Source organism: Lutjanus erythropterus, chromosome 11, assembly GCF_056507025.1.
Source record: "Lutjanus erythropterus isolate fLutEry1 chromosome 11, fLutEry1.hap2, whole genome shotgun sequence".
NCBI lineage: Eukaryota > Metazoa > Chordata > Actinopteri > Lutjaniformes > Lutjanidae > Lutjanus > Lutjanus erythropterus.
In genome coordinates, this window is record NC_139327.1 from 40,620,227 (window position 1) to 40,690,195 (window position 69,969).

General features: G+C 42.1%; 9 protein-coding genes and 1 long non-coding RNA gene across 10 annotated transcripts in view; 9 read left to right on the forward strand and 1 right to left on the reverse strand.

Moving 5' to 3' along the window:
* Positions 1 to 3,447: 3,447 nt before the first annotated feature.
* On the forward strand, positions 3,448 to 4,404 carry LOC146319594 (odorant receptor 131-2-like). Its single transcript, XM_084730162.1, has one exon. The coding sequence runs from the start codon at positions 3,448 to 3,450 to the stop codon at positions 4,402 to 4,404; it is 957 nt and encodes a 318-aa protein (XP_084586288.1).
* Positions 4,405 to 11,632: 7,228 nt separating this feature from the next.
* LOC146319595 (odorant receptor 131-2-like) lies at positions 11,633 to 12,592 on the forward strand. Its single transcript, XM_084730156.1, has one exon. It carries the CDS (start codon positions 11,633 to 11,635, stop codon positions 12,590 to 12,592), a length of 960 nt encoding a protein of 319 aa, XP_084586282.1.
* Positions 12,593 to 17,358: 4,766 nt separating this feature from the next.
* On the forward strand, positions 17,359 to 18,318 carry LOC146319596 (odorant receptor 131-2-like). Its single transcript, XM_084730160.1, has one exon. It carries the CDS (start codon positions 17,359 to 17,361, stop codon positions 18,316 to 18,318), a length of 960 nt encoding a protein of 319 aa, XP_084586286.1.
* A 2,862-nt stretch (positions 18,319 to 21,180) lies between these two features.
* LOC146319597 (odorant receptor 131-2-like) lies at positions 21,181 to 22,137 on the forward strand. The gene has a single exon (XM_084730163.1). It carries the CDS (start codon positions 21,181 to 21,183, stop codon positions 22,135 to 22,137), a length of 957 nt encoding a protein of 318 aa, XP_084586289.1.
* Positions 22,138 to 28,983: 6,846 nt separating this feature from the next.
* On the forward strand, positions 28,984 to 29,943 carry LOC146319598 (odorant receptor 131-2-like). The gene has a single exon (XM_084730158.1). The coding sequence runs from the start codon at positions 28,984 to 28,986 to the stop codon at positions 29,941 to 29,943; it is 960 nt and encodes a 319-aa protein (XP_084586284.1).
* A 4,817-nt stretch (positions 29,944 to 34,760) lies between these two features.
* On the forward strand, positions 34,761 to 35,720 carry LOC146319599 (odorant receptor 131-2-like). Its single transcript, XM_084730159.1, has one exon. It carries the CDS (start codon positions 34,761 to 34,763, stop codon positions 35,718 to 35,720), a length of 960 nt encoding a protein of 319 aa, XP_084586285.1.
* A 2,004-nt stretch (positions 35,721 to 37,724) lies between these two features.
* Positions 37,725 to 38,681, forward strand: LOC146319600 (odorant receptor 131-2-like). The gene has a single exon (XM_084730161.1). It carries the CDS (start codon positions 37,725 to 37,727, stop codon positions 38,679 to 38,681), a length of 957 nt encoding a protein of 318 aa, XP_084586287.1.
* A 2,651-nt stretch (positions 38,682 to 41,332) lies between these two features.
* Positions 41,333 to 54,860, forward strand: LOC146319601 (trafficking protein particle complex subunit 14-like). Its single transcript, XM_084730138.1, has 13 exons — positions 41,333 to 41,559; positions 42,417 to 42,757; positions 44,813 to 44,908; positions 45,607 to 45,736; positions 46,881 to 46,967; positions 47,933 to 48,053; positions 49,629 to 49,776; positions 51,030 to 51,112; positions 51,969 to 52,120; positions 52,400 to 52,536; positions 52,987 to 53,065; positions 53,434 to 53,548; positions 54,563 to 54,860. The coding sequence occupies exons 1-13, from the start codon at positions 41,367 to 41,369 to the stop codon at positions 54,717 to 54,719; spliced, it is 1,839 nt and encodes a 612-aa protein (XP_084586264.1). The 5' UTR covers positions 41,333 to 41,366; the 3' UTR covers positions 54,720 to 54,860.
* Positions 54,861 to 57,267: 2,407 nt separating this feature from the next.
* Positions 57,268 to 69,969, reverse strand: part of LOC146319602 (polyunsaturated fatty acid lipoxygenase ALOX15B) — a 13,359-nt gene continuing 657 nt past the window's right edge. The window contains exons 2-15 of the mRNA XM_084730202.1: positions 68,479 to 68,643; positions 66,437 to 66,677; positions 65,780 to 65,861; positions 64,697 to 64,786; positions 64,486 to 64,601; positions 64,064 to 64,236; positions 63,777 to 63,920; positions 63,398 to 63,601; positions 62,853 to 62,939; positions 60,684 to 60,853; positions 60,448 to 60,563; positions 60,266 to 60,366; positions 58,007 to 58,177; positions 57,268 to 57,553 (exon numbers count right to left, since the gene is read on the reverse strand). Of these exons, the coding sequence (XP_084586328.1) occupies positions 57,374 to 57,553; positions 58,007 to 58,177; positions 60,266 to 60,366; positions 60,448 to 60,563; positions 60,684 to 60,853; positions 62,853 to 62,939; positions 63,398 to 63,601; positions 63,777 to 63,920; positions 64,064 to 64,236; positions 64,486 to 64,601; positions 64,697 to 64,786; positions 65,780 to 65,861; positions 66,437 to 66,677; positions 68,479 to 68,637 (2,034 nt within the window). The 5' untranslated portion in view covers positions 68,638 to 68,643 and the 3' untranslated portion in view covers positions 57,268 to 57,373. The remainder of the gene's footprint in view (positions 57,554 to 58,006; positions 58,178 to 60,265; positions 60,367 to 60,447; positions 60,564 to 60,683; positions 60,854 to 62,852; positions 62,940 to 63,397; positions 63,602 to 63,776; positions 63,921 to 64,063; positions 64,237 to 64,485; positions 64,602 to 64,696; positions 64,787 to 65,779; positions 65,862 to 66,436; positions 66,678 to 68,478; positions 68,644 to 69,969) is intronic.
* Positions 64,137 to 66,584, forward strand: LOC146319603 (uncharacterized). Its single transcript, XR_014771557.1, has 3 exons — positions 64,137 to 64,256; positions 65,854 to 65,968; positions 66,453 to 66,584. It is a non-coding gene; the product is annotated as an uncharacterized LOC146319603 (long non-coding RNA).

Genomic DNA, 69,969 nt, shown 5'->3' on the forward strand with positions numbered 1-69,969 from the left:
ACGCGGCCATTCGGAGCTGTGGCCGTAAGGTCTCCGGTGCCTGTCGCAGTGGCAATCCCCGAACCCGGTGGTGGACACCGGAGGTAAGGGATGCCGTCAGGCTGAAGAAGGAGTCTTATCGAGCTTGGCTGGCTCGTGGGACTCCTGAGGCAGCCGACGGGTACCGGCAGGCCAAGCGCGCTGCGGCCCGGGTGGTTGTGGAAGCAAAAACTCGGACATGGGAAAAGTTCGGGGAGGCCATGGAGGAGGACTACCGGTCGGCCTTGAGGAGATGCTGGCAAACCGTCCGGCGCCTCAGGAGGGGGAAGCAGTACCCTGCCAACACTGTTTACAGTGGTAGTGGGGAGCTGTTGACTTCGACTGGGGATATTGTTGGACGGTGGAAGGAATACTTCGAGGACCTCCTCAATCCCACTGACACATCTTCCGTAGAGGAAGCAGAGGCTGGGGACCCAGAGGCTGACTCATTCATCACCCAAGCTGAAGTCACTGAGGTAGTTCGGAAGCTCCTCAGTGGCAAGGCACCGGGAGTGGATGAGATCCACCCTGAGTACCTCAAGTCTTTGGATGTTGTAGGGCTGTCTTGGTTGACACGCCTCTGCAACATCGCGTGGCAGTTGGGGACAGTGCCTCTGGACTGGCAGACCGGGGTGGTGGTCCCTCTATTTAAAAAGGGGGACTGGAGGGTGTGCTCCAACTACAGGGGGATCACACTCCTCAGCCTCCCTGGTAAAGTCTATTCCAGGGTACTGGAGAGGAGAATTCGGCCGATAGTCGAACCTCGGATCCAGGAGGAACAATGCGGTTTTCGTCCTGGTCGTGGAACACTGGACCAGCTCTATACCCTCCGCAGGGTGCTTGAGGGCTCATGGGAGTTTGCCCAACCAGTCCACATGTGTTTTGTGGACTTGGAGAAGGCATTCGACCGTGTCCGTCGTGGCATTCTGTGGGAGGTGCTTCGGGAGTATGGAGTTCGGGGCCCTCTGCTAAGGGCCGTACGGTCTCTGTATGATCGGAGCAGGAGCTTGGTTCGCATTGCCGGCAGTAAGTCAGACCTGTTTCTGGTGCATGTTGGACTCAGGCAGGGCTGCCCTTTGTCACCGGTTCTGTTCATTATTTTTATGGACAGAATTTCTAGGCGCAGCCAGGGGCCAGAGGGAGTCCGATTCGGGGACCACAGGATCTCATCTCTGCTTTTTGCAGATGATGTTGTCCTGTTGGCTCCTTCGAACCAGGACCTTCAGCTTGTACTGGGGCGGTTTGCAGCCGAGTGCGAAGCGGCTGGGATGAGAATCAGCACCTCCAAGTCTGAGGCCATGGTTCTCGACCGGAAAAAGATGGCTTGTTCCCTCCGGGTTGGAGAAGAGTCCCTGCCTCAAGTGGAGGAGTTTAAGTATCTTGGGGTCTTGTTTACGAGTGAGGGGAGGATGGAACGCAAGATCGACAGACGGATTGGTGCGGCGGCAGCAGTAATGTGGTCGTTGCGCCGGTCTGTCGTGGGGAAGAAGGAGCTGAGCCAAAACGCGAAGCTCTCGATTTTCCAGTCAATCTACGTTCCTACCCTCACCTATGGTCATGAACTCTGGGTCATGACCGAAAGAACAAGATCTCGGATACAAGCGGCTGAAATGAGTTTCCTCCGCAGGGTGGCGGGGCGCTCCCTTACAGATAGGGTGAGGAGCTCTGTCACCCGGGAGGAGCTCGGAGTAGAGCCGCTGCTCCTCCACGTCGAGAGGAGTCAGCTGAGGTGGCTTGGGCATCTATATCTGATGCCTCCTGGGCGCCTCCCTAGGGAGGTGTTCCGGGCATGCCCCACTGGGAGGAGGCCCCGGGGAAGACCCAGGACACGCTGGAGTGACTATGTCGCTCGGCTGGCCTGGGAATGCCTTGGGGTCCCTCCGGAACACCTGGAAGAAGTGTCCAGGGAGAGGGAAGTCTGGGTGTCCCTGCTCAGACTGCTGCCCCCGCGACCCGGCCCCGGATAAGTGGAAGATAATGGATGGATGGATGGATTTCCTGTTCTATTTTGAAGAAGTCTTCTCTTTTGTGTCTGTGTTGACTTTACTTCCTGTCTTTGTTGATTTTCCACCTTTTCTCTGTCACCTGTGTTTGATTACTTCATTAGTCTTTGTGGATTTAGTCTCTATGTTTTTCCTTTTTAAGTTGTTAGGTTGCCTGTTCCCCTTTTTTGTGTTTTTCCCCATCCTGCTTTGCTCCTGATTACATTCAGGAACATTATTTCTAGTTTTTTGACACTTTAGTTTGGATTTCTCATTGTTGGACTAATCTTGACTCTTGTTGTGTCTTCCAGGCACCTGTCTCCAGATTGTCTAGCAGCCGATGCCAACCTGCAGCCAAATCCTCTGGTATCAGCCTCCTTTCCTGTGCCTCGGCCTTGTTGCAGGCCTCTGCTGTGGTTGCAGCTTTGCCACCATCTGTCAGTACAGTCCCATCTTTGCTGCTGACCTCCAGAGGGATTATTGACTTTGCTACCAGCTATAGGGGGTTCCATCGTTGCCACTGACTCTCATTGGAATCTCCAAACACCAGCCTCTGGTCCTCGTTGCTGGCCTCCTGAAAGCTTCCTCCTTTGCAGTTGGCCTCTAGAGTGGTTCCATCTACTTCGCTGGTCTCCAGAACATCCCCTACTTGTTCTACTTGTTTGACCTTTCACCTGAGTCCAGGCCCTGCACCTGAGGTTTCCTGCTCAGACCCTGGGCCGCCCCACCTCACCTCTCTGCTCAGGCTCTGAGAGTCGTTCCTTGAAGGGGTCACATTTGAGGTTGGGGGTCAGGGGTTAAAGGTCCTTCATCATGTCTGTGTTGAATTAACCTCTTGTTTTTGTCTTTTTCCTGCCCTGTTACATTATTGCTTTGGTTTACTCTTTCCTGATTCTTTCCCTGTCTGTTCACTCACTGTGTTTTCCTCCATTCATTACTGATTACTCAAACCAGTCTGTGAATTGAATTTCTTTGAAATGACAGTACTTTAACTTGAGTAAAATATCCTAAATATTTCCATTCCTGTTCTTAAGTGCATTCCTCATAATTACTGTAAGTTGAGTATTTGCTGCTTCATCATGAATCAGATTATTGTAAAGGTGGTGGTGGTTCAGAGATTACATCACTCATGAATATTTTTTGATCACATGAACATGACACACAAGTGTGTGTGAGGACAGTTATTAAATGACCTGTGAGGGCAGACAAACCCTGCAGACCAGCTCTGCCTACATGGAAACAAACCAGGTCTCTACCCTGCAGACTGTCTGCACAGAGAAAATGAATGTGGGTGATTTCAGATTTTGCATTTAAACTCAACAGGAAACTAAAGATGTCATGTTTTCACTGCTGCGTGTGTGCAAACTGCATAAAAAAAATTGTGCTTTTGTGCTTCAATTACATCAACAGGTTTTTGTTTATCTTTGCTCTTAAATTCTTCTCTAATATGTTGTTTGCAAATCAGTCTCAGACTAACAATACTGATGGATTTCAGTACTGGCAGATTCTAGAAATTGTGTTGTTTTCTACTCCAAATACACTACCATGCTGTCTGTTCCTCTTCATTAATGTCACCATGTTATTCACCCTGAGGAGTAAATCTGTGTTTCGGGAGACCTCCCGTTACATTCTGCTGTTTAACCTCCTTTTTGCAGACACTCTACTGCTGGCACTCAGTCAGTTACTGTACCTACTGGCTGTGTGTAGAGTAAGACTGACGTATCCTGTGTGTGGTTTTCTCACAATGCTCACCATTCTTAACGATGTGATCTCCCCTCTCACACTGGTGGTGATGTCTGTGGAGAGATATGTAGCTGTGTGCTACCCACTGAGACACGCTGCCATCATCACCATCAGGAACACAGCAGTGGCTGTCATTGTGGTTTGGGCCTTCAGTTTACTAAATATCTTTATTCGAGTTGTTTTGTTGTTAGATTTTCCATTTGAAGACCTGGAGAGCCTGCAGATGACAGATCCTTGCTCTGACATAGCCATGTTTCTTAATCCACTGTCTGATCATTATGACAAAGCCTACACTTGTTTTGTGTTTGTATCAGCTGGTGTTGCAGTGAGTTGCTCCTATATTGGTGTGATGGTAGCAGCCAGATCAGCCTCCACAGACAAAGCTTCTGCTCATAAGGCTCGAAACACACTGCTGCTACATCTGGTGCAGCTGGGACTCACTCTCTCCTCAACTATGCACGCTTCTATTGTTTTATCACTCTCAACAATACTGCAAAGATTAGTAATTGTACGCATGAAAAGAATTTTCTATGTGTTTATTTTTATCCTCCCCAGATGTCTGAGTTCTCTCATCTATGGTCTCAGAGACCAGACCATCAGACCTGTCCTCATGTACCATCTCTGCTGTCGACTGAAACTCAGTCGTTACAACAAGGGGTGAAGTCTGATAAAATGCAGTGAATGATCCAAGCATCATTTTCAAGCATGAATATTGATTTAGAACAAAATTCAATGTGTTTATTTTAAAAAGCTTCTCACACCTGCTCCACCATTCAGTCTGCTTCCAGGTTGTAAACCAGACCAGCTCTGCCCTTCAGCCTGGCCTCCTGGTCAGACTCCAAACCAGACTCTTGACCATTTCTAACAGCTTAAAAGTGACGTGGTGTAGTTTGACTATTTATGAAGCACAGAGTATAAATTAACACCCAATTCTGTATGTTTTCAGGTTTAACTTTAGTTATTCCATTTTATTTTGAAAGGTTTTTGCTTTTGTGTATTTGTGTACTTTACTTCCTGTCTTTGTCCTTTACCTGCCGATTTTCTCCGTCATCTGTGTTTGATTTGTGTATTTAGTCTGTGTGTTTTCCCTGTTTGACTTGTCAGTTTGTCTCCCTCTGTTCACCATTGCCACGTTTTTGCCTTTACTGCTTTGGTCCCGGTGTTTTGGTCAACACTCCGGGTTGGGTTTGTCATTTTTGGACTAGCCTTGTCACCGGCCTCCTGCTCAGCCCTCCTGCCTTTTCTGCAGACCAGCCATAGGACTTCCACCGTGCTGTCCAGACGCCTGTCTCCTGGTCTTCAGACACAAGAAACCTATCAAGCAGACCACCCTGACCTGCAGCCAAACTCTTTTATTTTGTAACAGTCTGTCTATGTTTACTTTACTTCCTGTCTTTCTCTTTTTCTTTACGATACTGCTGTTTTTAACCCCTTCTGATTAGTTTCCTGTGTTTCTACTTCCTGTGTTTTCCTCCTGTCTTTGCCAGTGTTACCTTATGGTTTTGGACTTTTGGTTACTCTGGATTTCTTCATCATCTGATTGTGACCTGTGCCTGCCTCAGCCTCCATAAGCCTTTGTATTTTGACTCTGCTTTGATTAAATCTTTGAATTGTAACTATTTTGTCTGAAGTCTGCATTTCGACTCCATTCAATTGTTTTTCCTGTTTTCCCCGCTGGACGTGTGACACCAGTGCCGTGGTGCTCACAAGCACTGGATGCTGCACTTTGACCGGCTTCCAAAAAGTTGGCCACTTGGAAGACAGAGGGTTGTTTCAGACAGAAGATGAACTGAGGGGCTGCATTAAGGGACAGTGTCAAATAAATACATAGTTACAATGTAAAATGTAAATGTGTGTAAAGGTGCATGTGCCTTATCTACCATTCGGAACAGTTGTATAAAAATATGAAGCTGTGATCTGTAGAAAATATTTGATGAATAGAAATACAAGAACAGATGTAAGAATTCTTCACAAAAAATATGAATATGCTACAATCATATGTAATGGTGTAAAAAATGTTGTATGTATTGCACAGTGAGTTTTTGCACCAGTTGTTGTGAGTTCAGGTCAGTATTGCACATATGAATTATTGTATGATAGCCAGTCGTGCACAGTTTAAGTGTTGCTTAACACTCTGTCTGATACCCAGTGTTGCAGGTGCATGTACTGCAGTCTGTCAGTCAGGTAGTCCACAATCCAGGACACGAGGGGGGCGTCCACCTGCATTGCTGTCAACTTGTCACCCAGTAGAGCCAGATGGATGTTGTTGAACACACTGAAGAAGTCAAAAACACTTGACCCCGACAATACTCACCGGCTTGTCCAAGTGGGCATAGACATGGTTGAGCAGGTAGATGATGGCGTCCTCAAGTCCAAGTCAGGGCTCATAGGCAAACTGGAGGAGGTCCAAGAGTGGCTTGACCATGGGCCAGAGCTGCTCCAGGACAAGTCTCTCCAGGGTCTTCATGATGCGGGAGGTCAATGCCACATGTCTGTGGTCGACCCGCCACTGGGACGTGGCGTCTTCATCACAGGAACGAGGCAGTACTTCTTCCACAGCATGGGGACCATCTGAAGACTTAGGCTCACGATGAAGACATAATTAAGTACCCCACATAGCTGGGGAGGCACAGGCTTTGAGCATCCTGGGGTTGACACCATCAGGGCCCATAGTCTTGCTTGAGTGGAGTCTCATGAGCTCATGAGTGGTTCCACCTTTGTCGTTGACCTTCAGAGCAGCGCTGCTTATGTCACCATCGTCCACAGTGATCCCAACTACATGGCAGCCCTCCAGATCATCCTCCAGTGTGGTTCCATCTCTTGAAGAAAAAGATTCTCTGACGTCCAAAAACTCTGGCTGGTTCAAGATCAGTTTTGTTCACTACACAGTAAAGACAGCCTCACTACATGGTGGCATGATACAGCTGACTGTTTGTAGTAGGCTTGTGTGTCGTGTTTATTTACAGTTTACAGGAAATAACATAAAGACCAGATTGCTAATTTTCAGGAAGGCAGGGACAGAAGCTTCCTGAACCAAAATGCATACTGGGTGTGAACCCAGTGGGAGAGCGCCTGAGAGATACAATGTGAAAGTCTGTGGCTTTGTGATACAACTTGGGTCCTTCTTGATCAACAGAAAGTCATCACGTAATTACTAAGACTAAATGGGGAGAGTGTTTGGGGTCGGGTAAGGTATGGTTTCATGTGGGTTCATTTGCAGAGATATGTTATTTCATGTAAAAACACTGACTATCAACAGAGCCAAGCATTCAAATAAGAATATACAAAAAACATACCAAGAGAAGAATTAAGCTAGAAAAAAATAAAATACCCCTCAGACCTGCCTAGAGCTGCCTTTCCACAGCAAAAGTTGTTTCTTTGCTGTCTGGCTGGCAGTTTCCACAGTGGCAGCCCCCACATTTTGGCTCACATGCTGTGTCGATGCTGTCCCATCTCCACCACTCAAGTCCTGACTGGTAGCTGCTGTTCTTGGCTCTTGAAGTTGGATGTTGGCTTGACTGTTTTGGTGGAGGTTACACTGGGACCCAACTGAGTTCATCATATTTTACAGCAGCTGCTCTCATTGGTCATGCAAAATGTGTTTTGGACATATGGGCTGACACAGTAAGCTCCTCAAAGAGCTCAGGATGCGTTCCTCCAATTGTCTTCCCAGTGGTCCGTCTCACAGAATGAGGTCCCTGACAGCTTTGATCCTCTGAAGCATGAGCTGGCCATCTCTGTGACTTATGAGCAGGTGTATTTCTCTGGGTCTCACAAGTTCACATCTGGGAAGAATTTATGGAGCTGCTTTGGTGTCACATGCTTGTGGATGTCAGCAATGTTGTTCGATCCATAACAAACCAAATGGGGTGATTTGAAGGTGCCTTTGGGAGTCTTTACTCTGATTTTTAGGAGATATCGCCTTGTCTCCACATGGACCTTTATCCCTCCAACTCCATGGACAAGTGTGATTTCTTTACTTCTGAGGTTCAGCCTGCTTGCAGCCCTTGTGGGTTATATAATTGGTATCTGAAGCCAATTAATAGCACCCTTTTAACCACCATTACAATAAACCCCTTCCTTTCACAGACATTATTAAACTTTTAAACATTCAGTAAAGTAAAACTAGCCAAATGTTATTCAAGGGTTAACAATGGAGCCATGTGTTGCTAGGTGACCGACCCTGTGGCTAAGCTAACGATTGCAAACAATGGCACTGAGCAGCAAACAGTCTTCAAGTCCTGCCTCTCTGTTTTTGTTGTTGTCTCCAGTTGCACAGGTCCAGTGTGAGTTTGAACCAGGCCACCACCAGCCTCTCACTGTGGTGGCGTCTGCACCGGCACTGTCAGTCTTCTCTTTCACACTGAGGCTGTGCGCCACCTTTAAGGGTCCAGGCTGCACACAGGGCAAAAAGTTGACTGGATTTCACTCAAACGATGAAAGAGCTTTTCCTTTTTCTTCCATCTTTTAGCCTCCACGATTATGGGGATCATAGTTTGATTTGACACAACAAATAGCTTCTGGGTTACCTTAAGGGGTCTGAGGCTTCCTCTGCATTAACTCGTGGGTATACACTATGGTGACAAATATTTAGGGAAAAGTCCCAGGGCATGTTGGGTGGACGGGGGAAAGGGACTCAGACAGCAAAGCCTCTCTGATAATGACGGTTTTGCACCAGCGCTCATTAACATACAGACACACACTTCCGCCCTGTGATTTGCCAGTGACACCGGCATCCCAGTCGAGGCAGACAGGCTCACCAAACCTAGCAACTGACAGTTCCACATTCAAGTCTCTATCCGAAAGCCATGTTTCAATAAAGGCCAATAAGCATGCATCACTGAATTCGTGCTAAAATTGCTTCACTGCAGAAGAAAGTCTTTGCTATCCTGAATCTGTGCTGGGTGATCATGCAGGATTATTTATAGTATTTATGGTAACCCCACAAAAGATAATCCTCAAATGTGTACCATGATCCACCATCAACAAACATCTATTCTTTTACAAGTGTATGCGTGTTATATATTGTCAACCCACACTACACTTTAAGTTAATCCGTTAATATCATAGCTGTATGCATACCTTATTTCATGGCTCTGAGAAATTGTGATGAGCATTTTTTTACATTTTACAGACTAAATAATTAATGGATTGATTGCAAAAATAATCTGCAGATTAATTGATGACAAAAGTAATTGTTAGTCAGAGTCCCAGTCTGTGATAAAATTACTTTATTACTGTATACTTTTATTTATTTATTTATTTATTCATTTATTTTTTGCTCCCAAATCTTGCTTTGCATTTTTCAGTTCATTTTCTAGAGTGATTGTGATAATTGAACTTGAGGACATGGTATCTACACTCCTGTGCATAATGAATGTTTGGGAGAGGTAGCTCTGTCCCTGGCACACAAAAGCCCTGGCTAAGGATCTTAATGGACTTTCTCAGCACTCAATGCCTGAATGTCAGTCTGCCTTTCAGTCTGGTAGCCTCCTATGGGAACCTCAATCTGCTAACTTCCCACATGTTAGCCACTGGCTTGCTAGCCCCCGGTCCATTGACCAGTTGGCTAGCACAGAACCAGCAGTTACCTGTCTGATCCTGCTCTGGAGCCATTGTCTAGGAAGGCTTCCAGAAGGAAGCATGGCTTCTGTCAATGTGCTGCCCAGCTGCCCAGTGTCCCAGAGACTCAGCTGCCCTGCAACCTGGAGGTTCTGCTACCCAATACTCCAGCCCACATATCTTCAGCCCCTGGGTCAACCAACACCACATCTGTTTCTGAGTCACCCTTCATTTCTCCAGTCCAATCCAGGCCGCAGCCTTCTCTGCTTTCTTTTTTGGTCAGACCATAGCCATCTCCTGTCCAGGATGGGCCACAGCCATTTGCGGTTCCTCTTTCAGTGGCCTGTAGCCATTTTGTGTCAAGGCTGGGCCACAGCTCTGTCTCCCAGCTAGGTTGCTGCCATTTCCAGGCCTCTCGCAGCTGGTCTGCCACAACCATATCCAGCCCTGACACCGGCCTCCTGACCAGCTCTCCTGCCACCGGACTCCAGTTATGCACTCTACCTGGAGTCTCCAGTCCTGTTCTCCAGACTTCAGAAGGCTGTCCAGCAGCCCATCCCCACTTGAAGCAGAATCTGCCGATGCTAGCTTCCTTTCCTGTGCTCCAGCCACGTCACTGGCCTCCAGAGCGGTCCTGCCTTCAGGAGGGATAAAGAGCATTTCTACCGTAGTTAGCAGAGGAGTCTTGCTTTTGTTGCTGACCTTCAAAGGTGTTTCACCTTTATTACCGGTGTCCAGTGGTGTTTCCCCTTCATTTCTAACCTCCAGAAGGGTTCCACCTTTGTTGCCAGCCTCCAGAGAGGTTCCTCCTTCCCCAGGGGCCTCCAGAGGGGTGCATCTATGTCACTGGTCTCCATGTCAGTCTCCTGAGTGGCTCCAGCTGTCTGGTCATCCTTCTGCCCTCCCTCCAGACGTGCTCCAGTGTTGTCTTTATAAAAGCAAATAGAGCCTCAGCTGCCCAGCATCCCTGAGACTCAGCTATTCAGTTTCCCTGCCAATCACCTGTACATACTGAGCTGCAGCCATCTCCTCTTCCGTCTGGTCCGTAGACGTCCCTGTTTCTGGCTGTGCCACAGCTATCTGCTGGTCCTCCCTGTTCGTGAGGTGCAGTTGTCTCCTTATCATGAGAAAACATAAGCCTAACCCTAACCATAATCCCAACCCAGACAGACAAACAAGGAAAAGAACAAGCTCAGCTCAGATTCCATCCTGATCATCTCAAATTTCTCACTGCAAAAAAGAAAACTCTGCATTGTAATTCAGCTTTAGTCTAAACCATAGCCTGTAGGCCAAAACGCACTAAAAACTGCAATTCATATGTAAATTTAAGATTCTATGACACACTGATGGCTTCAGATTTAAATTGCCCTCACCAAAGAACCAACAGTATTTTAGGAAAAGGTTGCTCTTCATATGTCTCTACTTATTTCTTCACTATTATTATTAATGTTAATAGTAGTTTACTTCTATTGTCCTCTGAGGGGAAAAATCCTCACCGTTTTGCAGCTCAGACTATATAAAACGTCTAAACTGTGCACGCTATTCATGCTTTTGTATTAAAACAGCAGGATAATTTGCATCAGTTTCACTCAGTTTACATCAGTGAAGACGTTTTAGACCACAGCAGACAGCAAACTGAACACCAACACACACCGAGGAGATGCAGTAGGAGAGGACAGTTCATCAACAGGACAGCTCAAAATGGTGTGGGTGAACTGAATGTATGTATAAAGGGCCAGTATAAGATAATTAAAGAATGATGAATCATTCAAAGCTACACAAGTTGAGCTGTAGAATAAAATGTAAAGCTGCAAATAAACATGATAGGTTTCCTATAAATCGGTAAGAGTCTGCTGAAAGCCAGTATATAAATAAAATTTCCATGAAGACACAATTTTTACTTAAAAAATTACAATATTCTTTCCACCCCTGTTCAAAATTGCAATTCTTATAATTACTGTGAGTTGGGTATGTGCTGTTTGTCATGAATATGATGAAGTGGATCAGATTATTGAGGCCGTGGAGAACGAGACATTACATCAGCCATTTTTTAAAATCATATTAACATGAAACACAAGGGAGAAAGAGCTCATAAATGACATGCAAGAGCAGACAAACCCTGCAGACCAGCTCTGCCTACATGGAAACAAGCCAGGCCTCTACCCTGCAGACTGTCTGCACAGAGAAAATGAATGTGGATGATTTTGTGTTTTGCATGTGACCATAACAGGTATTTGTACTATAAAGATCTCCTCACTATTCTAGGAACGCAAACTGGGCTTCAGTGACATCAACAAGTTAATATTCATTTTTATAATTTTTCTATGATGTTGTATGCAAATCAGTCTCAGATTCTCATCATCTCTACTGAACAGCAGTATCGGGGATTTCTGGAAAGAGTGTTGTTTTCTATGCTGATTGGAATGCCATGCTGTCTGTTCCTCTTCATTAATGTCACCATGTTATTCACCCTGAGGAGTAAATCTGTGTTTCGGGAGACCTCCCGTTACATTCTGCTGTTTAACCTCCTTTTTGCAGACACTCTACTGCTGGCACTCAGTCAGTTACTGTACATAATGGCTACTTGTAGAATATTTCTGACGTATCCTGTGTGTGGTTTTCTCACAATGCTGTCCAGCCTCACAAATGACATCTCCCCTCTCACACTGGTGGTGATGTCTGTGGAGAGATATGTAGCTGTGTGCTACCCACTGAGACACGCTGCCATCATCACCATCAGGAACACAGCAGTGGCTGTCATTGTGGTTTGGGCCTTCAGTTTACTACATGTCCTCATTCGAGTTGTTTTGTTGTTAGATTTTCCATTTGAAGACCTGGAGAGCCTGCAGATGACAGATGTTTGCTCTATCGTGGCCATGATTCTTAATCCACTGTCTGATCATTATGACAAAGCCTACACTTGTTTTGTGTTTGTATCAGCTGGTGTTGCAGTGAGTTGCTCCTATATTGGTGTGATGGTAGCAGCCAGATCAGCCTCCACAGACAAAGCTTCTGCTCATAAGGCTCGAAACACACTGCTGCTACATCTGGTGCAGCTGGGACTCACTCTCTCCTCAACTATGCACACTTCTATTGTTGTATCACTCTCAACAATACTGCAAAGATTAGTAATGGTACGAATCAAGAGTATTTTCTATGTGTTTATTTATATCCTCCCCAGATGTCTGAGTTCTCTCATCTATGGTCTCAGAGACCAGACCATCAGACCTGTCCTCATGTACCATCTCTGCTGTCGACTGAAACTCAGTCATCATAATCAGGGCTGAGGTCTCACAAATTACAGTGAATCATTCAAGCATCATTTTCAGGGACAAATATTCATTTTGAAGAAGTGATTATATAAAAATGTGGAAGTCACACCATGAAAGACAATCCACAAGTGTTGTGTATTTTCAGTACTTTGGACTGATGGCTGGATAAAGGAACAAATTCAAAGATGTGTCAAGGAAATTGTGATGAGCACTTTTTTACATTCTACAGACTAAATAATATATGGATTCATTGTGAAAATGATCAATAATGAAAATAATTGTTAGTCACAGTCCTCGCCCTCCTTTTCTCTCTGTGTTAATGCACTACATGGTTATATGTACATTTTGCTGCTGCAGTGCAGAAAAGCAAATAATATAAAATACAGTTAGAAATCTAAACTAAGTTTAAAAATGTTGCAGCGGATATGTTAGGCCAAGAGAAAACTGTGTGACCTGAATAATGTGGGAAATTATACTGAGAGCACACAGTATGTAAAGTATAATCACCTGCACGTGAGTCAACTTCTTTCACATCACTAAAAGAAAAATGTATTTTTTAAATTTCTGTTATAAAATATGCGTTCATATTTCTAAAGATAATTTATTTTTCAACAGGAGTCAGTGTGACTTTATTTGACCACAGAATATGGTGAACTCAATATAAAAGATATCAAATTAAATTATGACTAATAGTTCGGCCTTCCAACTCTGACAGGATGCACTCTTTAGACTCGACAGGATGTGCTGTTCAATGTCTCGAGAAACTAAATTCTGCTGTTTTTTATTAATTGGGCCATTTCTTGGCAGTGCTTTGGTTTCGGTGGCCTCTTCAGTGATGCACCACACCAACATCATCACCATTTTAAAGAGATACTTCACCAACTTTTCAACCAGTTTTGTATCACTGTAATGTGGGTTGAACATGCAAATAAAAAAGCATAAACAAGAAAAGTTAATACACTCGCATAATTTACCATACTTCATGTACTCTAACATACCCCATAATAAAGTGAAATGAAACTTTGGACCAATTATATCCCACCTTTTTAATGTGTGGCATAAAGTCCCAAAGCTTGCAAAAATCATTAAGACATTCTTTCGTCCATCTCCAATCTTTTATAATTATTCTCTTTTGATAGATGGGAAGCCATTTTTTTTTTTCCTAAGGTGGGGTGACAAGGCTGTTCATTCTCTCCATGACATTGTAGGACAACAAAGTCTCTGTGAATTCCAAGATTTACAAAAGTCCTATAACCCCTGAGCACTTCCTTTTTTTGGTTTAAAGTTGGGTGCAGCAATGCAGGCTCACGGTGTCCCATTGGGCTTGACTTGGATACCCATCCTCTTCATCTGATACTTTATTCTAAAGGTAAAAACAATGGTATTGTCTCAAACCTTTATAAATTTCCAAGGCCTCATACAAACCTTCGCCACTAGTAGACTTTGGAAGAAAGATATTATTACTCAGTCAGATCTGGTTTGGCACATTGTATGGTCAAATGTATCCCTGTCATTGAGAAATCCAAACCATCAAATGATTCATTATAAAGTTATTCAAAGATATGATGTCACACCTCAAAGATTACAACACATGAAACTTAGAACTAATCAATATTGCGACTTTTGCACAGACTTCATTAAGTATACCTGTTCAACTAGTTGTCAGCACAAATATCTAATCAACCAATCACATGGCAGCAACTCATGCATTTAGCCATGTGGACATGATCAAGACGACCTGCTTAAGTTCAAACTGAGCATCAGAGTGGAGAAGAAAAGTGATTAAAGTGACTCTAAACATGGCATGGTTGTTGGTGTCACACAGGCTGCTCTGAATATTTCAGAAACTGCTGATCTACTGGAATTTTCACTCACAACAATCTCTAGGGTTCAAAGAGAACCATCCGAAAAAGAGAAAATATCCAGTCAGCTGCAGTTCTCTGGGAGAAAATGCCTTGTTGATGTCAGAGGTCAGAGGAGAATGGACAGACTGGTTTGACATGACAGAAAGGCAACAGTAACTCAAATAAACACTCGTTACAACCAAGGTACGCAGAAGACCATCTCTGAACACACAACATGTCAAACCTTGAAGCAGATGTACTACAGTAGCAGAAGATCACACCGGGTGCCACTACTGTCAGCTAAGAACAGGAAACTGAGGCTACAATTCACACAGGCTCAGCAAAACTGGATAATAGAAGATTGGAAAAACTTGGCGTGGTCTGATGAGTCTTGATTTCTGCTGCGACATTCAGGTGGTCGGGTCAGACTGTGGGGTAAACAACATGAGAGCATGGATCCATCCTGCCTTGTATCAACGGTTCAGGCTGCTGCTGGTGGTGTCGTGGTGTGGGGGATATTTTCTCGGCTCACATGGGCTCCTTATTACCATCTGAGCATCATTTAAACCTCACAGCCTACCTGAGTATTGTTGCTGACCATGTCCATCCCTCTATGACCACAGTGTACACATCTTTCTGATGGCTACTTCTGGCAGGAAAACACAAGATGTCACAAAGCTCAAATCATCTCAGACTGGTTTCTTGACCATAACAATGAGTTCACTGTACTCCAGTGGCCTCCACAGTCACCAGATCTCTGTTCAACAGAACACCTTTGGGATGTGGTAGAACGGGAGATTTAGATCATGGATGTGCAACTGACAAATCTGCAGCAACTGCGTGATGCTATCATGTCAAGATGAACCAAAATCCCTGAGGAATGTTTCCAGCACCTTGTTGAATCTATGCTGTGAAGAATTAATGCAGTTCTGAAGGCAAAACAGGGTCCAGCCCGCTATGAGCAAGGTGTACCTAATGACGTGGCCAGTGAGTGTATACTTTATGTATACTCATGGCTTTCTCTGTGGGTATCATCATGGATGATGGAGGAAATTGGCTTAAGTATTTAATTCCTTTGCTCTTGACTGCTGCTGGTTTACGTCTATGATGGTCATTGGATTCCTGGCTGGCAAATGGGTGGCTCCAGCCAGTCTTTATGAAAGCAATTTGAGCCTCTGATGCCTAGCATCCCTGAGACTCTGCTGTCCAGCTTCCCTGCCGACACCTCTCTAGTCCCCATGTTGACTGACACTAAGAGAACTCCTGAGCCATCCAACGTCTCTTCAGCCCCTGGATCATTCGAAATTACATTTGTTCCTGTGTCCCCCTGCAACTCACCTGCTTCTGAGTCTGGAACACCTGTTCCTGTTAAGATGCGTCCAACTCCTGTTGCAGCTGTGCCACAGCCATCTCCTGCTCCTCCTGGGCTGCAGTTGTCCCTGGTTCCTGTGGTGCTGCAGTCTTCAGGGCCTGTACCGCAATCATCTCCTGATCTTTCCAAGCTGCAACAGGCTTTATTTCATAGTAACCACAGCCTCCTGACTCCCTGTTACCATCAGCTCATCTGCCAGGATTCCCATTGCCTGCCTTCAGCACTGCAGCCATGTCACTGGTCTCCTGCTTGGCATCCAAGCCACTAGACTGTCCCTGCACTCCAGAAGCAAATCTCCGGTCCTATTCCATTTTCTCTGCTACACCCTGGCCATCGGCCTCCACACCAGTGCTACCCTATCCTTCAGCCCCCAGAGTGGGTCAGCCTTAGCCACCAGCCTCTGGACCGATTCCATGTATGTTGCCTGTCTCCAGGTCATCCTCCAGAGTAGCTCTACCTGTTTGACGGTCCACAAGCCTGTTCTCCACAACAGCTCTGCCTGTGTTTCCAGCATCCAGGCCGTTGTCCTTCAAAGCTCTGTCCTTTCAGCCCAACCTCCTGGTTACCTTCCAGACCTTCTCTGCTCCTCTATCACTACAACAGGCCACCCACCTGAGGTTCCCTTCTTGGACTCTCTGAGAGCCATTCCTTGAAGGAGGGGTACTGTTATGTTTTTGTTTCTTTGTTTTTGGCCTTTTCTGACCTTATTGATTACCATTTTTATTTACCTTTCTCTGGCTAGTTCCTTGTGTATTTGGACCCTTTGTTTTTCTCCTTTCGAGTGTCCTTGTGGCGTTGGACTTTCATCTGGACTTTTTAGATTTTGGATTTCTTGCTTGGACTCGATTTGTTCACCATCTGATTGTGATCTAAGTGTGCCAATCCTCTCTAACCTTTTTATTTAAATCTTTAAACTGTACTTACTCTGTCTCAGGTCTGAATTTTGGGTCCATTCACTTTACCACACTTAACATGTGCAACGCTGCAGTCCTCACAAGCACCAGGTGCCCATCGACCAGCTTGTTGGAAGCTGTCTATTCAGATGAAAGTGGGTCAAAGTGAGGATGAACTGAGTGGCTGCTGTATGAGATAAGTAAGGATGTTTTTGAACCATGAATCATGCAAAACAAAGTGGAGTTGCAGAATGAAAATGTGATGCTGCAAATGAACATAATAGGTCCCCTTTAAAATGGCAAGAGTCTACTTAAAGCAAGTAGGTAAAAAAAATTCTATAAAGTAACAATGCTTTATTTTACTTGAAGAGTTCTAGTACTTTGTCTATCGCTGTATGTGCTGTTTGTCACGAATATGATGACGTGGATCAGATTATTGAGGCCGTGGAGAACGAGACATTACATCAGCCATTTTTAGAAATCATGTTAACATGAAACACAAGGGAGAAAGAGCTCATAAATGACCTGTGAGGGCAGACAAACCCTGCAGACCAGCTCTGCCTACATGGAAACAAGCCATGCCTCTACCCTGCAGACTGTCTGCACAGAGAAAATGAATGTGGATGATTTTGTGTTTTGCATGTGACCATAACAGGTATTTGTACTACAACAATGTTGTATGCAAATCAGTCTCAGATTCTCATCATCTCTACTGAACAGCAGTATCGGGGATTTCTGGAAAGAGTGTTGTTTTCTATGCTGATTGGAATGCCATGCTGTCTGTTCCTCTTCATTAATGTCACCATGTTATTCACCCTGAGGAGTAAATCTGTGTTTCGGGAGACCTCCCGTTACATTCTTCTGTTTAACCTCCTTTTTGCAGACACTCTACTGCTGGCACTCAGTCAGTTACTGTACATAATGGCTACTTGTAGAATATTTCTGACGTATCCTGTGTGTGGTTTTCTCACAATGCTGTCCAGCCTCACAAATGACATCTCCCCTCTCACACTGGTGGTGATGTCTGTGGAGAGATATGTAGCTGTGTGCTACCCACTGAGACACGCTGCCATCATCACCATCAGGAACACAGCAGTGGCTGTCATTGTGGTTTGGGCCTTCAGTTCACTAAATATCTTCATTCGAGTTGTTTTGTTGTTAGATTTTCCATTTGAAGACCTGGAGAGCCTGCAGATGACAGAGTTTTGCTCTGACATAGTCATGTTGCTTAATCCACTGTCTGATCATTATGACAAAGCCTACACTTGTTTTGTGTTTGTATCAGCTGGTGTTGCAGTGAGTTGCTCCTATATTGGTGTGATGGTAGCAGCCAGATCAGCCTCCACAGACAAAGCTTCAGCTCATAAGGCTCGAAACACACTGCTGCTACATCTGGTGCAGCTGGGACTCACTCTCTCCTCAACTATGCACGCTTCTATTGTTGTATCACTCTCAACAATACTGCAAAGATTAGTAATGGTACGAATCAAGAGTATTTTCTATGTGTTTATTTATATCCTCCCCAGATGTCTGAGTTCTCTCATCTATGGTCTCAGAGACCAGACCATCAGACCTGTCCTCATGTACCATCTCTGCTGTCGACTGAAACTCAGTCATCATAATCAGGGCTGAGGTCTCACAAATTACAGTGAATCATTCAAGCATCATTTTCAGGGACAAATATTCATTTGGAACAAAACTCAATGTCTATTTGTTAAAATATGCTAACATATGAGAAAAGGTGTATTTCCTGACGGTATTTATGTCCCACTGTAAAGTACATGTTCAGTGATTATTATCACTGTATATTAGTAAAATAAGTAACTGGCATAGTAACAGCAGGACTATATTATTTCCCTGAATTATTTATGATTGTCCAAGTTAACCCACAGGTGAATGTTGTTTGTACAATGGAAAGAATATAATCTTTGTATTTGTACATTATTTCTGGCCCATTTTACTGTATTCAAACATATTTTACCCCACTGCATTAGACTCCCCAGCCCTGTTGTTTAAAACCTTCTTTTCAGCAGCACATGGTAGATAAACCAGTAAATCATTTAAAAAGGGATCATACATATCACACTTTGTTTGTTATAGTTGACAATAATGTATCCAAAAACTGAATGTGTAAAATAAAGTACATTACTTTATGAAATTTCAAAGAAATATTTCTCTACAACGTGTGTGTAACACTGACACTCACAAGCCAAAGGAAAACTCATACAGTATGTAGTATCATAATCATTCAGACCTGCACACAATGATTCAACAACTATCAGGTTTTTAAAAGCTTGTTCATATTTCTAAAGATAATTCATTTTGCAGCAGGAGGTAATATGACTTTATCTGATCACAGGCCATGGTGAACTTCAAGCATCACTGATATAAAATGAAATTATGTCTAATAGTTTGACCTTTTCTTAAAGGATGCACGCTTCAGACCTGACAGGATTTACTGTGTAATGTCTTGAGAAACTAAATTCTGCTCCTTTTGATTTTTGGGACATTTCTGGTCAGTGCTTCTGATGAAGGATCTTCCAATTGCTTAAATGCATCTGAAGGAGACGAGGAGCGAGGAGAGAGGATACACACGAGTATCCTACGAGGAAGGAAGGAGGAGTGATGATGATTGGACAGTTTTGATGACTTTCATCATCAGGACCCATGCAGGGAAATCAAATTCTGACTGACAGAAGTTTCTGCAGCACTTTAATGATTCTGTATATTTATATCACACACTTTTTAAAGGACTGATGAGGGAAATTCCAGCGGTGGTGTGCTTACTTTATAGTGTCCTGTACAGGGATGGACAGATAATAAAAGAGTTAAAAGGAATATTAAATGCTTAAACCTAACATCAGAAAGAATACTACTACTAATCAGCCATTTTAAACAGTTTACAGACCTCAATAAATGCTGACAGGTGTTGAAATTCTTCTTAAATAAGTGTTTGTGTGGACATTCGTACCAGTCAGTTCGACAGCTGATTCAGCTGTTATCAGCTCGTCATCAGTAACTGTTGTCACTTCAGACTGATGCTAAAAGGAGCCGAGGATTTTTCATTTCACAAGTTTGTCTCCTCTGTCCTTGCGTCTCTTCCTTGCATCTCTGTCTCTCTCATGTCCTCACTGGAGCTAAGATACGAGTAGAGGAAGGAAATAGAGTAGAGGAGACAAATTTACCGAATTAACTCTTCAAATGGAAAAGCTAACATGGATTCAAATGTAAAGCAATGCCCAATTAACATTTCTAGAAATTATAATACCAAATAAGTTACCCATCCCCCCCCCCCCCCAGACCTAAACTGTCCGAAGCACAGGGAAGAAAAAAAACAGAAAGGAGGAAGAGGAAAACGTGAGAAAGAAAGAGGTAAAGTAAAGATACAGTAGTGAAACGAAGCATCAGTTGTACTGCGTCAGTTATTTAGCACAGTGTACTGTTAAGTTGATCACTTGATTAGGGGGTTGGGGGTCAGGGGTTAAAGGTCCTTCATCATGTCTGTGTTGAATTAACCTCTTGTTTTTGTCTTTTTCCTGCCCTGTTACATTATTGCTTTGGTTTACTCTTTCCTGATTCTTTCCCTGTCTGTTCACTCACTGTGTTTTCCTCCATTCATTACTGTTTGGTCTTTCATCTGTAGTTTTTGGACTTGACCTATATCTACCTGACCCTTCAAAGGGCTTTTGTATCTTGACATTATTTTCATTGAATCTTTGAAGTGCATCCATGACCTAAAATCTACATTTTGGGCCCATTGAGGTATTTCTCCTTGTTACCCCACTTGACACTTTAACTGCCCCTCAGGTGGCTTCAGCAAAGAAAGTGTGTTGTTTCAGAGGATGAACTCAGGGGATGTATGAAGGGCCTGTAAAAGATAAATAAGGATGTTTTTGAACTATGAATCATGCAAAACTGCACTACTGGAGTCACAGAATAAAAATATAAAGCTGGAAATGAGTACAATAGGTCTTCTTTAAAGCAGAGTCTGCTTGAAACCAGTCTGTGAATTGAATTTCTTTGAAATGACAGTACTTTAACTTGAGTAAAATATCATAAATATTTCCATTCCTGTTCTTAAGTGCATTCCTCATAATTACTGTAAGTTCAGTATTTGCTGCTTCATCATGAATCAGATTATTGTAAAGGTGGTGGTGGTTCAGAGATTACATCACTCATGAATATTTTTTGATCACATGAACATGACACACAAGTGTGTGTGAGGACAGTTATTAAATGACCTGTGAGGGCAGACAAACCCTGCAGACCAGCTCTGCCTACATGGAAACAAACCAGGTCTCTACCCTGCAGACTGTCTGCACAGAGAAAATGAATGTGGGTGATTTCAGATTTTGCATTTAAACTCAACAGGAAACTAAAGATGTCATGTTTTCACTGCTGCGTGTGTGCAAACTGCATAAAAAAACTGTGCTTTTGTGCTTCAATTACATCAACAGGTTTTTGTTTGTCTTTGCTCTTAAATTCTTCTCTAATATGTTGTTTGCAAATCAGTCTCAGACTAACAATACTGATGGATTTCAGTACTGGCAGATTCTAGAAATTGTGTTGTTTTCTACTCCAAATACACTACCATGCTGTCTGTTCCTCTTCATTAATGTCACCATGTTATTCACCCTGAGGAGTAAATCTGTGTTTCGGGAGACCTCCCGTTACATTCTTCTGTTTAACCTCCTTTTTGCAGACACTCTACTGCTGGCACTCAGTCAGTTACTGTACCTACTGGCTGTGTGTAGAGTAAGACTGACGTATCCTGTGTGTGGTTTTCTCACAATGCTCACCAGTTTCAGTAATAACATCTCCCCTCTCACACTGGTGGTGATGTCTGTGGAGAGATATGTAGCTGTGTGCTACCCACTGAGACACGCTGCCATCATCACCATCAGGAACACAGCAGTGGCTGTCATTGTGGTTTGGGCCTTCAGTTTACTAAATATCTTTATTCGAGTTGTTTTGTTGTTAGATTTTCCATTTGAAGACCTGGAGAGCCTGCAGATGACAGATCCTTGCTCTGACATAGCCATGTTTCTTAATCCACTGTCTGATCATTATGACAAAGCCTACACTTGTTTTGTGTTTGTATCAGCTGGTGTTGCAGTGAGTTGCTCCTATATTGGTGTGATGGTAGCAGCCAGATCAGCCTCCACAGACAAAGCTTCTGCTCATAAGGCTCGAAACACACTGCTGCTACATCTGGTGCAGCTGGGACTCACTCTCTCCTCAACTATGCACGCTTCTATTGTTGTATCACTCTCAACAATACTGCAAAGATTAGTAATTGTACGCATGAAAAGAATTTTCTATGTGTTTATTTTTATCCTCCCCAGATGTCTGAGTTCTCTCATCTATGGTCTCAGAGACCAGACCATCAGACCTGTCCTCATGTACCATCTCTGCTGTCGACTGAAACTCAGTCGTTACAACAAGGGGTGAAGTCTGATAAAATGCAGTGAATGATCCAAGCATCATTTTCAAGCATGAATATTGATTTAGAACAAAATTCAATGTGTTTATTTTAAAAAGCTTCTCACACCTGCTCCACCATTCAGTCTGCTTCCAGGTTGTAAACCAGACCAGCTCTGCCCTTCAGCCTGGCCTCCTGGTCAGACTCCAAACCAGACTCTTGACCATTTCTAACAGCTTAAAAGTGACGTGGTGTAGTTTGACTATTTATGAAGCACAGAGTATAAATTAACACCCAATTCTGTACGTTTTCAGGTTTAACTTTAGTTATTCCATTTTATTTTGAAAGGTTTTTGCTTTTGTGTATTTGTGTACTTTACTTCCTGTCTTTGTCCTTTACCTGCCGATTTTCTCCGTCATCTGTGTTTGATTTGTGTATTTAGTCTGTGTGTTTTCCCTGTTTGACTTGTCAGTTTGTCTCCCTCTGTTCACCATTGTCACGTTTTTGCCTTTACTGCTTTGGTCCCGGTGTTTTGGTCAACACTCCGGGTTGGGTTTGTCATTTTTGGACTAGCCTTGTCACCGGCCTCCTGCTCAGCCCTCCTGCCTTTTCTGCAGACCAGCCATAGGACTTCCACCGTGCTGTCCAGACGCCTGTCTCCTGGTCTTCAGACACAAGAAACCTATCAAGCAGACCACCCTGACCTGCAGCCAAACTCTTTTATTTTGTAACAGTCTGTCTATGTTTACTTTACTTCCTGTCTTTCTCTTTTTCTTTACGATACTGCTGTTTTTAACCCCTTCTGATGAGTTTCCTGTGTTTCTACTTCCTGTGTTTTCCTCCTGTCTTTGCCAGTGTTACCTTATGGTTTTGGACTTTTGGTTACTCTGGATTTCTTCATCATCTGATTGTGACCTGTGCCTGCCTCAGCCTCCATAAGCCTTTGTATTTTGACTCTGCTTTGATTAAATCTTTGAATTGTAACTATTTTGTCTGAAGTCTGCATTTCGACTCCATTCAATTGTTTTTCCTGTTTTCCCCGCTGGACGTGTGACACCAGTGCCGTGGTGCTCACAAGCACTGGATGCTGCACTTTGACCGGCTTCCAAAAAGTTGGCCACTTGGAAGACAGAGGGTTGTTTCAGACAGAGGATGAACTGAGGGGCTGCATTAAGGGACAGTGTCAAATAAATACATAGTTACAATGTAAAATGTAAATGTGTGTAAAGGTGCATGTGCCTCATCTACCATTCGGAACAGTTGTATAAAAATATGAAGCTGTGATCTGTAGAAAATATTTGATGAATAGAAATACAAGAACAGATGTAAGAATTCTTCACAAAAAATATGAATATGCTACAATCATATGTAATGGTGTAAAAAATGTTGTATGTATTGCACAGTGAGTTTTTGCACCAGTTGTTGTGAGTTCAGGTCAGTATTGCACATATGAATTATTGTATGATAGCCAGTCGTGCACAGTTTAAGTGTTGCTTAACACTCTGTCTGATACCCAGTGTTGCAGGTGCATGTACTGCAGTCTGTCAGTCAGGTAGTCCACAATCCAGGACACGAGGGGGGCGTCCACCTGCATTGCTGTCAACTTGTCACCCAGTAGAGCCAGATGGATGTTGTTGAACACACTGAAGAAGTCAAAAACACTTGACCCCGACAATACTCACCGGCTTGTCCAAGTGGGCATAGACATGGTTGAGCAGGTAGATGATGGCGTCCTCAAGTCCAAGTCAGGGCTCATAGGCAAACTGGAGGAGGTCCAAGAGTGGCTTGACCATGGGCCAGAGCTGCTCCAGGACAAGTCTCTCCAGGGTCTTCATGATGCGGGAGGTCAATGCCACATGTCTGTGGTCGACCCGCCACTGGGACGTGGCGTCTTCATCACAGGAACGAGGCAGTACTTCTTCCACAGCATGGGGACCATCTGAAGACTTAGGCTCACGATGAAGACATAATTAAGTACCCCACATAGCTGGGGAGGCACAGGCTTTGAGCATCCTGGGGTTGACACCATCAGGGCCCATAGTCTTGCTTGAGTGGAGTCTCATGAGCTCATGAGTGGTTCCACCTTTGTCGTTGACCTTCAGAGCAGCGCTGCTTATGTCACCATCGTCCACAGTGATCCCAACTACATGGCAGCCCTCCAGATCATCCTCCAGTGTGGTTCCATCTCTTGAAGAAAAAGATTCTCTGACGTCCAAAAACTCTGGCTGGTTCAAGATCAGTTTTGTTCACTACACAGTAAAGACAGCCTCACTACATGGTGGCATGATACAGCTGACTGTTTGTAGTAGGCTTGTGTGTCGTGTTTATTTACAGTTTACAGGAAATAACATAAAGACCAGATTGCTAATTTTCAGGAAGGCAGGGACAGAAGCTTCCTGAACCAAAATGCATACTGGGTGTGAACCCAGTGGGAGAGCGCCTGAGAGATACAATGTGAAAGTCTGTGGCTTTGTGATACAACTTGGGTCCTTCTTGATCAACAGAAAGTCATCACTATTGTAATTACTAAGACTAAATGGGGAGAGTGTTTGGGGTCGGGTAAGGTATGGTTTCATGTGGGTTCATTTGCAGAGATATGTTATTTCATGTAAAAACACTGACTATCAACAGAGCCAAGCATTCAAATAAGAATATACAAAAAACATACCAAGAGAAGAATTAAGCTAGAAAAAATTAAATACCCCTCAGACCTGCCTAGAGCTGCCTTTCCACAGCAAAAGTTGTTTCTTTGCTGTCTGGCTGGCAGTTTCCACAGTGGCAGCCCCCACATTTTGGCTCACATGCTGTGTCGATGCTGTCCCATCTCCACCACTCAAGTCCTGACTGGTAGCTGCTGTTCTTGGCTCTTGAAGTTGGATGTTGGCTTGACTGTTTTGGTGGAGGTTACACTGGGACCCGACTGAGTTCATCATATTTTACAGCAGCTGCTCTCATTGGTCATGCAAAATGTGTTTTGGACATATGGGCTGACACAGTAAGCTCCTCAAAGAGCTCAGGATGCGTTCCTCCAATTGTCTTCCCAGTGGTCCGTCTCACAGAATGAGGTCCCTGACAGCTTTGATCCTCTGAAGCATGAGCTGGCCATCTCTGTGACTTATGAGCAGGTGTATTTCTCTGGGTCTCACAAGTTCACATCTGGGAAGAATTTATGGAGCTGCTTTGGTGTCACATGCTTGTGGATGTCAGCAATGTTGTTCGATCCATAACAAACCAAATGGGGTGATTTGAAGGTGCCTTTGGGAGTCTTTACTCTGATTTTTAGGAGATATCGCCTTGTCTCCACATGGACCTTTATCCCTCCAACTCCATGGACAAGTGTGATTTCTTTACTTCTGAGGTTCAGCCTGCTTGCAGCCCTTGTGGGTTATATAATTGGTATCTGAAGCCAATTAATAGCACCCTTTTAACCACCATTACAATAAACCCCTTCCTTTCACAGACATTATTAAACTTTTAAACATTCAGTAAAGTAAAACTAGCCAAATGTTATTCAAGGGTTAACAATGGAGCCATGTGTTGCTAGGTGACCGACCCTGTGGCTAAGCTAACGATTGCAAACAATGGCACTGAGCAGCAAACAGTCTTCAAGTCCTGCCTCTCTGTTTTTGTTGTTGTCTCCAGTTGCACAGGTCCAGTGTGAGTTTGAACCAGGCCACCACCAGCCTCTCACTGTGGTGGCGTCTGCACCGGCACTGTCAGTCTTCTCTTTCACACTGAGGCTGTGCGCCACCTTTAAGGGTCCAGGCTGCACACAGGGCAAAAAGTTGACTGGATTTCACTCAAACGATGAAAGAGCTTTTCCTTTTTCTTCCATCTTTTAGCCTCCACGATTATGGGGATCATAGTTTGATTTGACACAACAAATAGCTTCTGGGTTACCTTAAGGGGTCTGAGGCTTCCTCTACAGATAATCCACAAGATAATCCACAAATGTGTACCATGATCCACCATCAACAAACATCTATTCTTTTACAAGTGTATGCGTGTTATATATTGTCAACCCACACTACACTTTAAGTTAATCCGTTAATATCATAGCTGTATGCATACCTTATTTCATGGCTCTGAGAAATTGTGATGAGCATTTTTTACATTTTACAGACTAAATAATTAATGGATTGATTGCAAAAATAATCTGCAGATTAATTGATGACAAAAGTAATTGTTAGTCAGAGTCCCAGTCTGTGATAAAATTACTTTATTACTGTATACTTTTATTTATTTATTTATTTATTTATTGTTTGCTCCCAAATCTTGCTTTGCATTTTTCAGTTCATTTTCTAGAGTGATTGTGATAATTGAACTTGAGGACATGGTATCTACACTCCTGTGCATAATGAATGTTTGGGAGAGGTAGCTCTGTCCCTGGCACACAAAAGCCCTGGCTAAGGATCTTAATGGACTTTCTCAGCACTCAATGCCTGAATGTCAGTCTGCCTTTCAGTCTGGTAGCCTCCTATGGGAACCTCAATCTGCTAACTTCCCACATGTTAGCCACTGGCTTGCTAGCCCCCGGTCCATTGACCAGTTGGCTAGCACAGAACCAGCAGTTACCTGTCTGATCCTGCTCTGGAGCCATTGTCTAGGAAGGCTTCCAGAAGGAAGCATGGCTTCTGTCAATGTGCTGCCCAGCTGCCCAGTGTCCCAGAGACTCAGCTGCCCTGCAACCTGGAGGTTCTGCTACCCAATACTCCAGCCCACATATCTTCAGCCCCTGGGTCAACCAACACCACATCTGTTTCTGAGTCACCCTTCATTTCTCCAGTCCAATCCAGGCCGCAGCCTTCTCTGCTTTCTTTTTTGGTCAGACCATAGCCATCTCCTGTCCAGGATGGGCCACAGCCATTTGCGGTTCCTCTTTCAGTGGCCTGTAGCCATTTTGTGTCAAGGCTGGGCCACAGCTCTGTCTCCCAGCTAGGTTGCTGCCATTTCCAGGCCTCTCGCAGCTGGTCTGCCACAACCATATCCAGCCCTGACACCGGCCTCCTGACCAGCTCTCCTGCCACCGGACTCCAGTTATGCACTCTACCTGGAGTCTCCAGTCCTGTTCTCCAGACTTCAGAAGGCTGTCCAGCAGCCCATCCCCACTTGAAGCAGAATCTGCCGATGCTAGCTTCCTTTCCTGTGCTCCAGCCACGTCACTGGCCTCCAGAGCGGTCCTGCCTTCAGGAGGGATAAAGAGCATTTCTACCGTAGTTAGCAGAGGAGTCTTGCTTTTGTTGCTGACCTTCAAAGGTGTTTCACCTTTATTACCGGTGTCCAGTGGTGTTTCCCCTTCATTTCTAACCTCCAGAAGGGTTCCACCTTTGTTGCCAGCCTCCAGAGAGGTTCCTCCTTCCCCAGGGGCCTCCAGAGGGGTGCATCTATGTCACTGGTCTCCATGTCAGTCTCCTGAGTGGCTCCAGCTGTCTGGTCATCCTTCTGCCCTCCCTCCAGACGTGCTCCAGTGTTGTCTTTATAAAAGCAAATAGAGCCTCAGCTGCCCAGCATCCCTGAGACTCAGCTATTCAGTTTCCCTGCCAATCACCTGTACATACTGAGCTGCAGCCATCTCCTCTTCCGTCTGGTCCGTAGACGTCCCTGTTTCTGGCTGTGCCACAGCTATCTGCTGGTCCTCCCTGTTCGTGAGGTGCAGTTGTCTCCTTATCATGAGAAAACATAAGCCTAACCCTAACCATAATCCCAACCCAGACAGACAAACAAGGAAAAGAACAAGCTCAGCTCAGATTTCATCCTGCTCATCTCAAATTTCTCACTGCAAAAAAGAAAACTCTGCATTGTAATTCAGCTTTAGTCTAAACCATAGCCTGTAGGCCAAAACGCACTAAAAACTGCAATTCATATGTAAATTGAAGCTTCTATGACACACTGATGGCTTCAGATTTAAATTGCCCTCACCAAAGAACCAACAGTATTTTAGGAAAAGGTTGCTCTTCATATGTCTCTACTTATTTCTTCACTATTATTATTAATGTTAATAGTAGTTTACTTCTATTGTCCTCTGAGGGGAAAAATCCTCACCGTTTTGCAGCTCAGACTATATAAAACGTCTAAACTGTGCACGCTATTCATGCTTTTGTATTAAAACAGCAGGATAATTTGCATCAGTTTCACTCAGTTTACATCAGTGAAGACGTTTTAGACCACAGCAGACAGCAAACTGAACACCAACACACACATGAAGGAGATGCAGTAGGAGAGGACAGTTCATCAACAGGACAGCTCAAAGTGGTGTGGGTGAACTGAATGTATGTATAAAGGGCCAGTATAAGATAATTAAAGAATGATGAATCATTCAAAGCTACACAAGTTGAGCTGTAGAATAAAATGTAAAGCTGCAAATAAACATGATAGGTTTCCTATAAATCGGTAAGAGTCTGCTGAAAGCCAGTATATAAATAAAATTTCCATGAAGACACAATTTTTACTTAAAAAATTACAATATTCTTTCCACCCCTGTTCAAAATTGCAATTCTTATAATTAATGTGAGTTGGGTATGTGCTGTTTGTCATGAATATGATGAAGTGGATCAGATTATTGAGGCCGTGGAGAACGAGACATTACATCAGCCATTTTTAGAAATCATGTTAACATGAAACACAAGGGAGAAAGAGCTCATAAATGACATGCAAGAGCAGACAAACCCTGCAGACCAGCTCTGCCTACATGGAAACAAGCCAGGCCTCTACCCTGCAGACTGTCTGCACAGAGAAAATGAATGTGGATGATTTTGTGTTTTGCATGTGACCATAACAGGTATTTGTACTATAAAGATCTCCTCACTATTCTAGGAACGCAAACTGGGCTTCAGTGACATCAACAAGTTAATATTCATTTTTATAATTTTTCTATGATGTTGTATGCAAATCAGTCTCAGATTCTCATCATCTCTACTGAACAGCAGTATCGGGGATTTCTGGAAAGAGTGTTGTTTTCTATGCTGATTGGAATGCCATGCTGTCTGTTCCTCTTCATTAATGTCACCATGTTATTCACCCTGAGGAGTAAATCTGTGTTTCGGGAGACCTCCCGTTACATTCTGCTGTTTAACCTCCTTTTTGCAGACACTCTACTGCTGGCACTCAGTCAGTTACTGTACATAATGGCTACTTGTAGAATATTTCTGACGTATCCTGTGTGTGGTTTTCTCACAATGCTCTCCAGCCTCACAAATAACATCTCCCCTCTCACACTGGTGGTGATGTCTGTGGAGAGATATGTAGCTGTGTGCTACCCACTGAGACACGCTGCCATCATCACCATCAGGAACACAGCAGTGGCTGTCATTGTGGTTTGGGCCTTCAGTTTACTACATGTCCTCATTCGAGTTGTTTTGTTGTTAGATTTTCCATTTGAAGACCTGGAGAGCCTGCAGATGACAGATGTTTGCTCTATCGTGGCCATGATTCTTAATCCACTGTCTGATCATTATGACAAAGCCTACACTTGTTTTGTGTTTGTATCAGCTGGTGTTGCAGTGAGTTGCTCCTATATTGGTGTGATGGTAGCAGCCAGATCAGCCTCCACAGACAAAGCTTCAGATCATAAGGCTCGAAACACACTGCTGCTACATCTGGTGCAGCTGGGACTCACTCTCTCCTCAACTATGCACACTTCTATTGTTGTATCACTCTCAACAATACTGCAAAGATTAGTAATGGTACGAATCAAGAGTATTTTCTATGTGTTTATTTATATCCTCCCCAGATGTCTGAGTTCTCTCATCTATGGTCTCAGAGACCAGACCATCAGACCTGTCCTCATGTACCATCTCTGCTGTCGACTGAAACTCAGTCATCATAATCAGGGCTGAGGTCTCACAAATTACAGTGAATCATTCAAGCATCATTTTCAGGGACAAATATTCATTTTGAAGAAGTGATTATTTAAAAATGTGGAAGTCACACCATGAAAGACAATCCACAAGTGTTGTGTATTTTCAGTACTTTGGACTGATGGCTGGATAAAGGAACAAATTCAAAGATGTGTCAAGGAAATTGTGATGAGCACTTTTTTACATTCTACAGACTAAATAATATATGGATTCATTGTGAAAATGATCAATAATGAAAATAATTGTTAGTCACAGTCCTCGCCCTCCTTTTCTCTCTGTGTTAATGCACTACATGGTTATATGTACATTTTGCTGCTGCAGTGCAGAAAAGCAAATAATATAAAATACAGTTAGAAATCTAAACTAAGTTTAAAAATGTTGCAGCGGATATGTTAGGCCAAGAGAAAACTGTGTGACCTGAATAATGTGGGAAATTATACTGAGAGCACACAGTATGTAAAGTATAATCACCTGCACGTGAGTCAACTTCTTTCACATCACTAAAAGAAAAATGTATTTTTTAAATTTCTGTTATAAAATATGCGTTCATATTTCTAAAGATAATTTATTTTTCAACAGGAGTCAGTGTGACTTTATTTGACCACAGAATATGGTGAACTCAATATAAAAGATATCAAATTAAATTATGACTAATAGTTCGGCCTTCCAACTCTGACAGGATGCACTCTTTAGACTCGACAGGATGTGCTGTTCAATGTCTCGAGAAACTAAATTCTGCTGTTTTTTATTAATTGGGCCATTTCTTGGCAGTGCTTTGGTTTCGGTGGCCTCTTCAGTGATGCACCACACCAACATCATCACCATTTTAAAGAGATACTTCACCAACTTTTCAACCAGTTTTGTATCACTGTAATGTGGGTTGAACATGCAAATAAAAAAGCATAAACAAGAAAAGTTAATACACTCGCATAATTTACCATACTTCATGTACTCTAACATACCCCATAATAAAGTGAAATGAAACTTTGGACCAATTATATCCCACCTTTTTAATGTGTGGCATAAAGTCCCAAAGCTTGCAAAAATCATTAAGACATTCTTTCGTCCATCTCCAATCTTTTATAATTATTCTCTTTTGATAAGGTGGGGTGACAAGTCTGTTCATTCTCTCCATGACATTGTAGGACAACAAAGTCTCTGTGAATTCCAAGATTTACAAAAGTCCTATAACCCCCTGAGCACTTCCTTTTTTTGGTTTAAAGTTGGGTGCAGCAATGCAGGCTCACGGTGTCCCATTGGGCTTGACTTGGATACCCATCCTCTTCATCTGATACTTTATTCTAAAGGTAAAAACAATGGTATTGTCTCAAACCTTTATAAATTTCCAAGGCCTCATACAAACCTTCGCCACTAGTAGACTTTGGAAGAAAGATATTATTACTCAGTCAGATCTGGTTTGGCACATTGTATGGTCAAATGTATCCCTGTCATTGAGAAATCCAAACCATCAAATGATTCATTATAAAGTTATTCAAAGATATGATGTCACACCTCAAAGATTACAACACATGAAACTTAGAACTAATCAATATTGCGACTTTTGCACAGACTTCATTAAGTATACCTGTTCAACTAGTTGTCAGCACAAATATCTAATCAACCAATCACATGGCAGCAACTCATGCATTTAGCCATGTGGACATGATCAAGACGACCTGCTTAAGTTCAAACTGAGCATCAGAGTGGAGAAGAAAAGTGATTAAAGTGACTCTAAACATGGCATGGTTGTTGGTGTCACACAGGCTGCTCTGAATATTTCAGAAACTGCTGATCTACTGGAATTTTCACTCACAACAATCTCTAGGGTTCAAAGAGAACCATCCGAAAAAGAGAAAATATCCAGTCAGCTGCAGTTCTCTGGGAGAAAATGCCTTGTTGATGTCAGATGTCAGAGGAGAATGGACAGACTGGTTTGACATGACAGAAAGGCAACAGTAACTCAAATAAACACTCGTTACAACCAAGGTACGCAGAAGACCATCTCTGAACACACAACATGTCAAACCTTGAAGCAGATGTACTACAGCAGCAGAAGATCACACCGGGTGCCACTACTGTCAGCTAAGAACAGGAAACTGAGGCTACAATTCACACAGGCTCACCAAAACTGGAAAATAGAAGATTGGAAAAACTTGGCGTGGTCTGATGAGTCTTGATTTCTGCTGCGACATTCAGATGGTCGGGTCAGACTGTGGGGTAAACAACATGAGAGCATGGATCCATCCTGCCTTGTATCAACGGTTCAGGCTGCTGCTGGTGGTGTCGTGGTGTGGGGGATATTTTCTCGGCTCACATGGGCTCCTTATTACCATCTGAGCATCATTTAAACCTCACAGCCTATCTGAGTATTGTTGCTGACCATGTCCATCCCTCTATGACCACAGTGTACACATCTTCTGATGGCTACTTCTGGCAGGAAAACACAAGATGTCACAAAGCTCAAATCATCTCAGACTGGTTTCTTGACCATAACAATGAGTTCACTGTACTCCAGTGGCCTCCACAGTCACCAGATCTCTGTTCAACAGAACACCTTTGGGATGTGGTAGAACGGGAGATTTAGATCATGGATGTGCAACTGACAAATCTGCAGCAACTGCGTGATGCTATCATGTCAAGATGAACCAAAATCCCTGAGGAATGTTTCCAGCACCTTGTTGAATCTATGCTGTGAAGAATTAATGCAGTTCTGAAGGCAAAACAGGGTCCAGCCCGCTATGAGCAAGGTGTACCTAATGACGTGGCCAGTGAGTGTATACTTTATGTATACTCATGGCTTTCTCTGTGGGTATCATCATGGATGATGGAGGAAATTGGCTTAAGTATTTAATTCCTTTGCTCTTGACTGCTGCTGGTTTACGTCTATGATGGTCATTGGATTCCCGGCTGGCAAATGGGTGGCTCCAGCCAGTCTTTATGAAAGCAATTTGAGCCTCTGATGCCTAGCATCCCTGAGACTCTGCTGTCCAGCTTCCCTGCCGACACCTCTCTAGTCCCCATGTTGACTGACACTAAGAGAACTCCTGAGCCATCCAACGTCTCTTCAGCCCCTGGATCATTCGAAATTACATTTGTTCCTGTGTCCCCCTGCAACTCACCTGCTTCTGAGTCTGGAACACCTGTTCCTGTTAAGATGCGTCCAACTCCTGTTGCAGCTGTGCCACAGCCATCTCCTGCTCCTCCTGGGCTGCAGTTGTCCCTGGTTCCTGTGGTGCTGCAGTCTTCAGGGCCTGTACCGCAATCATCTCCTGATCTTTCCAAGCTGCAACAGGCTTTATTTCATAGTAACCACAGCCTCCTGACTCCCTGTTACCATCAGCTCATCTGCCAGGATTCCCATTGCCTGCCTTCAGCACTGCAGCCATGTCACTGGTCTCCTGCTTGGCATCCAAGCCACTAGACTGTCCCTGCACTCCAGAAGCAAATCTCCGGTCCTATTCCATTTTCTCTGCTACACCCTGGCCATCGGCCTCCACACCAGTGCTACCCTATCCTTCAGCCCCCAGAGTGGGTCAGCCTTAGCCACCAGCCTCTGGACCGATTCCATGTATGTTGCCTGTCTCCAGGTCATCCTCCAGAGTAGCTCTACCTGTTTGACGGTCCACAAGCCTGTTCTCCACAACAGCTCTGCCTGTGTTTCCAGCATCCAGGCCGTTGTCCTTCAAAGCTCTGTCCTTTCAGCCCAACCTCCTGGTTACCTTCCAGACCTTCTCTGCTCCTCTATCACTACAACAGGCCACCCACCTGAGGTTCCCTTCTTGGACTCTCTGAGAGCCATTCCTTGAAGGAGGGGTACTGTTATGTTTTTGTTTCTTTGTTTTTGGCCTTTTCTGACCTTATTGATTACCATTTTTATTTACCTTTCTCTGGCTAGTTCCTTCTGTATTTGGACCCTTTGTTTTTCTCCTTTCGAGTGTCCTTGTGGCGTTGGACTTTCATCTGGACTTTTTAGGTTTTGGATTTCTTGCTTGGACTCGATTTGTTCACCATCTGATTGTGATCTAAGTGTGCCAATCCTCTCTAACCTTTTATTTAAATCTTTAAACTGCACTTACTCTGTCTCAGGTCTGAATTTTGGGTCCATTCACTTTACCACACTTAACATGTGCAACGCTGCAGTCCTCACAAGCACCAGGTGCCCATCGACCAGCTTGTTGGAAGCTGTCTATTCAGATGAAAGTGGGTCAAAGTGAGGATGAACTGAGTGGCTGCTGTATGAGATAAGTAAGGATGTTTTTGAACCATGAATCATGCAAAACAAAGTGGAGTTGCAGAATGAAAATGTGATGCTGCAAATGAACATAATAGGTCCCCTTTAAAATGGCAAGAGTCTGCTTAAAGCAAGTAGGTAAAAAAAATTCTATAAAGTAACAATGGTTTATTTTACTTGAAGAGTTCTAGTACTTTGTCTATCGCTGTATGTGCTGTTTGTCACGAATATGATGACGTGGATCAGATAATTGAGGCCGTGGAGAACGAGACATTACATCAGCCATTTTTAGAAATCATGTTAACATGAAACACAAGGGAGAAAGAGCTCATAAATGACCTGTGAGGGCAGACAAACCCTGCAGACCAGCTCTGCCTACATGGAAACAAGCCAGGCCTCTACCCTGCAGACTGTCTGCACAGAGAAAATGAATGTGGATGATTTTGTGTTTTGCATGTGACCATAACAGGTATTTGTACTATAAAGATCTCCTCACTATTCTAGGAACGCAAACTGGGCTTCAGTGACATCAACAAGTTATATTCATTTTTATAATTTTTCTATGATGTTGTATGCAAATCAGTCTCAGATTCTCATCATCTCTACTGAACAGCAGTATCGGGGATTTCTGGAAAGAGTGTTGTTTTCTATGCTGATTGGAATGCCATGCTGTCTGTTCCTCTTCATTAATGTCACCATGTTATTCACCCTGAGGAGTAAATCTGTGTTTCGGGAGACCTCCCGTTACATTCTGCTGTTTAACCTCCTTTTTGCAGACACTCTACTGCTGGCACTCAGTCAGTTACTGTACATAATGGCTACTTGTAGAATATTTCTGACGTATCCTGTGTGTGGTTTTCTCACAATGCTCACCATTCTTAACGATGTGATCTCCCCTCTCACACTGGTGGTGATGTCTGTGGAGAGATATGTAGCTGTGTGCTACCCACTGAGACACGCTGCCATCATCACCATCAGGAACACAGCAGTGGCTGTCATTGTGGTTTGGGCCTTCAGTTCACTAAATATCTTTATTCGAGTTGTTTTGTTGTTAGATTTTCCATTTGAAGACCTGGAGAGCCTGCAGATGACAGAGTTTTGCTCTGACATAGTCATGTTGCTTAATCCACTGTCTGATTATTATGGCAAAGCCTACACTTGTTTTGTGTTTGTATCAGCTGGTGTTGCAGTGAGTTGCTCCTATATTGGTGTGATGGTAGCAGCCAGATCAGCCTCCACAGACAAAGCTTCAGCTCATAAGGCTCGAAACACACTGCTGCTACATCTGGTGCAGCTGGGACTCACTCTCTCCTCAACTATGCACGCTTCTATTGTTGTATCACTCTCAACAATACTGCAAAGATTAGTAATGGTACGAATCAAGAGTATTTTCTATGTGTTTATTTATATCCTCCCCAGATGTCTGAGTTCTCTCATCTATGGTCTCAGAGACCAGACCATCAGACCTGTCCTCATGTACCATCTCTGCTGTCGACTGAAACTCAGTCATCATAATCAGGGCTGAGGTCTCACAAATTACAGTGAATCATTCAAGCATCATTTTCAGGGACAAATATTCATTTGAGAAAACATATGAGAAAAGGTGTATTTCCTGACGGTATTTATGTCCTACTGTAAAGTACATGTTCAGTGATTATTATCACTGTATATTAGTAAAATAAGTAACTGGCATAGTAACAGCAGGACTATATTATTTCCCTGAATTATTTATGATTGTCCAAGTTAACCCACAGGTGAATGTTGTTTGTACAATGGAAAGAATATAATCTTTGTATTTGTACATTATTTCTGGCCCATTTTACTGTATTCAAACATATTTTACCCCACTGCATTAGACTCCCCAGCCCTGTTGTTTAAAACCTTCTTTTCAGCAGCACATGGTAGATAAACCAGTAAATCATTTAAAAAGGGATCATACATATCACACTTTGTTTGTTATAGTTGACAATAATGTATCCAAAAACTGAATGTGTAAAATAAAGTACATTACTTTATGAAATTTCAAAGAAATATTTCTCTACAACGTGTGTGTAACACTGACACTCACAAGCCAAAGGAAAACTCATACAGTATGTAGTATCATAAGTATCATATACAAGTTTGTCTCCTCTGTCCTTGCGTCTCTTCCTTGCATCTCTGTCTCTCTCATGTCCTCGCTGGAGCTAAGATACGAGTAGAGGAAGGAAATAGAGTAGAGGAGACAAATTTACCGAATTAACTCTTCAAATGGAAAAGCTAACATGGATTCAAATGTAAAGCAATGCCCAATTAAGATTTCTAGAAATGATAATACCAAATAAGTTACCCCCCCCCCCAGACCTAAACTGTCCGAAGCACAGGGAAGAAAAAAAAAGAAAAGAAGAGGAAAAACGTGAGAAAGAAAGAGGTAAAGTAAAGATACAGTAGTGAAACGAAGCATCAGTTGTACTGCGTCAGTTATTTAGCACAGTGTACTGTTAAGTTGATCACTTGATTAGGGGGTTGGGGGTCAGGGGTTAAAGGTCCTTCATCATGTCTGTGTTGAATTAACCTCTTGTTTTTGTCTTTTTCCTGCCCTGTTACATTATTGCTTTGGTTTACTCTTTCCTGATTCTTTCCCTGTCTGTTCACTCACTGTGTTTTCCTCCATTCATTACTGTTTGGTCTTTCATCTGTAGTTTTTGGACTTGACCTGTATCTACCTGACCCTTCAAAGGGCTTTTGTATCTTGACATTATTTTCATTGAATCTTTGAAGTGCATCCATGACCTAAAATCTACATTTTGGGCCCATTGAGGTATTTCTCCTTGTTACCCCACTTGACACTTTAACTGCCCCTCAGGTGGCTTCAGCAAAGAAAGTGTGTTGTTTCAGAGGATGAACTCAGGGGATGTATGAAGGGCCTGTAAAAGATAAATAAGGATGTTTTTGAACTATGAATCATGCAAAACTGCACTACTGGAGTCACAGAATAAAAATATAAAGCTGGAAATGAGTACAATAGGTCTTCTTTAAAGCAGAGTCTGCTTGAAACCAGTCTGTGAATTGAATTTCTTTGAAATGACAGTACTTTAACTTGAGTAAAATATCATAAATATTTCCATTCCTGTTCTTAAGTGCATTCCTCATAATTACTGTAAGTTGAGTATTTGCTGCTTCATCATGAATCAGATTATTGTAAAGGTGGTGGTGGTTCAGAGATTACATCACTCATGAATATTTTTTGATCACATGAACATGACACACAAGTGTGTGTGAGGACAGTTATTAAATGACCTGTGAGGGCAGACAAACCCTGCAGACCAGCTCTGCCTACATGGAAACAAACCAGGTCTCTACCCTGCAGACTGTCTGCACAGAGAAAATGAATGTGGGTGATTTCAGATTTTGCATTTAAACTCAACAGGAAACTAAAGATGTCATGTTTTCACTGCTGCGTGTGTGCAAACTGCATAAAAAAACTGTGCTTTTGTGCTTCAATTACATCAACAGGTTTTTGTTTATCTTTGCTCTTAAATTCTTCTCTAATATGTTGTTTGCAAATCAGTCTCAGACTAACAATACTGATGGATTTCAGTACTGGCAGATTCTAGAAATTGTGTTGTTTTCTACTCCAAATACACTACCATGCTGTCTGTTCCTCTTCATTAATGTCACCATGTTATTCACCCTGAGGAGTAAATCTGTGTTTCGGGAGACCTCCCGTTACATTCTGCTGTTTAACCTCCTTTTTGCAGACACTCTACTGCTGGCACTCAGTCAGTTACTGTACCTACTGGCTGTGTGTAGAGTAAGACTGACGTATCCTGTGTGTGGTTTTCTCACAATGCTCACCAGTTTCAGTAATAACATCTCCCCTCTCACACTGGTGGTGATGTCTGTGGAGAGATATGTAGCTGTGTGCTACCCACTGAGACACGCTGCCATCATCACCATCAGGAACACAGCAGTGGCTGTCATTGTGGTTTGGGCCTTCAGTTTACTAAATATCTTTATTCGAGTTGTTTTGTTGTTAGATTTTCCATTTGAAGACCTGGAGAGCCTGCAGATGACAGATGCTTGCTCTACTATGGCCATGTCTCTTAATCCACAGTCTGATCATTATAGCAAAGCCTACACTTGTTTTGTGTTTGTATCAGCTGGTGTTGCAGTGAGTTGCTCCTATATTGGTGTGATGGTAGCAGCCAGATCAGCCTCCACAGACAAAGCTTCAGCTCATAAGGCTCGAAACACACTGCTGCTACATCTGGTGCAGCTGGGACTCACTCTCTCCTCAACTATGCACACTTCTATTGTTGTATCACTCTCAACAATACTGCAAAGATTAGTAATTGTACGCATGAAAAGAATTTTCTATGTGTTTATTTATATCCTCCCCAGATGTCTGAGTTCTCTCATCTATGGTCTCAGAGACCAGACCATCAGACCTGTCCTCATGTACCATCTCTGCTGTCGACTGAAACTCAGTCGTTACAACAAGGGGTGAAGTCTGATAAAATGCAGTGAATGATCCAAGCATCATTTTCAAGCATGAATATTGATTTAGAACAAAATTCAATGTGTTTATTTAAAAAAGCTTCTCACACCTGCTCCACCATTCAGTCTGCTTCCAGGTTGTAAACCAGACCAGCTCTGCCCTTCAGCCTGGCCTCCTGGTCAGACTCCAAACCAGACTCTTGACCATTTCTAACAGCTTAAAAGTGACGTGGTGTAGTTTGACTATTTATGAAGCACAGAGTATAAATTAACACCCAATTCTGTATGTTTTCAGGTTTAACTTTAGTTATTCCATTTTATTTTGAAAGGTTTTTGCTTTTGTGTATTTGTGTACTTTACTTCCTGTCTTTGTCCTTTACCTGCCGATTTTCTCTGTCATCTGTGTTTGATTTGTGTATTTAGTCTGTGTGTTTTCCCTGTTTGACTTGTCAGTTTGTCTCCCTCTGTTCACCATTGTCACGTTTTTGCCTTTACTGCTTTGGTCCCGGTGTTTTGGTCAACACTCCGGGTTGGGTTTGTCATTTTTGGACTAGCCTTGTCACCGGCCTCCTGCTCAGCCCTCCTGCCTTTTCTGCAGACCAGCCATAGGACTTCCACCGTGCTGTCCAGACGCCTGTCTCCTGGTCTTCAGACACAAGAAACCTATCAAGCAGACCACCCTGACCTGCAGCCAAACTCTTTTATTTTGTAACAGTCTGTCTGTTTACTTTACTTCCTGTCTTTCTCTTTTTCTTTACGATACTGCTGTTTTTAACCCCTTCTGATGAGTTTCCTGTGTTTCTACTTCCTGTGTTTTCCTCCTGTCTTTGCCAGTGTTACCTTATGGTTTTGGACTTTTGGTTACTCTGGATTTCTTCATCATCTGATTGTGACCTGTGCCTGCCTCAGCCTCCATAAGCCTTTGTATTTTGACTCTGCTTTGATTAAATCTTTGAATTGTAACTATTTTGTCTGAAGTCTGCATTTCGACTCCATTCAATTGTTTTTCCTGTTTTTCCCGCTGGACGTGTGACACCAGTGCCGTGGTGCTCACAAGCACTGGATGCTGCACTTTGACCGGCTTTAACCAGACTACATTTTTGTTGCATGAATAAATTGTGGAACATGATTAGAAACCTTTCCACTTTTTCATTTGGTTTTTATTTGTTTGTGGTGAAAGATACATGAAATGGTGCATTGCATATTTTCAGTGAGTTAGGTGCAGCCAAACTTTTCACCTTTCATTTTCAACTAAAATCAAACATTTTTTAGATGCCTGGAAAATCTTTTTTCAGAAATCAGATTACAGATTACATGTGATGTGAATACCAGTAAAACTATCATTTTAAAATAAAGGACTATATCCTCCATGCACAGTGAACACACAGCTGCCAATTCATTATCATGACCTCTAATGAAGAAATGCTTTCAAATTTCACAAATTTTTCTCTTTAAATCAGTTAATCGAACGATCAATCAGTTGTGCACCACAAAGGAAGGAAGAAACTAATAAACCACAACAATGAACATAAAACACCTAGAGCTGCAATGATTATTCTATTTTTAATCAAGACGTCTTTTTTTTTTTTTTTTTTTTTTTTGAATAAAACAAGTCTAATTTCTCTGATTTCAGCTTCTTAAATGTGAATATTTCCAGGTTTCTTTACTCCTCTCTTACGGTAAACTGATGATCTTTGATTTGTGGACAAAACAAGACATTTGAGGACTTGGGAAAGACTGATGGACATTTTTCACCATTTTCATGACATTTTCTGAACCATTATTACCATTTTATGAACATTAATCGATTAGTTGAATCGATTAATGGAGAAAATATTTGATAGATTAAATTCAAATAATCATTACAGAAAATTTGATACCAAGTATTAAGTAAAGTAATATTATTAATTTCTAAAGGAGTAATAAGTAAAAAGTAACCTATTCAATCCTCTTAGTAACTTGTACAACACTGGCCTGGTTATAATTATTAATACCAACACTAATTCTAATTCTAACAACTGACCAGTGAAAAGTTATGATTTAAGGATTTATCAATATTAAGTATCTGTAATTTCTGAAATGTCTGAGATGACGTCCTCAAATGTCTTGTTTTATTCTCAACTCAGTTTACTGATCAGAGAGGAGTAACGAAAGCAGAAAATATTCACATTTAAGAGACTGAAATCAGAGAATTTTGATATTTTTTATCTAAAAAAAATAGAACAATTTATCAAAAAGAAAAAATTGTAGCTGTAATGGAATACAGTGTACAGATTACACAATCCATTTATGTGTAATCCATTACTCTCCAAACCTGCAAGTAAAACAATAAAAGTAATCAAATGGTAATGATAAGGAACAAAGTCAGTGATCAACAAGCCTCAACAGTTTTTATTTATTTATTATTATTTTATTGTGTATAGTCTACCAGTATTTCGAAAATTACTCCGATTTGCTTCCTTTTGATGCCTGTTTGGTTAATAAAGATTGAAAAATGGCTCCATGCACACCGCCGTGTCGTCACTACAATAATATGGCCACTACGGGGCGCAATAGTCTAATTTTTCCATATCTGTATGTAACCCAGATAATGACCGTACTTTTATTTTGAAAGTGAGGACAGGAAGTGTGTGCTTTATTGTTACGTTGACTCTGGTCCTTGCTCCTGCTCGCGCAGCCTCCTCCGCCGGTCGCCATGGTGCAGATGATGGAGTCGCAGTGCGAGTATTTCATGTATTTCCCGGCGGTGCCCATCACGGATCTGTCGGACCCGGCCCGTTACCGCACCCTGCCCCGCAGGAGTCACCTCTACCTGGGCGAGACGGTCCGCTTCCTCCTGGTGCTGCGCTGCAGGGACGGAGGGGCGACGCCGAGCGAGCACGGCCCCGGTGAGGAGGGGAGGGGAGGAGGGGAGGAGGGGAGGATACAGACCCGACCGGCTCAGGATGAAAGGGAGGAGGAGGAGGAAAGGGTGGGGAGATATTGTTGAATTGTCTGTGTAATATAGTATGTTTTTATTAAGAGTTAGTATCATTTAATATTCACGTGTCCCCCCCACTAAAACTTACTGAGTTTAAAATGAAAGATATTCCTGCAGTTGCATCAAAATCAGTGAAGAATTTCTTAAGTTCTTCATCTTTTTATTTTCCAGACTCCATAGTGACAAAATACAACAATACAAAACCCAACAGGCCACAGTGTAATTCTAATAATTCATGTACCTGAACAAGTACCACAGTTTTTATAATAAAATAAAGGGGGGAATCAAGTTATTAATATAAAATCATTGATAAGAATGTGATAAAATGTCGCATCCTGAATAAAAATTAAATATTTAAACAATAACTTCGTACAAAAACACAATATGCTGGTTTCATGACTAAGAGCGACTCCATCCTGTACATCTAGGGAGACAAAACAGCTGTTTGTTTTTTTTTTATTAATTAGTTAATTAATAAAAACAGGTCTAAAACACCAGAGAATATTGGACCAAACCAGGGCTAAATTACTGTGAAACACTGAATTAAAACACTGTGAAAGACTGAATTAAACCGGGACTAAAATGTCACAAAATACACGACCAAACCAGGCTGAAACACCAGAAAACGTCCACGGCTAAAATACTGTTTAAAAAAACACTGGATTAAACCCGAGCAGTTCTGATACATGAGAGACCAGAGCGTTCAGCCTCAGGGATTATTGAATGAAGGTGGTCAGTGAAGATCGTGTGATCATTTCCACGCAGGGGCCACTGATGGCACTGCAGGGGGCTTTGGGACGGAGTCGGCCAGTAGCCGTGCGTGGAGGGAGTTGGCTGGCTCTCTGTGTGCAGTGGCCAGCGTGAGTCCAGGTGAGAGTAGCCGGCATAGAGGCAACCACCACCAGCATCACCACGACTACCAGAGCAGCGGGGATGAGGCCAACGAGGACGGCGAGGAGGACTACATTGCTGCAGCGGAGGCAGCCATTGCGGCGCTCGGCAGCAGGGTGGACTCTCGGTGTCGGAGCTTCAGGGACTGCAAGCCGCTGCTGATCCACAACTCTTCTGGGACGGCGGCGAGGGAGTTCCGCAGGGCACCTGTTCAGGTACAGCAGCAGTCATACCTTCAGTGACAGAGAGAAGTCCAGCAACTATTCAAACAATGTAGAAGTGGTGGCCTGGTGGCGTTGGCCCCATGCTGTGCTGAGCAGTGGTGGACAAAGTACTCAAGTACCAGTACTTGAGTCAAAGTATAGATATTCCTGGTCAAATATTACTCAACTACAAGTGAAAGCTGCTCAGTCAAAATTTTACTTGAGTTAAAGTACTACAGTACTTGGTTTTAAAAATACTTAAGCATTCAAAGGTACATGTTTATAAAAATACTTAAGTATTCAAAAGTACAAATTACAAAGTACATTTTCTAATATCAATACATGCTGTATTGTTTTAATGATGCATTTACTGAACCTTGTAACTCTGAAACCACCTGATGCTCTGACCTGCTGTAGATCCTCTCTGATACACAAAGTCTATAGAAACACCTTAAAAACTTCAACATAGAAATACAATCAAAAACAAAAAGGACAGCTGTTGTCATTTTCTGATGTGACTGTATTAAAATCACATCATAAAATTAGACTGAAGTCGACTGTAAGGATTTCTTTAAGTCTGTTAAATAACTCAGATTTGTTTCTGTCTTCAGAGGCAGTATATGTACATGAATTATGTGATATTTTTCACCCCGATAAAAACAATCCAACTTTAAAAGCTACCTGGAATAATTAATAATTATAATAATATCTTGAGATTTAATTTTCTTATTCCTGCCGTCACCATTACTGCTTTTTGTTTGAATGAAAGAGGGAGAGTTTGCTTGTGCTTGTTAGTGGACGTACTTCTGCTTTTACATCAGTCCCAGGAGCTCTGTGATTGGTTTCTTTCTGTGAGGAACACGTCATGTGACCAACTGCATTTCAGAAAAGAAGAAACACCAACAGCTGACTTCAAAGCTTCAGAGAAATGTAGTGGAGTGAAAGTCAGAAGTTTCCAAAAAAACAAATACTCAAGTAAAGTACAGATACTCAAAAAATGTACTTAAGTACAGTACTCAAGTAAATGTACTTCGTTACTGTCCACCGCTGGTGCTGAGGCACTGACTCCTCTGCAGCGGCCGTGGGTTCGACTCCTGCCTGTGGCCCTTTGCTGCATGTCATCCCTCAGCTCTCTTGTCCTCTTTAATGTTGTATCTTCAGCTGTCCTGTTGATTAAAGGCATGAAACCGCCAAAAACTATTTTAAAAATATGCCGAAGTTGTTAGAATCTAAGGCACTAAGGAGGGTAATTCTGGCCTTTCTGGCAGAAAGGCACTGCCATTAAAAAAGATGCTGCACATGGGGTTTGTTTCTATGACAACAACATCTTGTTGGACTATTTGCATGTTCATGAATCCTTGAACTGCAAATGATGGAAAGGTGTGCAGTTATATGTAAACCATTTTAACAAAGTTTTTGAAGTTATTTTGCAAAAACAAAACAAAATATCAGAGCCACTTTATTACGTCTTGCAGAGCATTTTATATTATTGATGACTGGAGGTGGACTTTAACGTCGCCTCGTCTATGAACATGATTTCTGTCCGAGTCATGTCAGCAATGATGGTTGTTTAACAGTGAAGACAACAACTCCCATGATTCCATGCTACTGCAGCTGTTATAAAACGACATCTTTTGTTATTGTGTTCATTTGAGAGAGACACGGGTATTTTGGATAATTATCAGCATCACCAAACAGTGACAGGATGCAGCAGACATAAAAGTGAGCGTTCTGTTGTTCAGTATGTCACCATGAAGGTGTTAGCTGGTGCTAATTTATCTCAACTAAAATCTGCAACAACAAATGTAATGATGAACCAACCTTGTAAACATTTGTTGTGTTCACAGTGAAGAGAGGAGCTGAAGATCTGATGTTAAAGATCAATGTAACAGATATGTCAGAGTGTCATCAACAAATATTAACATTTTGGGTTTTAAGAGCACGTTTTCACATCTATTGGATGGATTGCCATGAAATATTTTATTAAAATTAAAAGAAAACTGTTGAACATCAAACACAGCCGAGACAGTTCTTGTGTTACTGTGTGTGTCTGTTTCTCCTCGTCAGTCTCCTCTGGACGAGCCGGTGGTCTTGACGGATGAAGTGATCTTCCCCCTCACCGTCTCTCTGGACAAACTCCCCGTCAGCACCCTAAAAGTCAAGGTCAGGTGGAACATCTGTTGTCTCATTTTGAAAGAAAAATATCAATCTGGCAATAATTTTTCCTCTAATTGTTTAGTTGGTTGGTCCATAAAATATCAGAAAATAATGAAATTTGCTTAATTAATCCCGTCACAGTCTTGTCTCTCCACCTGTTCTCACATGTTTGGACCTATTTTTCAACTAGTGATCAATCTGGCAATAATTTTTCCTATAATCCAGTGTTTCCCAACCCTGGTCCTCAGAGCTCACTGTCCTGCATGTTTTAGATGTTTCTCTGCTCCAACACACCTGATTCAAATGATCAGGTTGTTATCAGGCTTCTGCAGAGGTTTGATGACGAGCTGATCATTTGAATCAGGTGTGTTGGAGCAGAGAAACATCTAAAACATGCAGGACAGGGGTTTCTGAGGACCAGGATTGGGAAACACTGCTATAATCAATCAGTTGTTTGGTCAATAAAATGTCAGAATATGCTGATCAGTGTTTCCCCGACTCCAGGATATTCAGTTTACTGTCAGAGAGGAGTAAAGAAACCAGGAAACATTCACATTTAAGAAGCTGAAATCAGAGAATCTGGACCCTTTTTTCTTTAAAAATGACTCAAACTGATAAACTGATTGTGAAAATAGTTGCCGTTAAGCTGAAGTGTAACCCTCCTGACATGAAGATCTGAGTGTTTCCTGTTTGTTCGTGTTCAGGTGATGGTGACGGTGTGGAAGAGGGAGGCGGAGAAAGCGGAGGTGCAGGAACTCGGATACCTGAGCGTCCTGCAACAGCGAGAACCAACACACACCTTCAGACACGACCTCAACACCTTCAAGGCTCAGGGTACAATTCACACACACACACACACACACACACACACACACACACACACACACACGTACATGTTAGGACCCTCTTGACATGATCAATTTCCTAGCCCCTTTGCACGATCTTTAAAGGGATAGTTCACCCAGAAATGAAAATTCAGTCATTATCTCCTCACCTGCAGATCTCTGCTGGAGTTTCACAGGAAAACGTTGCAGAATCTCATAAACAATGGAAGTGAATGGTGACCAGTTTTCAAACATAAAAAAAAACCCAAAAACAACAGATTATAGAACATATGAAATTATCCGCTCCTTTCTCCAGTTTCTGTGTGTGTGCAGGCTTCAGAGTTACTGAGGAGAACAAGTTTGTTTTAAATAACTCCTAACTTTTGCTTAGAAAGTGTCGTACGCCTTCTGTTGTGCACACGCCACATTTATAAATGAGGAGTCACATCTTCTACACACTTGGCTCAATCCTAAGGACTAAAACAGAAGTCAGAACATGTCATGTCATTTTGTGTGTGCTCAGAAACAGATGACTGCAGGTGTCTCAGTGTTGTTATTCATGTTCCAGCTGCAGACACACGGGGGCGCTGTGGCCCTTCATGACCACCAGGTTTGCTCCTCAGTTACTCATTCAGATCAGGTCATCATATAAAAGTGGTGTGTTTTAAACCAAGGAAGAATATGACTGAAAATATATCAACACAGAAAAAGACTAAAAGTAGAAATTTATTATTGCAGCATGAAACCGAAACGAACCAGATCAAATGTACAAATATGAAGTTTGGTTCAGACTTCCAGGTGTAAAAAAAAAAACGAGACATTTAATGACACTGTGATTTACATGTTTTCACTCTTGATTTGACATTTTAATTATTAATCCATTAATCCATAATAAAAATAATCATCAGGAGCAGCTTTAGAGTATGAGACAAACTCTGGAAGTGTATCTGACAAACCCTCCCATCCTCCTGTCCTCCCGTCTTCCCATCCTCCTGTCCTCCTGTCCTCCCGTCATCCCATCCTCCTGTCCTCCTGTCCTCCCGTCATCCCATCCTCCTGTCCTCCTGTCCTCCCGTCATCCCATCCTCCTGTCCTCCTGTCCTCCCGTCATCCCATCCTCCTGTCCTCCTGTCTTCCCGTCTTCCCGTCCACAGTGAGCACCACTCTGACTGTCCTGCCGCCGCCCACTGTCCGCTGTAAGCAGATGACCGTCTCCGGGAGACACCTTGCTGTCCTCAAAGGTACGACATCATCACTTCTTATACTGATGAAATTATGTTGTATTATTATTATGTATTATATTATGTTGTGTGTATTTTACAAGCTACCAACCAAGTCCTCACATTCTGTACTCAAGAAGTACTACAGATACTTGTGTAAAAAAACTTGTGTGAGAAAAGAAGAAGTACTAATTCAATTTGTTAACAGCAGTAAAAGTGAAAAAGTTCGTCTCTGACATGTAAAAGTAAAAAGTCGTCCTCTGAAGAAATTTCTACCAGACTGAACCTTTTCTCTCTTTTTTGAGTTTTTCTCTCTCGTCTGTTTCATCCTGTTATGTCTTTTATGTACTTTCTCTACTTGTCCTGTCTGTCCTGTGTGATGTCCTCTGAGGGATCCACCAGTGAATTAAAATCAGTCTTGATGTTGGAAGGCGGCGCACAATGATGCAAAATATAAATAATCAATAATTCACCTCAAGGTCATTAAAACTAAAGTAACGAGTCTATTTTATTAATATAAGAGGAGAAAGTTCAGATCTTTGTGTTCAGATTGTGTTTGTAAAACTACTTCAGATCTTCCTGAGGAGTTAATTTTCTTTGTTAGCTAGCTACAAGGTCAGCCAGCTAGCACTAACTTCATAATGTTAGCCTGCAGCTAATGCTAACATGAAGAAATAAGCACCAAAGGACAAATTCAGGTTTTTGCTTTACTAGAATAAAGTTTATAGACTTCAGTAACCTTGGACCCATACTTTTACTTTTCTTAATATGACGTTAGCATTAGCTGCCAGCGGGTTGAGAAATTAGCACCAGCTACCAGTCAAATACTGTGAAAATGTGAAAGTGTCTGGTTTATATTGAATGAAAGAGACTTGAAATCATTTTGAAAGCAAATCTTTGAAGTTCAGTATCTCAAAACTACTCAGAACGTAGATGGAACCATATAATTAAAAGGGTTCCGTCTCCTCCTCTGTTCTCCTCTCCAGTGCTGAATGAGTCCTCTCAGGAGGAGGTGAGTATTCGAGATGTTCGGATTTTACCAAACCTCAACGCCTCCTACCTTCCCATGATGCCAGACGGCTCCGTGCTGCTGGTGGACAACGTGTGGTACGTACAGAAACACGTGTTCACTGTAATCTTATGTTACATGACATCTTCTCACTTTATGTCCTTTTATGTTATATTCCTTTATATTACTTCTTTTTTTTTTACATTGTGTTATATTAAGGTAAAATGTGTCGTCATGAATGAAGCCTTGTGGTGCTACAGAGGTTCCACTGATGTAAGAGAACATGACTGTTTACGCCTGCAGGAAGCTCCTCTTGTCCTAATAAATGTTTTGTATCATCTGTTCTTTTTGTATCATCTGTTCTTTTTGTATCATCTGTTCTGTAAAAACAGTTTTCATACCAGAGAGTATCAGTAAACATGTACTTCAGTCCTCTGTAGGCTCAGATCAGTCCAGGATCACAGATATATGACTCAGACTGTTCCACTTGTTATATTTTGAAATGTTCTGTCTCTGTTCTGTTACGTTTCATGATGTTACACTGTGTCCTGTTCAGTTACAATAAATTATATCACGTTCTGTTATTGTCGCTGTCCAATGAAAACACTTCTCTCCCTTTATGTGTGTTAGGTGTTTTATTGTGAACAGCAGCTGCTGCCGGCATCCAAGATAAATTTTTCCTTCAGGACGATAGAGTCTGTCTTTTTTCAGGAGCTCAGAAAGAACAGCAGCCATGTTTTCAGCTTTGTGGAGCTGCATTTTCCAGTGGTTTTATAAATGCTTTGCTTGTTTTAACACTGAAATAAATTTATATGTGCAATAACTTTATTAACATAAAAAACACAAAGCTGCTGGTATCTCAATTAAACATATAGTAGGGGAGACCAGGGACGGTTGTAACTCACTGAATGTTTGTGTTAAAACTCTCAGATGTTGAAACAAAGAACTCTGACTTATAACAAACAGAAACTGTTTTTGGTTTTATTCTTGTTCTCGTTTCCAGACCGATTATTACTTTCTGACGGTTCGAGGTGGAAATTTATTCTTCTTAGTGTGAAAATAACACAAAAACACAAGTGTTTACGCTTGGCCGCCACAAGCCAGTTATCCCTGTGGTAACCTTTCTGACACCTCCTGCTTAAAACCCAAAAAGTGTTTCTGGCTCTGAGTGATTCTAGATTAATCTAAAATAATGAATCAGATCAGTGATGGTTATTATCCTACAGAAACACTGCTGTGAATATAACTAAAAAAAATATTCCTTCCTTCAGTTTTATTCAGAAATTTAAAATCACCATATTTGGGGAAATAAGTGTTTTTTACCGGACAGTGACATCATGTTATATTAAATTTAATATCATTCCCCTCTGTTACTTCATGTTCTGTCTCATTTTTCGTGATATTTTCTGATGTTATGTTGTATTTTGTTACGTTTTGTTGTTACCTTCTGTTTCTTTGTGCTGGTTACTTGACATTTTATTGCGTTACACTGCGTTCTGTTCAATAAAGTTTTGTTCCATCACGGTCTCTAACATTCTTTTACATTCTGTTATGTTCCTTTAACTGTGTGACATTAGGTTCCACAGTGTTACATGATGTTCTGTTATGTTCAGACTCTCTGTTTGATGGTTTGACTTGACGGCGCTCAAATGTCTTCCTCTCCCGCTCTGCAGCCACCAGTCAGGTGAGGTCGGCATGGCGTCTTTCTGCAGGGTGGACAGCCTGGCCGGCCGCCTTCCCAGCATGCTCAGCGCTTTGGAGGAACACGACTTCCTGTTCCAGCTGCACCTCAACGACATGCCGCAAGACGACTCCAACGAGGTTCGGACGTCTTTGTGATCTTTTTTGTTATCAATGAGTTTATTTCTGATTTTACTGTATGATTTTTGTTTGATCTGAACATATTTTGTGTTTTCTGTTTTTATCTGTGACTCGTTTTTGGGGCCTGTCTGCATCAGGAAACTCTTGACAAGGAGGTTTTTATTCAGTCAGGCTTTACTGGTTGAACAAAGGTTCAAAAAGTAACAAAATCCACAAATCTGATACACTAAAAGGAACTAAATGCTTGTAAGAGTTGCATGACTGTGGCAACAGAAAATCTGAATTTCTTTCCTTAACAACATGATTTATTTCAGGAAAAAAAAAATCTTTCATTGCAGTTGACAGAAAGTGGAAAATCCTGAATTTTATGACGCATCAACCATGAAACAAAGTTAAACCTCTTCAGCTCTCGTCCCTGGAGATTAATTTGCGATGCAGCTCAGCACTGTGGGTCAAGTTTTTCTATCATAAATCTGTAATAAAACTTTGTGTTGTCTTTTGTTTAGAGCAGTGGTCTGCAACATTTACTCTCAAAAGTGCCATTTTTTGACAAAAAAGAAAGAAAAGGAGCCACAATTATTTTTATATTTTCCTTGGAGACTTTTGCATCCATATCTGCTAATACACATTTAACTCGATGAAATATTAAAACCTTTTTTTAATTTGATGTGTTGGCTACACGTTTTACTCAAAAATCACAAAAACTCCAAGGCATTCTCACGGTCATGTTAGACCTTAAGCCGTGACAATAAAGGCATGTTAACTGTTTTAAAAGTGAGTTTCAAGACCACTTCAAAAAATGCATTGTGACTCCAGGAAGTGCACCTAAGCAGACAGTTTTTGATTTTTACAGCTGGGGAGATCTGCAACAATGATAAATGAACATTGAAAGTATTTTTTTTTTATTATTATTTTTTAACATATTATTTTTGTCAAAGCCACAGGAGGCAAAAGAGCTGCAGCTTATAATGGAGGTATATGATGTCATTCCCATGATGCTCTGTTGTGTCTCAGTAGTTGTTGCAGCAGTTTTTGGGTTGATGTCGTCTATAACAGAGACTTGGTGCAAACTTGAACTTTTTTGACTGCTGGATGCTTCCAAAATCCCACATGAAGCCACCGGGACCTTGAGGAACAGCAGAGGTTCATGACTGGACTGCAGAGCTTCAACATGTTCTACGTTTCACCTGTTTCAGTCATAATATGTCATCGCAGTGTGTCAGTTTTCAGAACGCGGGTTGTCTTATTTTCAGGGGCTGGAAGTTCCTCTGGTCGCTGTGCTGCAGTGGTCAACTCCCAAGATGCCTTTCACCAACTGTATCTACACACACTACAGGTAAGGAAGCACTGTTTTTCAGCACAGGTGAAGTATGCGGTGACCTGAATAGTATTTGAAGCCATTAAAGAAAAGATGTAATCAGTGTCGTGCAAGTTCACACTAGTTTATGTCCATTTGTTCTGTTTTTTAAAATGTAATTTTTAATAGAACCTTGTCCTACCAGGGACACTGGAGTCTGTACCATTTAATATGACATCATATTAATCATGTTTTTGTATTAATTTGAAGGGGTATGATAATATATAACAACAATATACACTACAGCAGACAACAAACTTGAACAGCAACATGAACAGGAAATTTCCAACTGTGAACCTCTGGAAATTCTGACTTTCTTGTTCAAACTGAACGCAACATAATGCATTAAAAGGAGGAGACAATGAAGACAGAGGAGACGAGTGGACCTGTCTCTCTGTTCGTCACTGTCAACAGAGACTCCAGTCTGCAGTGTAGCTCATACACTTCATGCTGCACAATCAGTCAGTTTTTATATCATGACTCCATTTTTACAGGCTCTCTCGCCCTCTCTCTCTCTCTCTCTCTCTCTCTGCTGCAAGTCTGCATCACACTTTTTGGATGATGTGAACATTGTTATTTCTGTCAAGAGTGAACGAAGCTCACCTTCATCTTCATTAGTTGCAAACTGATTCATTCAGAATCGTTCAGAATGAAACCCCGTCTGTCTGAAGTGAATCACTCAAACCTGTCGGGTCTGTACAGACCTGAACTGACGGACAGTAACAGTTTATCCTTTAAGTGACTTCAGATGTTTGTTAAAAAATGTGAGAGAGGACGATTCACTGCTTCTTGATATTTGCAGGGACATGTCCTGACTGTCCCCCCTCCCTCTCAGGTTGCCGTCTATCCGTCTGGACCGGCCGCGCTTCGTCATGACGGCGAGCTGTCCGAGCACAGTCAGGGTGAAGGAACACTTCAAGGTCAAATACGTTCTGCTCAACAACCTGCAGGACTTCCTGGCTGTTCGCCTCGTCTGGACTCCAGAGGGTCAGTCTGTGTGTGTGTGTGTGTGTGTGTGTGTGTGTGTGTGTGTGTGTGTGTGTGTGTGCGTGTGTGTGTGTGTTTGAGTACAGGCTACATCACACGTTATCATGTTTTCAGAGAAAGTGTTTCGCTCTCTGAGCCTTTAAAAGCCTTTTATAGTCTGTCAGGTGGTTTCTGAAAGAGTTCTTTGACTCCAGAGTCTGACAAATATATTATCTGTGTGTGTGTGTGTGTGTGTGTGTGGGTGTGTGTGTGTGTGTGTGTGTGTGTGTGTGTGTCCAGGTCGAGGTCAGGGCGAGGACTCGACGCTGGCTGCTGTGGTCTGTCACACTCCTCTCAGTAACCTCGGTCACTGTCGGAAGGGAAGCACTCTGTCGTTCAGCGTGGCGTTCCAGATCCTCAAACCAGGACTGTACGAGGTAAATCAACCCTGAAGCACCCAGAAACAGAGCGCAGCTGACACGCCGTCAGACGCTTCACCAGAGCGCACCGCGCAGGACAGCTGACACGCCGTCAGACGCTTCACCAGAGCGCACCGCAGAGCATGCAGGACAGCTGACCACTGTTTTTGTCTCTGACAGACTCAGATTGTTCTTGTTAGTGTCTGACAACATAATGGAAAGGATCAGTACAGTCAGAGGTGATGCTGGACAGGTGATGCTCCCCGGTGCGCTGATTTTATAACAGAACTACAGGAGTTTGAATTTCTCTGACTGTCAGAAAATCAGATGTTTTCACATCACAGATGATGCAGAAAGGCATTAAGTTATTCAGAGCCAGCCCTTTTCTCATTTCATATTTATTCACCTCCCTCAGTAAATCAGGTTTTCTGTTTCCTCCTCTGATGAACTCTCCGTCTCTCTCTGCAGCTGAGTCAGCACATGAAGCTGAAGCTCCAGTTCACGGCGTCGGTGTCGAACCCTCCACCTGACGCTCGGCCGCTGTCACGTAAGAAACCAAACTTCACCCTGGTTCTGAGTTTGTTTTGAAAGTTTAAGTTTTGAAAGTCAGTAACAGAGCAGGAAGTATCATTGTCACTTTAATATATTCCTATTTTTCAACTAGTGATCAATCTGCCAATAATTTTCCCACTAATCAATTAGTTGTTTGCTCCATAAAATGTGAGAAAATGTTGATCAAAGTCCAAGATGACGTCCTCAAATGTCTTGTTTAGTCCACAACTCAAAGATACTCAGTTTACTGTCACAGAGGAGGAAAGAAACCAGAAAATATTCACATTCAAGAAACTGGAATCAGAGAATTTTGAGGTTTGTGAGAGTTGTGTTTATTGTGTCATGTTCTCCGCTACCTGGCAGGTAAAAACAGTCCGTCCAGCCCGGCGGTTCGAGACCTGCTGGACCGTCACCAGGCCAGTCTGGGTCGATCTCAGTCCTTCTCCCACCAGCAGCCGTCTCGATCCCACATCATGAGGTAACAGACAGACCGTCGGTGACTCAAGTCAGAGTTTAACTACTGTTCAGTTTGATGACGTTAGTTTTTGTCCATTAGTCTGTTCAGATTATTCTTAGATGGGTTTAAGGTGATTTTTGACCAGGAAGAGGCAGAAAGATCAACGGTTTCATAGAGGGAGGGACTATATAAGAAACTACAATAAAATCAATTGTTGCACATCCTGTAATCAATTCCTCCAGGAATTCAGCCAATCCCCGTGAATTCTACACAACCTTATAATTTTGTCCAGTCATCCCAACTTATCTGCAAAATTGACCAATCATTGCATAAATGTAAGTCTCAATGAATGAACTCAGTGTTATTATTTACCATGTACCAGATGTATCATTATTATTGACATTTATCAATTATCAATGCTCTGTTCACTTATTTTTTTTTATATGTATAATTTTGTGCTGGTTTTGAGTTTGAGCTCCAAAAAGATTTTGTTTCTTTGTGGAAGTGAACTTGTGACCAGAGTGTGTTTTCATTCAACAAGTTGCATTTGATTTTTAATGATTTATAAAAAATATTTTTTTTTTTTGCTATTTTCACTATTTTCACTCCTGCAATTTGATTGCAAAAAAACACCTAAAAACATCACAACATGGATCACAATTTTTTAGAAAATCTGCTGTGAAATCAGACATTTTCGGACCAAACACTCCTGTGAAACACTGGAGGGAATGTTTAGTCAATTATACAAAGAAATCACAACTTTCTGGCAGTTTTCACTTGTTCTAACAATTTCATTGCAAAAAAACATTGCAACATGCATCGCAATTTTTATTTACAAAAGTTGCCGTGAAACCAGGTGTTTTAGTCTACAACAATCCCAAAGACAGACCACGAAACCCTGGACGGACTGTCAGTATGATAACAACTGAAACGCTCTGAAAACTTGAGTATCAGTTAACACTTTAAATTCAAACAATTTTTAGTTTCTGATACTTTATAACGTATCTTGTTGTATTTGTTTCTGTTGTGTGTCAGGACGGGCAGTGCCATGGAGCGGCGGGCCATCACTCCTCCTGTCGGCTCGCCAGTAGGGCGGCCGCTCTACCTGCCGCCGCAGGACAAAACGCTGCTGTCGCTGGACAAGATCGCCAAGAGGGAGTGTAAAGTGCTGGTGGTGGACCCCGTCAGCTAGGGAGCAAGGAGACAAGGAGGCAAGGAAGGAAAGAGAAGACAGGATGAGGACACAGTGAGGAGAGGAGAGGCCTTGAAAGAAGAAAATAGTTTGTTTGTTTTTTTTAACCACAAAGTAAAAGACCTGAAACGCAGGTGAAAGTCACAGTACAGGACAGTTCACACTGTAAATACTAATCTGATGTATTATCATGTTTCTGTGTTATTTAAAGGAACAGCTGAGGTGAAAAACAGAAATATTCACTTCACCTTTTATTTCAGTGTTATTATCAGTCTGTTGACAGTCAGTATCAGCTGGTTTCTACTCGTCTTCAACAGAATTTATGTCATTTAACGAGTGTTCGGTTTTCTGTTTACAGCCGACATGTTTTCTGAATTCCACAACAGTTGGGACGTTGTTTAAAACGTGGTCATTTTTGACTTGTATTCAACTGAATCCAGCACAAAGACGAGATAGATTTAAAGGACCAGTCTGTAGGAATTACTGTTGAGTTTACAGATTACAAACGCCTCACCTCACCCTCCCCCTCCAAGTGTGTAGGAGAACCGACAGCGGCTGCAAAACTCAAACAAAACATGAAATGTTGTATGTTGAACCAGTGTTTGATTTGTCTGTTCAGGGCTACCGTAAAAAGATGGCGGTACAACATGGCGGCTTCTGTGAAAGAGGACCCGAGTCATCTGTAGATATAAACGGCTCATTCCAACAAAAGCATCATTATTTCTTCTACTTTTTTCATGTTGTTTTTTTAAATCATTTATCTGAGAAGGCGGTCTTCAACAATTTTAACAGTCAGAAGTTACAAAAGGTTAAACACTGATTTAAGTCACTGTATATTACTGGAGCTGCAGTGATTAATCAAATCAATTGATTATTAATCGATTATTAAATTAATCGCCAACTGTTTTGATAATCAATTAATCAGTTTGGGTCATTTAAAAAGAAAGTCTGTTCTGATTATTGTCTAAATGTGAATATTTTCTTGTTTCTTTTTGGTTTCTGAGGACGTCATCTTGGACTTTGGGAAACACTGATCGACATTTTTCATGATTTTAGGGACCAAACAGAAAGACTTGAACATTAGCCAACATTAGCTATAAAGTAAAAAAAAAACAATAGCTAGCTAAAAAGTTTGTTAGCCTGGTTAGATTTCTTATGATGACTCAGCAGAGAGGCTCCAATTTCTTCTCCATTAAAATTAGATTTTGGCCGAAAAACGTGATAATTTTTCTCAATCATGGCATAAAAGCAGCATTTTAAGTTTTCAAAATGAAGAAAAATAATTAAATTAAAAATGTAAATTGTGCATAAGGTTTAATCTAAATTGGATGAAATGGATGTTTGGTTTAAAAAAAAAAAACATGCAGACATGTGAGCACACAGACGTATGATCAATTAACCGAGAAAATAATCAACCGATCAATCAACACTGAAAGTAACTGTTAGTTGCAGCTGTAATATATACTCGTCATCAGACTGCATCCAGAGGACATTCAACCTTTTTGTAAAGTCAGTAACTTTACAACACATCGTTTTTTTTCTGATGTTGATGCTGATGTTGGAGGTGCTAACAAGTCTGGCTTCCTTCTCCTCTCTGCACCGATTGGCCAGGATGCACCAATCAGGTAGTGACACGCTCAAATACCTGCAGATCTGATGACACTCCCATCAGTCTCAGCTGGACTTTTGTTTACTGATAATTAGCTAATGTTAGCATGCTAGCACACTAAACTGGGCTGGTGAGCATGTTAAACCTGCTAAATGTCAGCGTTTCAGCATTGTCACTGTGAGCATGTTAGCATGCTGACATTAGCATTTGGCTCACAGTGACAGAGCTGCTAGCATGAGTGTCAACTCTTGTAGCAGAAGAGCTACATGCAGTAAGTTTAATGATGATGATCTGTAGCCTCCTGCAGGAAGCTAACTGTTAGCTGCCTGAGCTAATGTTAGCTTCACAGATAATGACAGACAAGTTGTCATTTTACTGTAGTTTTCAGTGCCGCTGCTGTATTATTAGTGTTGTCATGTCAGACAGGCCTTCAGTATGAAAGAGACACAACAAGCATGTAAGAAGAAAACATTTAAACCACGGAACAATGAATGTGATGCAGTTTAAAGTCCTGCTCTGTACATTTCAATCGTGACTATAAAGAATCAAACCTGAGGCCTGTTTCAGAAATATTTGTTGCTTACAATTTGTGGAGAAGTATGTGAATATTAAACACAGGTGAGAGAGAACTACCTCTGAAAATCACAGCTTCCATGTTTGAAAATGTGATGAAATCTGCAGCGTTCCTCACGTCCTTCTCGTCAGCTTTTGGTTTCAGTTTATTTCATTTACAGACACTTAAAATCTGATTTTTGTTTCTGTGACAATAAAGCAGATGTGATTTCTGTGATAGATTTTGACAGAAATAATCAAAACCAGTCAGATATTTTTGTCTCAGAGGTTTTATATCAATAATCATGTCAGCAAAACAGTCAAAGTCAGTTAATTTTGTAAAAACAGGTCAGATGGAGAAAATGAAATGATGGAGAAATGAACAAAATGAAGCTAACTGATCAGGAGTATAAATATGTAAATCACTGATAATCACACACACAGCTGTTTCATATTTCTTTTTTTATAATTCCAGTTGTTGGATGATGTTGGTTTAAATGGCGACGCTGTTCTCGATGTGTGCAGGACACAGGTAAGGATACGGCAGCTCCAACTGACTGTTGCGCTCTGTGATGTCATCAGAAATGGCCTTGAGTTCAGCCTGCACTTCCTCCACTAGCCTGTGGTGGGCGTCATCTCTGAAGACAGCCTCCTTGTAGTGACACAGAGGAACCTGCAGGGGGAGTCCAGCTGTTAGTTAGTCCCTCCAGGATTTCGTGGACTGTTTTTGGGATTGTTGTGGCCTAAAATGTCTGATTTTATGGCAGCTTTTCTATTTTAAAAATTGTGATGCATGCTGCAATGTTTTTAGGCTTCTTTTGCTATTAATTTGACAGAGCAAGTGAAAACTGCAATAGAAAGTAAAGATGTTTTAATATATAATTCATAACAATCAAAGGCAAATAGTTCCAGAGAGAATAAAACCTGTTTTCATCGAATAATGACATTGATAAATGTCAGTAACAATGACAAACCTCAGTACCTGTGACAAAATAAAAAAATATAAATGCAAAAAAACTCATGAATCATGAAACAAAATGCAGAAATGTAAGAATTATACATTAAGATCACGTAAAATCAGAACGAGGTGTGTTTAATGTTCTGGTTTTGGTGGGCGGAGCCTCACAAAGTTGGTGGCGGGCTGCGACAGTAGAGTCAGCACCGTCAGGACGCGACAGCTGGAGTTCACGTCCGGCAGGAAGGACATGATGTCATCCTCCATCACCACGCCTTTGACCCGTGGAGGAGGACGGGACATGGAGGCCGGACAGTTTGGCAACCAGAGGGCGAAATCCAGCTGAGGACACACAGAGAGACGACAGAGACAAGAGACAGAACTGAGGACACACTGCAGAGGAGACTTTAAAAAGTCCATAAAAGGTATCCATGTCTTCAGATTGATTTTTCACATTTAAGTGTGTGAATAAAGCCTTTAGTGTCTGTCCTCAGGCGAGGTCACTTGAGTCAGTGTCTGTTGAAGACTACAGACCTCGAGGGACGTCTGTTGATGAGAACATTCTCAGAATGGAGCCCACTCATTGGTGCACTAATGTTTCTATTAATGCATTTGACGCAGGTTAAAGGTAGAATCAGTAGGATTTGTCCAAACTGTGTGTAAACGCACCAGAAAGACGGCTGATTGTTGAGTCTCATTCCCAGGACATCAAGAAATTGACACTTTGTGTTGGTAAAAAGATTGAAGATTGATAAAACAAGTAAATACAGGCAGAGGGCTGCATTTAGTGATGATTTCACAGACTGCTGTGAGACTGGGTTGGAATCACAGAGTGAGAGACACACACCAAGTCACTTTTACCCAAACCAAACCTAACTTTTTCTTTTTAGATATCTCACAATCGCCGCACAAAACAGATACGTGAATCAACTGTGGCAGTGCAACGACCCCCCAGTCTTGAGGCAAAGTAGGAACAAAATGCATCTGTAAAATAGCCATAGACTAATAAATTTAATTGGCGTTTGAGAGGATCACAAATAAAGTCATAGTACGTTGCTACATTATTCTAAATATTTAATTTTCATGCGGCGTAGTGTGTCTTTGTTGCTCTGATGTGTTACTGACCGAGCATATTGAGCACTTTAAGTTATTGGTTAAAAATCACAAAGTGCCATGAATTCAAACACCTCTGATCATTAATGCACTTAATACAGTAACTTGTGTGTGATTTTTAAGTTTATAAAGCCAACTGTATTGAACACTGTAGCGCACACAATGTGCACAAGCTTCTGAACGGCAATAGAATATTGAATTTGTTTCAGCTCAATATCATGACTTTCAAAACACCAAATGACTTGTTTTAACAAATTTTCTGTTTAAAATATTACAGTTTGTAAAATATCACATCCATGATGTTGTTCAGTCAGTGACAGATCGCCAGGAATAAACTTTCATCCTCACAGCTGTTGCAGAGGTCAAGCTGCATGCACCATGCGCAGTTTATATTATGTTCATTATAAAGTTGATTAATGTTCTTCTCCCTAAATAATTATTTATACCACCAGATAATACATTAAACTCTCAGGTTTGCAGCAAATACATCGGGATGGTGCGCTTCTGTTCCCAGGATAGAGAATGTGTCATTTTCAGGAAAGATATTAATCCCTACTCCTCACTGCATCTCACCATCTAATGTTACAGAGACTTGACATTTTTTTCTGCCCCAATGTTTAAACCCAAGTGCTCTGCTGCTGGTTAAAGGCTCCAGGTAGCGTTACCCGTTACTAGCATAACACACCACAAGTATAGCATGGTTGTGTCTGGAAGGGAACCCTAGATTTGTGAAACTCTCGCAAGATTTGATTATGAAAGAAAGAAATTCTGATTTCTTTATCATGTGTCTATAATGTTAATGATGTGGTTCAGATCCTGAGGTTTAGGGACAGAAAACACCTGGTTAGAGTAAGAGAAGTACCACGGTTTGGGTTAAAGTGATCTCAAGATCTTTCTTCTCCCACCTGGCTGTTGATGGTCAGAGTGTATTGTGGGTAATGTAGGAGCCACATAGGTTTTAACAAGGAAGAAGAACATGTGGAATAAAAAGGATGATATCTATCAATGTTGATTTTCTTTGAACTGTCCATCATGAGTCTGACAGAGTTACAGGAGTGACGATTAATCAGACTCAAATATCAGAAACACATTTTTAACCGTAAGATGAAGCGAAAACTGACGAAAGTCTGACTCTTTTAAACATGAAATGATGTCATTTGATTCACTTATTCAGAATTTGAAAACCTCCACCCTTGTTTTTTAAGATGTGATGGAAACGTGTCTCCTGATCTTGTCTCTGCTCTGCGCCATGGATGAAGACATCAGTAAAAAAAAATCCACATGGAGGTCCAGTGTGATGTCCTGCAGGAGACCCACCTGAGCAAAGTTAACGGCTGCATGTAGAGCTGAACAGGAGAAGACGATCATGGTGACAAACTTGGACACTTCAGCTCTGCTCTGGAGAGACTGAGGGAAACCTGAAGGACAAAGAGGACAAGACACAAACTGTTTCTGCTCCGTCTCCATGACAACATGAGACAACAAATAAACAAACATACCTGAGTCACGTGTGAATCCGTGTGTGTTGATGTCAGTGATCCAGTGTTGAAGCTCAGAGTCCTGCTGGACGTCATCGTCTCCATGGTAATAAAGATGCACCCAGCTGACCACAAACCTGACACACACACACACACACACACACACACACACACACACACACACACACACACACACACACACTCTGGTCCAGTTTATTTTCCTTTATTGCCTCACAGCTTGAGGTGTGTTTGTTTACCTGTGCAGTGCGTCCCAGACTCTCAGGGCGTCCTGGGCATAGTAGCTCTGTGGCAGTTTGTCCACACCGCGGTCCATCAGGTCGTCAGGGACGCACAACGCTCGATAACGAATCCTCTCTGATGCCCTGGAGAGGAGGACAGGTAACGTCTCCAGGCCAGAGCCGGTCGCCTGGAGGGACAGGAAAGAGACAAGAACAGAGAACTGCACCAGGTTCCACATGTCCTTCATTAGTCCCTCTGTTACACTGTAAAGAAAGACGTACTGCAACAGATTTTTGAGTTTTGAGTCAGACTCAAATTCTTAAGTTTTGAAAAGTTTTGCTGACCTATAATCTTTAGTTCAAATAATTTAATGTTCATTTTTAGATAAACTTTAATCTTTGAGTTTTAGAAACTAAAACAAAGAATTAAATAATGGGTCACAATTAACAACCTGACTGAAAATTAAATAATCAATGAAACTGAAAATATTAAAATTTTAACATTTACTTTCACTTTAATGAATTTACGGAATATTTTTTAAATACAGTGTTTTGAGCAGTACTCAAGTACCCATCCATCCATCCATTATCTTCCACTTATCCGGGGCCGGGTCGCGGGGGCAGCAGTCTGAGCAGGGACACCCAGACTTCCCTCTCCCTGGACACTTCTTCCAGGTGTTCCGGAGGGACCCCAAGACGTTCCCAGGCCAGCCGAGCGACGTAGTCACTCCAGCGTGTCCTGGGTCTTCCCCGGGGCCTCCTCCCAGTGGGGCATGCCCGGAACACCTCCCTAGGGAGGCGCCCAGGAGGCATCCGATATAGATGCCCAAGCCACCTCAGCTGACTCCTCTCGACGTGGAGGAGCAGCGGCTCTACTCCGAGCTCCTCCTGGGTGACAGAGCTCCTCACCCTATCTCTAAGGGAGCGCCCCGCCACCCTGCGGAGGAAACTCATTTCAGCCGCTTGTATCCGAGATCTTGTTCTTTCGGTCATGACCCAGAGTTCATGACCATAGGTGAGGGTAGGAACGTAGATTGACTGGAAAATCGAGAGCTTCGCGTTTTGGCTCAGCTCCTTCTTCCCCACGACAGACCGGCGCAACGACTGCATTACTGCTGCCGCCGCACCAATCCGTCTGTCGATCTCGCGTTCCATCCTCCCCTCACTCGTAAACAAGACCCCAAGATACTTAAACTCCTCCACTTGGGGCAGGGACTCTTCTCCGACCCGGAGGGAACAAGCCATCTTTTTCCGGTCGAGAACCATGGCCTCAGACTTGGAGGTGCTGATTCTCATCCCAGCCGCTTCGCACTCGGCTGCAAACCGCCCCAGTACAAGCTGAAGGTCCTGGTTCGAAGGAGCCAACAGGACAACATCATCTGCAAAAAGCAGAGATGAGATCCTGTGGTCCCCGAATCGGACTCCCTCTGGCCCCTGGCTGCGCCTAGAAATTCTGTCCATAAAAATAATGAACAGAACCGGTGTACTCAAGTACAAGTAGTTATATTACTAAAATATTACTAGTATTAAAAATACTCGAGTAATACTTAAGAACTGATCAATGCCACCAATTAATCAATGCTATCATTTAATTATCAATAATTTACAGGACACAAAACTTTTTTTTTCTAAATTTCATTTTTTTTTGTTTCATAATTTTTCTCTCATTTAACATAAGTTTCAACAAATCAATTAAATTCTTAATGCTCATTAATCAATTAATGATTAATCATTAGCGTCCTTCCTCCAAACCTGCTGCCGCTGCAAGAAGTTGTTTTTGGCCCTTTTGTGATCAGATCACCTGATTGGCCACTGAAATGGAGACAAAAGGTTTAGATATTAATGCAACTTGTACTCAATTACGATTTTAAAAGTATCTAAGTAGATTACATTGTGTAATGAATACCCAGAGGTACCCAAAAACATTACTTAATTAGAGCAACTTCAGTATTAATAATTACTTACCTTTGAGTTTCTAAAATTCAAAGCTTTAAGTTCATCAAAAGAAGAAAAGTAAATTATCTCAACAAAAGATCAGAAGTTGGTAAAACTTTTTGTGTTGAGAATTTGAGTTGGGCTCAAAACTGAAAAATCTGCTGCAGTACATTGCCTTGAAATTTGTTTGCTTGTTTTTACAGTGTGGAGGTGAGGATGATGATGATGATGATGATGATGATGATGATGTACCTTATCAAAGACGCCGTTCGCAGCCAGCAGCGAGGCTCTGGCCTGGAAGTTGATCTGCAGTGACGTTCGGAGGTGTGGCATCAGCAACTGAAGAACAAAACAACAGAAAGTATCAACGTTCTGAATGTTGCTGAATGGGCTCATGCAGTTTATATGTAAAAGTCTGCTGCTGCAGATTTAATGAACACATGAACATAAAATGCCACAAACATATTAGAGTGTATGAGCAGAGTGAGATGGAGGAAACTCTGGCTGCGTTGTACAGCTGCTGGATGAACCAGAAGTAGTTTGTTTTTATGTGAATTAAACTGAAGTTTAATGTGTCAGAGACAGTTTGGTTTTTAAGAAAGAAAAGTGCTGTAAAGTGCTTTTAGTGGTCAGAAGATAAATGTGGCCCTTTTACCATAGAGTATAAAAAAATAAGTCAACACAGACTGTAAATAAAGCCGTTATAAAAACTTGTGAGTAAGGCTGCGGATATTCTTGCTTGCCATCATGCATTCACATGCAAACAGCTACACAAACAGCATCAGGTCTTGGTGTACCTGGTGCAGCGGGTGCAGCTCTGGCAGCTGTCTCAGCGTGGCCACGCAGCACAGTTCTCCCACCATGTGAGTCTTCAGGTAGTGGGAGATTAACTGGTGACACTGGAAGTCTGCGCTGTGAACCCAGATCTTCGCCAGCAGCCAATCACAGCGGGCGTCAGAGGGCAGGAAGACCGGATTCTGAGGACCAGGAGTCTGCTGCAACTGTAGAAGGTGAATCATTGATTTATTGATTATTTTCAAATGTTAATTATGATACCAGTAGTAACATCAACCAGAACCTTCTTTAAGAAGTAACTAAGACAAACTAGAAGACAAACGATAACAAAAAATAAAATCATTGCTGCAGCCTCACCTGTATGGAAACACCTGGACTCACCTGGATGGCGATGGGCAGCAGCTGTCCCTGCCGGTTCAGGTGGAGGAGGCACAGAGGAGCGGACAGGTACGTCTGCTTCCCATTGATCACGTTGGCCGGGACGCCGTCCAAAACCTCGTAGTCCAGCAGGTAAACGGTCCCGTTCTGTCACATCACAGATCAGAGATCAGAAAGATTTTTATTGTCATTATACGCAGGTACAATGAAATTATGAATGGCTTCTCTCCGTGCATCATCACAGCCAGAACCGAAGAACAGCTGGAAGTCAGAGAACGACACAGACACACCTGCAGCTCCTGCTCGAGCGAAGAGCCTTCAGGGAGGAAGGGGCGGAGCATATCAGAGGTGACGGCGAGGTTTGGAGGGAGGAGGCGGATCTGACGCAGCATCAAAGGGTTGCAGCCATTCAGACACTGATAACCGAAATACCAGTCGTCCATCCAGTGAGTCTTCACAAACCCTGAGAGGGAAAAACAACCCGTGAGTTTGTTAAATTGTCTCAGCGGCCTCAGAACACCAGACAGCTGGAAATGCCTTGACCATCCCAGAGACCAGCCTGCTCACATCCTGACAAACACTGTCACAAGCGATTAGCAACAAATGTTTGAGACGTGAGCAACCAGCTTTTTTTAAAGCATTTTTTAGACTAAGTTCTTCAGCGTCGGCCTTGATGCTAAAAAGTGACGTTGCGTGTTGATTTGTTTCTTACTGGCGGTGTGGTTCCCATGTCCGCTGAGGGCGAACATCGTCTCCAGCTCTGCGAGACTCGTCCAGGCCTCCACTCGTCCAGCAAAACCCTTCAGGTAGTGCAGGTTAGCAGGTGGACTGAGGACAAAGACACAAAGACAACACAGACATGTATCAGTCTGTCTCTTTCTGCTGCAGACTTCAGACAGCGTTCGCTCAGTGTGAGACTTCACCTCTTGCTCGTGTAGCTCAGGTTCGGCCCGAGTTCAGACACACTGTTCAGGTCAGCGCACTGTGGCGCGCCATCGACAAACTTACGCCACCTGCAATAATAATCACACTATAATTAAGTCCCTGGTGAAATTTTGGATTTCTGTTAAAATTTCTCAAATAAATAAAAACCCAGTGTTATTAAATATCTTGACAAAAGCAATTATGACCAATTAATGTGATTTAACAACATTAATGAAGCATTTTATGGGTCTGAAAACTGCTTTTGGTCACCTGTGGTCTCACTGTTTAGATAAATTAAACAAGTTAATTAAATTACATTCTGGCATTATTTCATATAAATATTATTTGACATCATGCAAAAATACTTTTTGTTGTCATTTGTATTATTTTTTTAATCTAAATGCGTCTGTCCAACACTTTGTGTCTGTAAGGCGACGCTGAACAAAATCCATAATAAACTTTTGTTTTGACATCCAAACGAATCTACTTCCTGTGGAAATATATGTTAACAGGTGAGCACATGGCCGACATGTTGGACCGCCCACATCAGGTGACCCTAAAGACCATGAGAGGAAAAAATCAAACATCTTTTCTTGTGGAGTATTTATTGTGGGGTCACCAAACAGATTATTCATTCAGGATTTTGAACGACATTTTAAAAATAAGTTCATATTTCTGTAGAAATAATGGACATTAGATGCTAGCAGTCAAAGCTAACCTAGCATACTTTATTTATCTGCAAAAAGTATTACCAAAAACTTCAACTCTGCAAAGTCAAATAAACTGTAACTTCAGCATTTTTCAACCTGGAGCCTAATTTCTCATGTCTTTATGTCTCAGTGACGGATGGGAACAACAGTTTTAGAAATCGATCAGGTATTGATCGAGACTACATTATCATCATTTAACATTAAAATAGTGATGTCATTACTGCCATGATTTAACTCTTCAGCAGAGACAATTTACAGGTTAGAATTTAATATGTCATTAAAAAAAGGCAGCAGATTTTCTTTTGTGTGTGTGTGTGTGTGTGTGTGTGTGTGTGTGTGTGTGTGTGTGTGTGTGTGTGTGTGCTGTTTCACCTGATGATCCTCTGTTGATGCTGCAGCTGTCTGACTCGCTGCTGCTTCAGTTTCTCTTCCATCTCGTCCTTCAGCAAACACACTGCAGAACAATGACGACCAGAATAAAAGAACAACTTCTGCTTCTGAGAGAAGAACATTTTTAGCAGCAGCTGAACAGTGAAACGTCCAAACAGGAAGGAACTGCAGGTAACATTTATAGTAAGAAGTGACTGATTTTCACACAGATTTGAAGGTTATATCCTGAGACGTTTTGTGGAGAAAAGGTTCATTTCATCTCTTCTTAAAGACCAGTTTTCACAAAGACGTTCTAATCCAGTGTTTCCTGAACTTTTTACCCACTTTCAAAGAATGACAAACCATCATGACCTGATCCACAAAAAAGTCCAAATTCTCTGATTCCAACTTCTTAAATGTGAATATTTTCTTTCCTCCTCTCTGACAGTAAACTGAAGATCTCTGAGTTGTGGACAAAACAAGACATCTGAGGACGTCATCTTGGACTTTGATCAAAATTTTCTGACATTTTATGGACCAAACGATTGATTAGTGGAAAAGTCAGTAGTTGAAAAACATGTGAAAACAGGTGGTTTTCACGTTTGGACCTGTTTTTCAGTCGACACGATTGCAACAGGATTCATTTTTCATCAATCTTACACTTTCCGCTCCGCAGCTCCACGTCACCGTCTGCTGTCCGCAGCCACCTGTCACACAGGAACACCTGGACCTCTGGATCCTCAGGTCCCGTCCCACCTGCCTGTCTGTCCACCAGCCTGCGGACCTCCACCCGGCTGCAGTGCCAGTCCACGTCGGGGAATCCGGTCCGAGCCTCCAGATGAAGCCGGACCAGAAGCAGCCGACCCAGAGGCTCGTCGGCCCGGACCAGAACCGGACGCGTCTGTCGGGACAGAGGACGAGGTCACTGCTGCTTCTGACACCCAACGACTGTGTTCTGTCTTTTGATTGGCTGCTGCTCTAACCTCACCACACGGTCACTTTATTTGTAGATTCTGAGCTTTCGATTGGGTCACATGATTGTCCTCAGCAGATCAGATTTCCATTTTTTTTCCACTTCCTGTCAATGTTGTCTCATAAATTGAGAGTGAAAGTTCATTCATGAACAAGACGCAACAGTAGCATGTTTAGCTACATGTATTTATGTCATAAACATTGTTTGATTAGTTATTGATTGAGCGATTGATCCGTATTTGATTTGAAGGAATTTGATTTGAATGTTGTAAAGTGGGTTGTAACTGTCCCCAGTTGCAACTGTCCCCAGTCTACCCTATCCTACAATACATCACCTAATACAAAGATTCATGAAATTTTAACAGATAAATGTAGATATATTTTATGGATTTTGCCAAATAATTCCTGTTTGTTTGTTTATTGATTTATTTTTTGTGTGTATTTGGGTTTATATCTCCTACCTGTGTCCCTGCGGTTCATGTGACACAGGTAAGCTGCATTAACTTGTACTCTCTGATAAAACTGTATTTTTAGTGCAATAAATGTGATACTTACATGGTCTAATGGTTGGATCTTGTCTTACACCATGTCAGCTTCATTCTGTGTAAATCCTGTCGATATCTGAGATCACGAAATACAGTTTTTTAATTATTAATATTTTGAGATGTTGTTCTACCGTTAAAGTTCGTTGTGAAGCTAACTAGCTTAACAACGCTGCTTTGTTAACTGTATCCTTTTTCATGTCTGTCAGGAAAGCTGAGCAGACGCACACTGACAGCTGATGAACCTGATCTGAATACATTTTCACCAGGTATGGACATGTTTTTCTGTTGTTTTTGAGTCTTCTCTGATTGGTTAACAACAGATTAGCTATATAAGATGAGGCTAGCTGGCGTGGTTTCTATGGCAACATGTAGAATGTTCTGTGTAGTTATTAAGTAATTAGACATAAATGTGGATTAGTTTTGTGATTTTCTGTTTATAATTGTTGAAGCAATGAAATATGGATCTTTTGGTCACTTTTTTTGTACTATGTGATTAATTATAATTAATTATTTATTCATATGCAAATCAATATTATAATGTCATGTTGTTATTTATAGTGATAGTTAATAGGTTGTGTGATTTTTGCTGTTATGTCTGAAACTGAGTTTGATTGTGTCCAGTGGTTGTATTTATTTTGTAACTGTAATTTCTCTCAGCACAGTTGTCTTCATGCATTAGGCAGCATTATGAATCACATTAGCCGGTGACGTCATCTGACAGTTAGCCAGTGAAGACAGACTGATAACATTAGCGAGCAAACAAGCTAAGGTTACCCTGTCACGCTGCATAGATCTGGCACTGGCCACCCTATAAGGCCAGCTGACAAAACAACCTGCCAACCAATCAGCAGCCAGATCAGGACGAAATGGCTCAGATTATCCACTCAAAACGGTATTTTGCTATGTTAGCTACCTAGCAATTCATCTGCCTTTTACATGTAATTGAGTAATATTTTAGTAAAGTAACGGCACTTCAGTGATCTTTCCACCACTGGACAGAAGTAACACAGTAAATGAACCTTTTGCTAAAAAATAAAAAATATAGAACTATTTGTAAATTTAACAGTGAACCTTTAAAGTCACTATTTTAGTTTATTTATTATTTCTGTCTGATATATGTGATTTGGTCAATAATTTTTTTAGTGTCACTGTCTGCTCTGTTGGTGGAAACATGATGAGACTCACTGATCCCGGAAGTAGATGATGGTCGCCCTCGTTCACAGTGATGGGCGGAGTCTCCCCCTGAGAGCCAATCAGATTGAGCCACAGGCGGTTGAAGGTTCCACAGGTGGGACCAGGTGAGGTGTGGACGGTCACCTCAAACTCCTGACAGGAGGCCATCATGTCGAACTGAAAGGAAACAAAGAAGCGTCAGTATGGACAGTCAGTGGTTCTGGACCTGCACTTTGTTGAGTTTGTGGCTCCGCCCACCACCTGATAAGGTAACAACACACTGCTGCTGCCAGACAACACATGTTGTTTCCTGTTTAATATCTCATGTTATCTCATGTTCATCTGTATGCACACACTGAATGTTTGGTAAATCTTCCTCCTGAGAGCTCATTTGTTTATCTGAGATTTGACTTGGAAATGAGCGCCACTGTCCGTTAGTGTGGGAGTTCAGTCACATGACACGTACAGTACACACACCCACAGAGACACACTGAGAGATGACACAACAACAACAACAACACAACTTCCCTCTTTCATCGAATCCTGAGAGAATCAGATAAATATTCCAAAAACAAAATATAAAAGTCTGTTTTTTGAGCTAATGAGCTAATTTAAAATAACGCACACAGAAACTGATGTGTCAAAAGATACATCTTTTTATACATCAGTCAGATGTTGAAGCAGATCTAATTAGTGAATGTCCAGGCCGCCTTTCTTTCTAATCCCGTACAAGAAACAAGTACTTCATATTCATTTCATTAACAATATAAGTTTACTCTGTGTAGTAGCCTAATATACTCATATTAGTGTACACATTAAACCCAAATTAGTCAACAATACTTTATTGAAAATTGAAGTAATCTGTTGCCACAGATTAGGGGTATCCAGCCCCGTCCTGCCCTTTGCACCAGCAGCACACAGCAGGAATCACCTATCAGCTGTGTCTGAGCGCTCACGTTAATTCATGGGTGAGTTTGGACCGAACATGCAATGAACCAATCAGAAAGTCAGCTCTCATCACCTTTAAGAAGCAGGTGCACCAGGAGCGCAAGCTGTGGCAGCATGACAACAGATTTACCAGGAGGGAAGAGAGAAAGATCTCCTGGTTTGAGAAGTGAAAGGGTGAGAATATCTGGAGAGAACAGGACGTCTCCAACACACCTGCAAAACCTAACACAACACACGAACCATAAATGTCATGCAGATATGTAACTGGTTATATTTTACACTGAAGCATCTTTGAATTATGTTTTATTTTATAATTCATTATTATTTTCATCATCATTATTGTGAAACGATGAGGTTGAGAGGAGAGATGAATCGATCCAGCTGAACACCAGCCTGAGCCGGATTGAGATGCAGTTTCACAGCTGCTCGTGCTCCACCTCCTTCTCCTCTTCCTCCTCCTCCTCCTCCTCATCTCCTCATCTCCTCCTCCCATCCTTACTCCTCCACCCCACTAACACTACTGTGGGTGGAGGAAGCAGGACCAGAAAATGCTTC

Excerpts from the sequence above, each read along its gene's own strand:
- LOC146319601 (XM_084730138.1), top strand. The coding sequence starts at position 41,367 with ATGGTGCAGATGATGGAGTCGCAGTGCGAGTATTTCATGTATTTCCCG. Across the intron at positions 45,737-46,880 it reads CAACACCTTCAAGGCTCAGG|TGAGCACCACTCTGACTGTC; the intron begins GTACAATTCACA and ends TCCCGTCCACAG. Across the intron at positions 53,066-53,433 it reads TGACGCTCGGCCGCTGTCAC|GTAAAAACAGTCCGTCCAGC; the intron begins GTAAGAAACCAA and ends GCTACCTGGCAG.
- LOC146319597 (XM_084730163.1), top strand. The coding sequence starts at position 21,181 with ATGTTGTTTGCAAATCAGTCTCAGACTAACAATACTGATGGATTTCAG.
- LOC146319600 (XM_084730161.1), top strand. The coding sequence starts at position 37,725 with ATGTTGTTTGCAAATCAGTCTCAGACTAACAATACTGATGGATTTCAG.
- LOC146319595 (XM_084730156.1), top strand. The coding sequence starts at position 11,633 with ATGTTGTATGCAAATCAGTCTCAGATTCTCATCATCTCTACTGAACAG.
- LOC146319598 (XM_084730158.1), top strand. The coding sequence starts at position 28,984 with ATGTTGTATGCAAATCAGTCTCAGATTCTCATCATCTCTACTGAACAG.
- LOC146319599 (XM_084730159.1), top strand. The coding sequence starts at position 34,761 with ATGTTGTATGCAAATCAGTCTCAGATTCTCATCATCTCTACTGAACAG.
- LOC146319596 (XM_084730160.1), top strand. The coding sequence starts at position 17,359 with ATGTTGTATGCAAATCAGTCTCAGATTCTCATCATCTCTACTGAACAG.
- LOC146319594 (XM_084730162.1), top strand. The coding sequence starts at position 3,448 with ATGTTGTTTGCAAATCAGTCTCAGACTAACAATACTGATGGATTTCAG.